Source organism: Melozone crissalis, unplaced genomic scaffold (assembly GCF_028551555.1).
Source record: "Melozone crissalis strain CALT ecotype California unplaced genomic scaffold, PUWL_Pcris_2 ptg000034l_1, whole genome shotgun sequence".
NCBI classification, from domain to species: domain Eukaryota; kingdom Metazoa; phylum Chordata; class Aves; order Passeriformes; family Passerellidae; genus Melozone; species Melozone crissalis.
The window spans coordinates 17949064-18012387 of record NW_026535812.1 but is presented as its reverse complement, the minus strand read 5'-3'; the positions used below and the strand labels follow the sequence as shown (position 1 = coordinate 18012387).

The 63324-nt window shown below is 40.1% G+C and overlaps 4 protein-coding genes across 5 annotated transcripts; all 4 read right to left on the bottom strand.

Moving 5' to 3' along the window:
- Positions 1-2762: 2762 nt before the first annotated feature.
- Positions 2763-18784, bottom strand: KNG1 (kininogen 1). Of its 2 annotated transcripts, XM_054282975.1 has the most exons (11): positions 18590-18784; positions 15616-15726; positions 14629-14713; positions 12233-12405; positions 10418-10525; positions 8268-8349; positions 7563-7729; positions 6029-6136; positions 4989-5078; positions 3372-3531; positions 2763-3032 (listed from the first exon to the last, which is right to left on the bottom strand). In XM_054282975.1, exons 1-11 carry the CDS (start codon positions 18782-18784, stop codon positions 2845-2847), a joined length of 1467 nt encoding a protein of 488 aa, XP_054138950.1. In that variant the 3' UTR covers positions 2763-2844. The 2 variants fall into 2 exon arrangements, with proteins under 2 accessions (XP_054138950.1, XP_054138949.1); XM_054282974.1 differs by having other exon boundaries at positions 2763-3531.
- Positions 18785-21858: 3074 nt separating this feature from the next.
- On the bottom strand, positions 21859-30952 carry HRG (histidine rich glycoprotein). The gene is made up of 7 exons (XM_054283085.1): positions 30755-30952; positions 28020-28127; positions 26975-27062; positions 26300-26466; positions 24539-24655; positions 23410-23496; positions 21859-22785 (listed from the first exon to the last, which is right to left on the bottom strand). Exons 1-7 carry the CDS (start codon positions 30950-30952, stop codon positions 21859-21861), a joined length of 1692 nt encoding a protein of 563 aa, XP_054139060.1.
- A 7795-nt stretch (positions 30953-38747) lies between these two features.
- Positions 38748-48358, bottom strand: FETUB (fetuin B). Its single transcript, XM_054283078.1, has 7 exons — positions 48137-48358; positions 43708-43818; positions 42298-42385; positions 41593-41759; positions 40654-40767; positions 39637-39720; positions 38748-39164 (listed from the first exon to the last, which is right to left on the bottom strand). The coding sequence occupies exons 1-7, from the start codon at positions 48356-48358 to the stop codon at positions 38748-38750; spliced, it is 1203 nt and encodes a 400-aa protein (XP_054139053.1).
- A 4050-nt stretch (positions 48359-52408) lies between these two features.
- Positions 52409-58639, bottom strand: AHSG (alpha 2-HS glycoprotein). The gene is made up of 7 exons (XM_054283037.1): positions 58436-58639; positions 57027-57137; positions 55810-55894; positions 54831-54994; positions 54433-54546; positions 53568-53648; positions 52409-52726 (listed from the first exon to the last, which is right to left on the bottom strand). Exons 1-7 carry the CDS (start codon positions 58637-58639, stop codon positions 52451-52453), a joined length of 1035 nt encoding a protein of 344 aa, XP_054139012.1. The 3' UTR covers positions 52409-52450.
- Between the last annotated feature and the right edge of the window lie 4685 nt (positions 58640-63324).

The window sequence follows — 63324 nt, the reverse complement described above, 5'->3', positions numbered from 1 at the left end:
AAAACAGATTGCACAGATGGGGTGTTTTTAGCTACAGTGTTACTCACCCAGAAGAAACGCTGAGTGTTAAGCCTGCTAAACCATTCCTGGCAATGACAAACCTGACAAAATTTGGCGATCATAAACCCTGTGACAAAAGTTGTGCCATCTGCTGGCCAAGGAGGAAAGTGCTCGTTCGGCTCTGCGGGCCTGGAGAGAATCACGCGTTCCAGCGTGATTCCAGCAGGAGGAGAAGCTGGAAGTTTTGCAAAGCTCTTTAGCAGGAGCAGGAAAAGGCCTGGTCAGGAGTTTTCTCACAGCAGCTTCTTCCATCCGAAAGTGCTGTTTTGTGATAATTGAAACTTTCTGTGGGAACACGTCAATGAGGAATGGAAATGTTCTGTCCTAAAAATATGCAAACATTCTGTTTCAGAATTTTTCCACATGGAACACTGATTCCAGAATGATTTTTTTAAGGTAATTACTTTTGTAAATTGTATAAACAAATTGAAATTGTCATCTTTGTGTTGAACAATATTGGAGCCTCACATCATCGCTATAGCACGTGGTAAATGACCACTCAGTCCTGTGTCACTACTCGTGGTTGTGTATGTGCTCTGTGGGGAGAATACATCAAGAGTGTGGTGTTCCTTTCATTCACATCAGGGAGACTGGAAATGGAATGAAAACTTTGTTTTTCTTATATTTCCATCTATATGTTTTTACGGTAATTTTGCATTCATTATTAAATTGCTACTGTAATCTAAAGAAAAAGTGTTTCGAGCTTATACTCCTGATAGTAATTCAGTATACACAAAGTTTCCAGTTACAGCCAAAATCATACCAGTTAGATATTCAGAAGAAAAGAAGCAGAGAGCTAAAGATAATTCTCAAGGCTTTCATTGGCATAGCTTTGTAAGTTTAGTTCTTGTCAAAACAAGAAGATAGCCTTTGCATATTATGCTGCAAGGAAAGGAATGAATTTAAAAGGCTGGATTTGATTAGTGATGGATCTAGGGGTTATTATTACTCTATCTTTCTTTAAAATTGGGCTCCAGCTAATTTTTATGACTTCTGAATGATTATTTTGTGAAAGGAAGTATAATGGTTCTGATGCCATCAGTCATTATAGATATCTGTCTGTCTCCATCCATCCCTATGTGGCAGCCAGTTATACTGTGTAAAAAACCGTCCAGATGCACACAACTATGCTGAATTTTTACTCACAGGCACTGTTTCTAATTTTAGATTTCCTTACTTTTTCAATACCTTTTAATGAATTTTCTAATGCAATTAGAAAAAAGGAACCAGGCATTGAAAATGGGAGGCGTGCCTACACTGTCAGGGAATGCTTAGACTCAGGCAGTATGAGTTCTGTTCTGTGATAAGTTGGGGACTCTCCTGCACAATCAGAGACCCCTCTCTTGCTTCTTATTTTTGTTCTTGCCCCCCTTCTTCAGTTCCTGTCTTTTATAGCTCCTTGACAATTGTACCTTCACCCACTTTTCCATCCCACTCACTGTGTTTCAATTTTTACCACTAATTTGCTGTTTTCTTTTGTTCTTCTCACCCCAGCCCTATCATGCCACCCTGTCTCTGTTATTTCCACTTCTGTATCTTCTGACCTTTCATGGTAGCTGTCTCCTGTCTGCAGATCATCCCTTGCCTGTTATGCCAAGACCTCCTGATCCTGTTCCCATCTCTTTTGCATTCTCTGAGTAGACTTCCCCTTCCTCCTCCCCGACTGTAGAAGCACAGCACACAAAAGGAGCCATTCCCAGCTGTTGAGTACAAAGTCTCGATGCCACAGCAATCCTTGCAGCTGTGGTGGAGGGCATTTCCACTGTGGTTTCAAGTAATGTGGTCTTTTACAGCAAAATCAGTGATGTGTTATCATTTGTAGGACCTCACCCTGTCACTAACCCTTTACAGGATGGAGTAGCATTTCAACTGTGATCTGGCATTGAAGTATTTATTTATTTATTGCTTTGTGGTTTTGGGGGTTTTTTCAGCTAAGTTATCGCATCCATACAGAGGGAAAACATTTTATTTTGCAAGAAATATCTGGTGCTTTTTAGCTAATGCATTGCACCAAAAACTCAACCTTTGGAAGATACCCCAAACAGGAAAATCAGTCCAGTCTCAAAATGACGCACAACCTAATAATGGAAGAAGGCACACAAATTTTAGGTGTCTCAAGAGTTCATGATTTTGTCATCTGATCTGTAGGATGTGTTCATCTCTGTTGAATGAAAATCTGGTAATCAAGGTGCTTCTCTAGGTAGTTAGCATAATATGTGTAGGGAATAATAGATCTGCTTCATTTAGGATTCTCTCAGCTGTCCCTGTTATCTCATCCAACAGAACAACCACTAATGATAGACTGATAGCAATATTGATTTGTTTAAAGAAATTACCAGGTTAAAAGGTTCCTTTGTTTTATTTTGTTCTTTAAATGATCCACTCCAGTAAATTAAAGAAAAAATATTTCACATATCTAAGAGAAGCTCTCTTGTTCTATATTGACTTGTTTTACTCATATTTGGTCGAGATTCTCAGTGTAATCTGCAAAATTCTTTCTGCCATTCTTTTAGATATAATCCAGTAAGATTTGATGCAGTGATTCAGTTTGTGCTTATAGAAAATTGAGGCAGATGAGTTACACAGATTTACATATTTGCAAATATATGCAAATGCACAGTATTGCCATATGGTCTTAGGTCCCCAGAAGTGCTGGTGACCTACTTGAGTATTTCAGCTAACAGAATATGAGCTTTTGCCTCTTTGCATTTTATACATTTCAAAAGGCACTATTTTTCTTATATTCTATATAACATCTCTGAAAAGGATCCTGCAATGTTTGAATTATGCTAAAGCATCTGTGAGATCAAAGTCTTTCTCGTTGTTTTCTATAGCTGGATCGATGTTTCCTGCTGCAGAAGGCAAGAGATCCTCATTTGTGAATTCTCTGGGAAAGCTAGGAGGGGCTGGAAAGCCCACAAGTTGTTTCCATGGTTTTCCAGGACATCTGGGGTGAGGAGATTCTGGGCGATCTGGCAATCCATTAAATAAAGAAGTATCAGGAACAATTAGTGGCTCTGCAGGTCTACTGGTTTCCTCCCTTGCAACCCCTGTACTAACCAGCTCCAGTGCACTTTCAGCACTGGATGATGATGGGAAGGTTTCATTTTGATTAAAACCCCTTTCATTTGACTCCTCAGAAGATTTGGGGTTTGGATGTTTATGTTTATTCTTTTTACTGTGTTTTTTATGCCCACACCCATGGCCACTTCTGTGCCCACAACCAATGTCATGCCTGTGCCTTTTGTCATTGTCATGATTCTTTTTAACTCCATGCCCGTGCTTATGCCTGTGCTTATGCTCAGGTTCACCTTCACCTTCTGGTTCCTGTCCATTGTCTTTCCTTGTTTCTGTGCTAGGGCTTTCACTTTCTCCTTTATTTTTATCAGCCTGTGAAACTGCTTGTGGCTGGCTTAGCATGACAGTGCTCCGGAAAGGTGTGAATCCAGGAGGCCTCCTTGCAAAGAACACCTGAAAAACATTGCAATAGTAGCCACATTTGTTACATGAAACAGAACAATTGCTTCTGATGTGGGAAATTCAGAAGCTGTCTCATTGCAGTACATGAATCATTTAGCAGATTTTTAAACTAAAATCTAAACTAAACAAGTCTCTCTTCTAAGATAAGCATACAAACATAAACATCCTCCCAAATAATTCTGGAGTATTTTAGCAGCTAAATGTGTAAAAAAAATTTTTTTGTATCACTGAAATTTTGTCAGTGTAAGAAAGGAATTATACTGCAGAGAGCAAAACACATGTACTGGTTTTAATTTATGAACAATACAGTTGGATTCTAGAACTAAATGTCCCGGTGCATGCTAGAGTGTTACACTCCCATGTATAGCACCAATTCATGCTGAAAGTTAACACATCTCTGAATAGCATCAATGGCAGAATATGCAGAACATCTGTGTAATCTTGTTATATAAAATGTAGGTATTCAATTTTTTACTTCTAGATTTGACGTATGCATTTCAGAGTACTGCCTGGAAATAACACACAGAGATTAAAGTTGATAATATCAAACATTCTGTTGTTATTGAGTCATCTCTACTCCCACATCAGTGTTTAACTGGGAGACAAAGGCTGTACACTCACTGTACAACACGAGTTTCATTTCTCTCCTCCAAAGTCTCTGATCATTATTAGCTGCAAATCAGAGTTATTTGGGTTGAAGCTAAATTTGAAAGTTGCTATGGATAAAATATTGTAGTGAAAATAGAGAGGAGAGACATTAGTTGATACATAACAAATGACTATGTAGTTATAAAGGTTCTGAGAAGAGTGAAGTTATTAGTTACAAGGGCAGGGTAATCTGTCTTTATTCAGTGTCACAATGGAGTCTCAGCAATCCTTAGAAATATCTGACAATAAAAATATTTGTATCCCATTGTGAGATTTTCAAACTGACTCGCAGTCAGGACTAGTTCATCGTGGAGCTGAGTAGGAAGAAATTGGAAGATCCTTGTGCAGAGACTGACAGCTGCAGCAGGCACCACTCTACTCATATGGAGAGGTGCTCAGACGCTTTGGATATCTGTGGGGTATAATTATTGTGCCAGCAAATACATTTTAAAAAAACCTTTAGACCTAGTATGAGTAGCAATTTGAGGGATTTGATCTAGCTTGATACTCCAGAGTTTAACTAAGAAGGCAGAGGAGCAGCCAACAGGCAGAACTTCTCCCTGTCCCAGTGTCTTTGTTTGTGTGATCACCTTGTTGCTTGTGGTGAAACGGCTTTGATGTAACAGGGTTGAGGTTAGAGGGTGAGAGAAAAGAGTATGATGTGAATGAGGCTGTTAAAAGAACTGTGTTCCTTTATTTTTGGTATAAAATATGGGATAATTTGGAATGGATAAAGAATTTATTGACTGCCTTTGTTCTACACTCTGCTTAATAGGATGGATGCTGAAGAAGAATCTTACCGCTTGGTGCTCTTCAGAGCAGTTCACCTGGGGATAGATTTTATTCTGCCATGGGATCACGTGAATTTGTGCGTCGCATGACAGTGATGCCTGTTAACAAAACAAAAACCAACACATGAAGGCAACAAAATTTCAGACACAAAGGGAGAGACTTGGGCCTGAAAAAGAAATGGGTTTTTTAATAATACTTTAAAATCCTTGGAACTTAAACCAAGTGTTTATTAAATCTATCTCAGTGATGGATGCTTCTGTATTGGGACACATCACAGCTTAGTTTTTCAAGGTTGTGTTATGCCTGTGTGAACACTTTAATTCAACTTTGGATTTCAGATTAAATCTTGAAAATTGGATTTTTCATCTCTCTCACTTTTGGAGCACTGACTGCATAATCTTCATGATATTCCTAAGAAATATTTTTTGTTTATGATGTTTCTCCTACTAAAAATTGGGAAATTTAAATAAAGCCTTTTTTTTCCTTTTAGTTCCTGCTGCACTAACAATTTCTAAAATCTCACAGGTAAGCATTGTTCATAAGGTGGGAAAAGAGATGGGAGGTAAAGGCCCTCTCCCCAAACAACCCCTTTGGCAATGGTTGCTGGCCCTATCAATATTCCTTTCCAGTGTCCAGAACACATTTTCCTGCTGTCAAGAGCATGGCACACACTCCAGAAATTTCATTCCTTTGCTCACAAGTAACAATCCAGTCTCATGTTTTCCTTAGCTGCAAGTCCATGGAGTCAGGAGTATTGCAGCTATTTCATTTGGCAGCAGCCTTCTCCTCTCCTTTATTTGATTGATTATTATCAAAAGAAAGTTCCTTTGGTTTTGCAGTGAGCACTGATCCTGCAGCTGCGGTTCAAGTTTCAGGGTTTCTTAACTTGGGTTACAAACAGTGAAAGCTGCCCTTCTTCTTGGAACAAAAGTTTACTGAAAGACGTAACAGAACCCAGGATGTGATTTTACTTAAGCATTTACAGTTTCTGATGCAAATGAATTTGTCCATTAGAAACGTTACAGTTGGCAAGATTATCATTACTTACACTGTCTGATGTGGCTGTACAGTCTTCATTAAGTTTCTCAAACTCACTCTTAGAGCAGTTTGTCTTCCAGACTGTAAATTTTACTTGATACTTTTTTCCTGCAACCACCTGAAAAATTAGCAAGAAAGCTTTCTGCACTAAAGGCATTTTATTGAAAAGGTTTCACAGGAAAGATGATTTTCTACAAGCTTAAACTGCTTGTATTCTACAAGTCCTAACCACTGGACCAACATATGTGAGGAACAATATTAAAATATTTGGCAGTAGACTTATCTGCTTCTAATCGAGTAACTTATTTACTCCAGTTCCAATTCTCAAAAATTCTGGCATTGAAACTGAAGGAAACAGAAAAGGTCAGGACAATATTGGGCCCACAATTATTAAATGTCTGTAGTAATTTCATTAGTAACAGATGAAATCATTAGTGATAGCACTGTAGAGAGCCAAATGTGATGTCAGAAAAGTGGAATGTGAGTAAAACAAAGTGTGTGATGAACAGGCTCAGTTGAAAATGAACCTATTTGCCAAACACATTAAAGAGAGAAACTGCATGGGTTCAAGAATGTGCCTGCTATGAGTTCTCTTAGTATTTTTCACAAAGCTTGAAATAATATATCTTCCTTCGGGGACATCAGGCAAGACATGAAATTTTATTTCCCTGAAATCTATTTTAAAGGTGTATGCATGCTAATATGTGTCATGATAGGGAAAGTCAGAAGGAAGAAAAAAGTTTGAAAGAAGAAAAGGCACAGGTATTATCAGTAAGATAATATGAACTATTTGGAAAAATTCTGGTGTGCTTTTAGTGCCTTCTCCAGTGACACTTCATACTCAGGAGTAGTTATGACCAATTATTTTCTAAGCTACTCCACTGTCAAATTTTTAATTCTCTTCTAAACTTCTGTTTTGATGTGTTGGGACAGTAAACAAGGCTTATGCAAATGCTGACCAATATTATCCTCCTGATTCCTCATCCTTTATCAAGCTCTATTTATCTGTATGTATTAAGTTATGCACAGATGTGCTTTTCTGAATCTAGCTAGAGTATTATTAGCAGCAAAATCAGTATATAAAACAACACATTTCTAAGGGAAATTAAGATGCCTCATTTTGGACCATACAACAACTGTAGGGTAGACACTGTTTAAAATAACATGAAGAGTATTGGTGTGGTGGATCAAGGGAGTAGTCCTGTCTATAAAACTTTTATACTTTAAAAGTCTAAGGTATGTTACAAAGGTAAAAAGTAGGGTAGATACATAGAAATCAAATGCCCTGAGCCAACCTTCTTTACATGCTTTTAAAATAATTTTGTTTTAAGAAAAAAAGAAAATTCAAGAGATTGGAGATTTTTGAATGTAAACCAATATGGATTTGATTTTACAGGAAAAATTGCTTGGATATTTCAGTTACCACATGTATCAGCACTTAGACAAAAACATTATTTCAAATCTAAATACAAACTTCAGGTAACATTTAGCTCAGGCCAATAATAATGTCATGGCTGTTCCTCATCTCTGTGAAATATCCCAACCTGAACTGTCGCTGATTGTATTTCTCCACCTTTATAGTAGAAGTCATCATCGCTCTCTGAATTATACTTCTCTGTAGAAACCTTCAGTAGCTCCTTCAGTTCTGGACTGTCAGTTGGGATAGTCCTTGGACAGCCTGGGCAAATGGCAGCAACTACCGTTTCTTCAACTGAAAGAGAGCAACAGGTTTCAGATCTAAGAAACAAAAGGTTCAATGTAGATAAAAGCTGGGAAAAACAGTTATAAAGCCCTGCTTTCTGGAACTCTTCATGTTTGGGTCTATGAAATGCAAATAAAATATATTTGAGGTTTATATGATCAGCAATATCATGTCTTTGTTATCTAAAGGAACATCAGCACCCAGTGTCACCACATGGGACATTTAACAACAGTTCTCTTGTAGAAACAAGAATTGCGTGTGCCAGTTGTAGGTAGCCAGAAAATATGGAGAGGGAACAGGTACATGTATGGAAAGACCTGATTTGGGTGAAACAAGAGGTGCATGTGACTGGCAGTGAATTTGTGTGTTGAGGAAAATCTAGTCTGAATGGGTGAGAATGCAGCATTTCCTACATGGAACAGTATCTGTGTCCAGATAGGCTGGAGGAAAAAATAACAATGTAATAGCAATAACAACAATAACAATACATAACAATAAAAGACACTGAAAACTGGAACTTTCAAAGCTGATAGTGCCTGAGACATACCTGGAAGCTTGCAGTCACTGATGGTATCTACGATCTCTGCGTGAAGATTCTGAAATGCTTTGGCCTCACATTTAGCTACACGCTGGAGTGAAAAATGCAAAACAGCTCCTTGTTATTTAGAAATAACAAAAAAGCTCACATCCTAATACCTTCCTGCTAACAGAATAAAATCAAGCATGCTAAGCATGTTTCTAATAATTCCTTCCTTCCTTCCTTCCTTCCTTCCTTCCTTCCTTCTCCAATAATCAGAGTTCAAAAGGACCACTCACAGAAAATAATACCCTAAAAGAGAAGCCAAATGAACTACTTGTATGTGTTCATTGAAGAGAAAAATGACAATGTCTACAAGCCAGAATCATATTTTATGGATAACTCCATGGAATTTCTATCTCAAACTGTAAAAACGAAACAGAAAATTACACAATTATCAAATCAAACATTACTGAGTTTCTTGTATTTTCTCAGGTCTTCTAAAGGAACTGTGGTAGATAACTTGCTTAAAACTACCTTGATATCTTAAAGCTTGGAGAAAGCAGATATTGATTGTCGGGTTTTTTTAAAGATTATAGAGCCTAAAACCAATTCCATCATTCCAATTATTAAAAATAGTAAAAAGGAAAGAACTAGGGGCAATGAATACATCCAGGAGAAACTGAGGTTTTATGGTAAACAGAAGTAATATTTTGCGGATTTGTCGAAGTTCTGCAAAGCATCAACAAAGGTGGGTAAAGAGACCTCTTGATATACAGAGATTTTAAGAAAGGTTTTGGTGAAATCCTTTATCAAAGACTAAAGAAACTAAATAAACCATAAAATAATAAGGAAGACTTAAAATTCAGACCTCAGGACCATGACAGTTACTTGAAAATGTAATTATAAAAAATCTACTCAGTAGTATTTTAGAAAAACTGATGAAGAATAATGTCAAGGCTAATTACCCAGGTTAAAGGGATTGAATGATGTCCCAGTATAGCTCAGTGGTTCATATGTGTGTTGAATACAGGGTGCAACTCTGGCCCTCCCATTTAAAGATTAACAGTACAGAGCTGATTAAAGGTATGAGAAAACTTCCTTGGAATTTGGTCATTCCAATATTCTTGGAATATGGTATTCTAGTATCTGTCAATGATCTACTGGTAATTTCAGGGAATAAGTGCTTATGATCTAATTCCAGAAGCCCTGTGTGACCAAAGCAGTGTGAGTGAGGCAGTGCTCCTGCAGCAGGTGAGGTGACAGAAGTCATCACCTCTAGGTGACAGCTGGAGAAACTCAGACTCAAGCTGGTTAAGTAACTTGCTTAAGGTTTAAGGGCACATGGGTAGTGGAGGGATTTACTTCAGCTAGTCTGACTCTCATGCTTCTGTTGTTTACCAGTGCTGTCATTCTTCCCTTTTTTATCAATACTTCTGAAACATTCTTGAGATGTACAAGGAGTAATTTTTCAACAGGAGAGGCTCTTGAATGTAGCACTCAATGGTGCATTTCCTCAACAGCTGAAACAGATGCCATTCTCTCCCCTCCCCTTTGCCACCACTGTTCATAGTGACTCTGCATTCCTGCCTTCTGCCTTGTGTTTGTAAAATCATCTTTCTGATGCCCTCGTGATCTGGTTCAGGGAGGTCAGTTGAGAGAGGAAGCCTCTATTTTTGGTACAGTTGCTTCAGTTCCAGGTCAGTGAGGCCAAGGGAGGGCCTGGGTTTGCAGCACTGTTTACCTGGATTATGTATAAATTATGTTAATATATTTCTTTTGAAGCTATTATTTGGACTGTGATAAAGGTTAAGTAATAATTCAGCTACTGACCTTCCTGAGAAAATATGTCTTAGGCTGGAAATTGTGCTAATTTTAATTATCACTTTTGGGTTGTTCATGAGTAACTCCTTGAATATCTGGATAAAAACTCAAGGGATTTATTATTTGGGTAAGACTGGTTAGATTCTGTGGTGTAAACTGTAAACCTTTCAGTGGTCCTCTTAGTCACTGATTCAGAAGACATAGATGCCCTAGTTACATAAACAGTTATGAATAAGACTGAATTTAAGCTTTGTTCCTGAACTGAAGCAAGACTATAAATATTTTCTCAAGTCAGATCTCAATGACCATTCATTAATGTGATACTTTCTCGATAAACAGATTTGGAGATTACTTACACCTCTAGAAGTGATTTTGCATTCTGGAGTTAAATCTTGAAATTGGTCTTTGGTGCAATTAGTCTCCTCAATTTTATATCTAATTACATAGTTCCATCCAGCTACCACCTGGAAGAGATATTTAGGTTATATATTATGTAAAATAATTCAAACTTGAAAGTTAAACTATTACATGAGATTAGCAAAAAAAGCAAAACTACTCAGCTAGTGCCTTCTGTCTATCAAATCACTTCGCACTCATTAAACCATAGATTGTTCATGGACAGCAAAAAAAACTTGTCCTTGCAGTACAAAGTGTAAACTAAATCCTGCTTTTGTTAGAAGTGCACTTTGTATTTGGTGTCCACTTCTGGCATGCCTGCAGCCTCCCACTGCTGGGTTTCTTGTGCTTTCCTCCAAAGATCTGTTACTTATTACTGCCCGTGACAGGAAGCTGCTCTAGATAGATGACTACAGTAACACAGCCTGGCAAGTCCTGCATTCCTGAGCATGGGACACAGTAAAACAGTATCTGAATAATGTAACTTTATACTGCTGGCATCATTTTTTGTTGAGTGTTCTGCATTTATCATCTACCCATAATTGTGTCTATCCTGGGCTTTACCTTCCCACACACACTGCTTTGTCCAGGTTCATAACCCTTTTTTAAAAATTTTCCTTCCAGGAAGCTGTTCCATTTTCCTAACAGTGGCTACTTCTTCTCACCCATGAAACCTCTCAAAATCAAACTGTTGGGCCAGGTAACATTGTATGAAAAAGGAAAACCAATCAAATATAAGAATTTGTTATCCCAGATCAATTGAAGTGGAAAGCTCTGACTTTTCTCTGTGTGCCAGAGGTGACATGATGGTTCTCTTTCCAGCTGCTGGATTGCAGTCTATCTGCAACACTTTGTCATGTGGCTTAAATGTTGTGCAAGTTTGTGTTTCAGCAAAGAGGATTGCTGCCGTCAGTAAATACAACAAGGACAGTCTGGCTTAAATAATCAGTCAAGCTGACATGAGACTAGAAGTTGCTTTTTGGCTTAGTAAATATACACAGGTTCAAAGGAAAGAGTCTGTGCTGTTGGGTTCTACACTAGTTAAAAACCAAATAAGAAACTTTACTTTCTAGCAATGTCACACCAATCCATAGGAAAGCTTTTCACAGGGAAGAAATTATTGCATGAAATACCAGATGACACAGAATTTCTGCAATCTGAGTAGTCATTTCTTGCAAAGCAGATATTCCCATGAGCAGAAATCTTGCAGCAGGTGGCATGCTGGGTTTTTGGGTTCTTTTACCCATTTTTCCTATGTGGGGTTTACCTGTCCTATAGCACATAGCAGCTGTTGATAAATGGGCCTTTTTGCTTGCAAAAACAGAGATGCCTTCTGCTCTTTGAGAGGCTGGTGAGTGTGGGAGACATCTGTGCAGGCTGGCAGCTTTGGCTCAGCCCCTAGGAGGGATCTACTCCTGCTGGAGCCTCAGGGCAAGGCCAAAGGAAATACCCAGGAGGGTCTGAGATGATACAGGTTGCATGTGCCAGACCAGAATGCAAATCAACTGGTGCTAAACACTGCTTAGAAGCAACTGCAGATAAAGAAAAAAATGTGTATGCTATTAGTTGAGAGCTCTGAAAATCTAGTAGGTAACTGTTAGTGATTCCTTATAAATAAAGATAATTATTTATTGAGTCTACCCTCTATATGCATTTTGTATGCTTTACTATTAAATTTAATCCACTTTAATATCAGAAACATACACAAAACAAACAAGGTACCTGCTTTGGGTTGGATTATTTCAGTAAAATTTAGAGAAAAATCATGCACAAACCTGTCTCTTAGCTTCTTGTATTTCTGCAAGCTTAAAAAGGGCAGGTTCATCACTGTGCTTGTTAAACTTTTGAATGGTTTTTTTCAGAATTTCTGACACTTCTGAACCATCACTTGATATAGGATGAAAGCATCCAAGACATGGAGCCTCAGTAAGTCTTATCTTTGACACATCTGGAAAAGAAACAAACCAAAAAACATAGGGCATCATGCAAAACAGCCTTAGGTTTTCATTTTTCCTATCTGGGAGTGAGCAAGAACCTTTGCTGCTTTTTAACTGGTGTGATAAGCAAACCCTATATTCCAGTTTCAAGGCCTACAAAGACGTTTTTATGCTTAGGAACATGCTCTGGTTGTGGTGGCAGGGGCCATCCATGACCTTAGGGTCCAGGCATGGTTTTGGCAGTGAACCCCATTCCAGGAATTACGAATTGTAGAAAAACCTTGTGTGTAGTTTTGACACCATTTAAGGAAGGTACATTACTCATTCAGCCAGGAGGAGCCAGTGGAAGATACAACTAAGGGAAAGGTTTTCAGACTCTTCGAAGCTCACCCACAGTGTGCAGCTGCTTGCTGTCCTCACCATGTTTCAGGATGGGGACTTCAGAAATGTTTGGGCTCACCCATACGAGCTGCTGTGACTCTGAGTGCCCCAGGGACTGTAGTTGGACTATTCTGCTGTCCTCACCAGTCGTTGTGGCTGTCAGTTACCACTTGGTGCTACCTTCAGGCTTAACCAGCTGGATTGGCTGTGAATAGACAAGCCTGACAGGGATGCTCAAACTCCTGTTTCCTACTACTAATCCTATTAACTCTCTTTCCTTTCTAGTAATCATGGACTGGATTTTCATAAATTAATTTTATAGTTCAGTACATAAATTAATTTCACAAGTCAGTGAGCATGAGAATGGAAGTGGGACAATATGTGGTCTCTATGGAATTGAAGTAAAATTTATGTGCCTGATCTTCAGCTGGCATAAACTGGCTTAAAGGAAGTTATGCCAGTTTGCACCAACCAGGAAACCAGTCCAGGGTCAGTTAGATCAGAGAGGCTGAACAGTGTGGTACCAATACAGTGGGGAAATCCCTCACCTGGCAGACCAAAGTACGTCTTATGTTGACTCAGGAGTGACAAATAGATACCTTACAGAAAACAATGACCACATTTTCAGTAAGCAGTCACAAAGGAGATAATGAACCAACAGCACACCCACTTCTAGACCAACTGTGGTCTCAACACTTTCATAAGGATTTTGCTGAACAAACCTGTGTTATTTTCCAGAGTTGTTACAACTTAGTAAAAAGAGAGGAGTTCCTTAGGCTGAATACCTGATTAATTTAATTAATATATTGGGATTTTTGCTTTCTAAGCAAAGGTTCAAATGCAAATTTCCTGTGTGTCCTCTGTAAGATTCACACAACTTTTGCTGGCAACTAGGTGTCACCATTGCCCTACAAATGCAGCATTTGTTCAATGCAGAACATGGAGTTTGTGTACTGCAGTTCCTAGAAAGACACTGGCTGTAGGTAAAGCCATTTCAGCTTTAAACAAGATAGCTAGGAACAAAAAGCAGATACTGGCTGCCAAACATCTCAGAAATTGGGGGGAATATTTCTGTAGTTAATAATTAGATGGATATTTTAAAGCAAATTTGGGTATCTTTCAGACCACCAGGCACAAAGATCTCAGTCAGAAATCTTTAAAACAATGTGATCTCTTTTAACTAAGGGAAATTCCTATGTGAATGTAATAGTCATATGTGAGTGCCTTATAAGTGAAAAATATAGTGCTGCTTATTGTTAAGGTGTAAAATATCAGTCTCTTAATCATACATGATTACATCACTGCCAGATTTCTATCTTGTAAGTGAATTATTTTTCTATTATTGTTTGAGGTAAATAATTGTTTTGGTAAACTTTAACAGCAAGAATTCAGTCATTTTCAGTTTGAAGAAAATGAAGGTGCAATTTTGTCATACCAAGTTTTTTCCAGTAATTCCTCAGACAATTTTATGCTTAAATAATTAAGGACAGAAAGTTGAAGTGTGACAAGTTGCATCTGGTCTCTTAAGTTATTAGTATGCTTTTGGTCTTAAGCAAACAAATTTGAGCTTGGCATAATTCTATGCTTGAAGAAACTTACTACACATACATGCTTAATTTTATTACCCTGGCCAGAAATTGCCTGTGCTTCACTGATTTTGTCTATATGTGTACAACAGTGAAGTGAAATTTTATCTTTAAACAATAGTTGCTTACAAAAAATTATTCATAAATGTCTGACTAGAATGATAAGGAGCTTCTATCTTTAAAATTACCTGAAAGTGTCAGTATTATATTTATTCCATTTTTATTTGTAAATGTATTTGTTGAAAGCTATCCCATATAGTTACATACCTGAGAAAATTCTGCACTCTTGTGAAACATTAGTTGTTTTATCAGCATCATTCATATGAACTCGAGCTGTGCATTCTCCTGTTTTCTGCAAAAACATATGGCAACAGTTGTCTGAAACTTGCTAGAGAAAAATACAATGCTTTAGCTACTGAACACAGCTGACAGTTGTAGACTGATTTTGAGGAAGAGGTTCACGTGTATATTTGTAGTAATGTCCAACCTGCTGTTTTGTTACTGAAAAAGGATCAGATTGTGAGGAAAGCAGGGGGCAAACTGAGCAGATTACTTGAATGATGCTTTGTATTTGTATGATGTGCACTGATTAACTGAAGACTTTGCAGTCAGAATAATGGAAATTAACACATGACTAAAGACTATATAAAGTATGTATTTATCCATTTTCCCCTCTGCTAGTACAAGGTATGCAGCAGTGACCACGGCATTTCACATAGATCCAAATTGTATTGTCACCATCATCCCTTCCTGTGCACTGAGTGAAAGAGCAGTGCCACCCCCAGGAATGTGCAGTGTCCCTGCACTGTGTGCCCCGTTGTACCTCCCCTGGGTGCCCTCTGGTAGCACAAGCCAGGCAAGTTTGGCACTGCTGAAAGCCCTCTGCCAAAATTTCTGCCATAGTGGCTTCCATGTCAGTATTTGATTGTGCAAGTTTCCTTTACACATAGTTAATACCAAGTTTTACAGTTCTTACACTCTGACAGTGCACAAATCTTATGTTTGGTTAATTGAGAACCTTCATATTGAAGCACTGAAATGTTAATTTCTGCATATATTCAGGATTGTACCAGAAAACTCAGGACTATAATGGTTAACTTTGGGGTTGTAAACATTTCTGGACTGTAGTCATATAAGCTTTCAAAAGCAATGCAGCTAAAAAAGTTAATTCTTCTACTGTATTTTCCCCAAGCAATTGTGGTCCTGGTCCTTGTGTTTCTGTACAGAGAACTTTTAAAGAGAACAGATACTTACAGCCTCTGCAGATACTCTGTAATGACAGTGTTGCCAGTGTTTGTTTTCCTCAGTGGCACAAGTGCTTTCAAGTATTCTGTATTTCACATAAAACTGTGGGTCAGGACCTGCCTGGATTAAAACAATACTCATGTCATCATTTGCATGGTAATAAATCAAGTAAAAAGATAAGAGTTTCAAAAAAGTAAATACTATTATTTATTTACCTTAAATTTTATAGTATGGTTTCACATTAGCTGCTGGTCTCTCAGATCTCGGTAGTTCAAATATTAACTTACCTAATTATATTACCTAGCCCTTACCTACAATGACAATATTTGATATAATGGATACAATATGCTCAACTGCCTTCATTTTAACTTATAGTACCAATGGGTTTAGAACCGAAAAGAAGTGGTTAGGTTTTATACTGTCATTCAAATGTACTCCAAAAAGCCATTTTGGGTGGCTGCTTGGATAGTTAGCATAATTACCAGCTTCGACTGTGCTCCTGTCTGACCCCCTCGCTCTCACTCTTGGCCTCCTCCCAGATCTGTCCACTTTGTTTCTGTACAGCTGCCCTGGCAGCCCAGAACCAGCAGCCCTCAGGCAGCCTGGCAGTGCCCAAACAGCCTCTGCTTGGTGGTACCAGGGAGCCTCAGCTGCCCAGCCTGCACGGGAAGGGGGGAGCAGGGATGTGCTCTGGAGACAGCCTTGGGCAGTGCCTGTGGTTTCCTACAGGCATTGGAGGCTGGGCTGCAGGGCAGGACAACCTCAGAAATCCCATAAGATGAAATAAAAACATTAAGCAAAGTTTGGCCTGGCTAGTGTAAGTACTTCAGAATTTGGTAAATCAGTAATGGGCATTTTCTCCTTGCCATAAACCAGGTAGCAGGCCTGTGCCTACAGGTGACAGTGACAACGCTGTAAGGTTTGGTTCATCCTTTAGAGAAGATATAAAGTCAGAAGTTACTAACCTTTTACAGCCACTAAAAATGCTCTGCCAATGTAACTTTTCAAATACAAACAGGCAACTTGTTGTAGTTTAGCACTGATTATTCTAAAATATCCAGTTATTATTCTCTGTCTCTGGTGGGAGGATTAAATTATAATTCTTGCCTTAGTGCTACCAAAAAAATGAGGCTGAGCTGATGTGGTTGGCATATACTGGATTTACACTGATGCAGTAGACACAGAATTATATTCTGCCTTCTCTTAATTCCTGTTGTGTTTTGCTACAGGTATGAAGAAGTGTAGAGGTACCTCGTATAATAGTTGTAAAAAAGGATAAAAGGGGCTCTAAAAATATAATAGACTTAATCCTCAGCAGGTAGAAATTTACTTTTATGGAATTACATCAGATTATACTATTTGGATTTAAAAAGAGCCAAATTCTGTTCTCTGTTACAGTGCTCTAAATCTGCAATAAATCAGCTCAGTAAGTAAACAAAGTAAGAAAATGCATTGTTTCTGTATTATTTGCTATTAGTTTATTTCATTACTATTATGAACAGCTATGCCTTTAACTGAGGCAGGTTTAGTCTTTCACTAGTAAGCTTTTATGTTTTATTACCTTATCAATAATGAATGTACATAAATATGTAATAACCAGCTATTTAATTAATGCATTCAACATTGTGAGACTAGTGAGGAGTAAAATCTATACTCTTTTTAGAAAAAGAATCTCAAATATGAGGAAATTTTAATTGCAGATTCATTTTCTGTTTTTTACTTAACATCATAATCAGATCAATGATTCAAAGTAATAATTGATTTCCACTTTGTATCTTTTAAGAAAAGGAAAGATGGCTATCTAGAGAAGGAAAGATGAATAATAATTGCAATAAATATGTATTCTTAAAAATATAGCATGGTTTAAGATAAAATTCTGCAACTCCTCTCTCTCCTTTGGGAACACCAGCAGAAGGAAGGTAGGTGATACTACAGCTCAGATATGGAGATATTTGCATTTGGCTGTTGTTAAGAATGAGAACGCTAAGAATGTTCAATGAGACTATTCATTTACTTAATATTAATTATATAAAAGCCTTTCTGATTTTACTCTTTGTCTCCACATGCTAAAATCTCCCCAGTGTGTAAACAGGAACACAAGAGGGCAGGTGCCAGGAGATGTGGGTAATTTGCTCTAAGTGTTTAGCAATGCATGGCTCCTTTCCGAGGTCAATTTCTGTCTGGATAAAAGTGTCTTGTGATTTTGGAGTACAAAATATTCTCTCTAACACTGGATTTCTTGTGGTTTACATATGAAAATCCAATCCAGTAGAAAAAATATGCTACTGTTATTTTCAAGTAAAATAATGCTTGTCATTATTATGGTAACACCATCTTTGTATACCTCTCCAAGGTAAATACTCTTTTGTTAGATTAAGGCTATATAGAAGGATTCCAGGCAAAGGATCATGTTGCCTTCTTTTCTCCTGTAATTTTAGCTGTCATCCTATTTGACTAAAATACCACCTAGTGATTCTAGATAGATCTGTGACTTGGGCGTCAATCAAATAATATTCACAAACAAGTCAGAATATTGCCAAACTTTATCAGGTTATTCTTTTTTATGTGTGGCATCAGCTCTTCCCAAGTCAAGAGTATAATATTTTTTTTATAAGTCTGGTTTTGCCATTGGTCTGAAAACCTTACAGATGATGGAAGGGTTAGAAATCCCAATAAAGAAAAAAGAGAACAGAGTGGAATAATAAGACAAATTGTGTTGGTGATAGAAATTTTCTATTCTTTGGTCCTTGCATTAGTAAGCAATTCACCAGCACACAGAGTTCTGCTGATAAAAACATAATATACACCCCTACTGGTCAGGGAAACAAGTATCTTACTGTGCAAGTCACTTTGATTTTTTAAAACATTTTTGGAAGACACTGTGCTGTCATGCTTGCCCCCTAACAAACGAGATGGAGATAAGCTGATTCAAAGTGCATAAACAATTTCAACTTTTTTTTTTTTTTTTGCAAAGTCTACTTACAGTTCTCTTGGCTTCCATCACCACGTATAGAGCAAATTGGGCACCAGTTGCTTCATCTTCATTGTATTTCTTCAGTGCTGCATCAACAGCTTTAAAGACATCAGGGTCATCACAGTCTGAAAACTCAAATGCAAGAGGAATGGCTTTGCTAGAGAAAAAACTACAGCAGAGTGCTAGTACAATGAAGGCCTTCATAACTGGATGAAAAAGGCCCCCTGAAGTAGAAGGCTCTTTAAGAACCAAATGGAAAAGGAATGCCTGACAGGATTGTAGTCACCTCTTCTGTTTTTCAGGAGCAGGAGTTAAGCAAACAGAATGAGTGCGTTCCTGGGGTTGGTTGGTTCTCATCATACCCTATTTATACTGCAAATAAACTTCTGAGTTTATCTAAATAAACTTTGTTTGTTCACCAGAATGTCACTAAGGTTATCCACCTGCCATCAAGATAACAGGGTGAATGGCTGCAGCTGGGGACCAGTTTAGGCAAAGTAAAGCATAAGAGAAAGAAGTGGCTGTAGCTTTCTGACTTCTTAACACCTAAACTGCTATTGAATGAATGAATTTTACAAGGCTTAAATAAAACATCCAGGAAGGTCACAGTGGCAATGAAGTTTTGGACAACAACCTTGTAAATTTTAAAGATCTGTTTAGTGTTCAGGCTGCAACAGTTCTGAGAACTGTAGTACTCAGAATGTGTTTGAAAAGTCTTTGGACATGTGCATATGGTTGAATGTCACATAACCCTTCAATAGCACTTGATAAACCTTGTCCTTCATGGTCCTATTGGAAAGTCCATCTCTGCTGCCACGTGAAGACTGCCTGGCTTATGGATTAGTCAGTGGTCATAGTGCTTTGTTATCGTTACAGATATGTGACACCCAAGAACAAAGGATTAAACACTATCATGAGTCTGGTCAAGCCAGGATTAGAGATGGCTGAGAACATCTGGTGCTTGTCTCCCCTATGTGGCACCAAATAGCTTTGCTTTGGGTCTGTGAACACCTTGGGATTGCTTTGGCTTCTGTGTTCCAGCTGTTGCTTGCTGTATTTGGTTTGTGTGGCAAGGTTTTGATAGCAGGGGGATTACAGGGGTGGCTTCTGTGAGAAGCTGCTGGAAGCTACTCCTGTGTCTGACAGAGCCAATGCCAATCAGTTCCAAGATGGATCCAGTTCTGGCTAAGACTGAGTCCGTCAGTGCGGGTGGTGGTGCCTCTGGGATAACATAGTGGTGAAGGAAAAAAAAGAAGGAACTGGGAAAGAACAGGAGAGAGAATATGTGAGAAAAATAGCTCTGCAAATCCCACGGCCTGTGAAGGTGTGGGAGGAACTGCTGTGGGTGAGGAGTAGAGATTTTCCTGCAGCCTATGGAGCAGACCATGGTGAGGCAGCTGTGTCCCTACAACCCCTGGAGGTCACTGGTGCAGCAGGGATTCACCTGCAGCTCATGGAGGACCTCACACCAGAGCAGGTGGATGCCCAGTGGAGGCTGTGACCCTCTGGAAGCCTGGGCTGGAGCAGCTTTTCTGGCAGGACTTGTGAGGGCACCAATGCTGGAGCAGTTTGTTCCTGAAGGACTCACATCATGGAAAGGACCTACACTGGAGCAGTTCATGAAGGACTGCCTCCAGTGGGAGGGATCCCTGGCTGGAGCATGGAAGGGTGTAGGGAGTCCTTATCCTGAGGAAAAAGGAGGGGTAGGAGCAACATGTGATGAGCTGACTGCAACTCCCATTCCCATCCTCCTGCACCAGCTGAGGGAGAAGGTAGAGAAAATCAGAAGTAAATTTAAGCCTGGGAAGAAGGTGTTTTAAAGTTTTTACTTTATTTCTCATTCTCTTACTTTGTTTTGATTAGTAATAAGCCAATTTCCCCCAGTCCAGTCAGTTTCACCTGTGATAATATTTGGTGAGTGAACTCTCAAGCCTTACCTTGACCCACGAGCTTTCTGTTATATTTTCTCTCCCCTGTCTGGCTGATGAGAGCAGTGACAGAGCAGCTTTAGTGGATACCTGGCAGCCAGCTAGGGCAAACTCACTACACTTGCTACAAGTTTTGATTAAAGAAAATGCACTTTAGAGACTGTGGATAAACTAAACCAGAAATAAGTTTGTTCATACATGATAACAAACTTTTAAAAATTAGTCAATCTTCACTCAGTCACAATGGGTCCTCATTTTGTTTCTTTTTCTTCAGTGTGGCCTTTGCACTGTGTTGCACTTTATGCCATTAAAAAGCTATTTGGATGATCAAGTTACTAACTTTTTTGAGATTAATCCTATGTTCTTCCTGATGACAAGGCTGTTCTGAACCAGCTTGCTGGTCCCCAGACAGTCTGAAGGGACTTGACCTTGATGGGGGCTGGAGTATAGAGAGGCACCACTGTTCTTTCTCCCTGCTCCTCCCAACTCAGTTTCCAGTGAGGAAGGTTCAGCAATAAAGAAAACATTTACATGAAAGAGTTATTACATGCATCTGCTTTTCTCTTCCCCTGAGAGCAATTATGAACTATTTGAGAAGGGCTGTCCTTGACTGCAATATTTCTGTGTATCACCACCAGCAGCTGTAGCAATGGAAGCACCTGTGCAGGCCACCCTGCAGTGAGACAGCAAGTCATTAACTGTTCTCAGACCCCTTCTAGATAACAGTGCTAACCCAAACACCATTAGTCAATTTATGCTAGAGTTCACTTTGTGGATGTTTAATACTTAAATAGCTTCAGAGTTTAATATAATTTCTAGTTCAATATCCAATAGCTAATTATGTGTAGAGAAAAAAAAAAACAACAAAAAACAAAACAGGCAACTGTGTCAAGAAAAAAATGCTTGCATTTTTATTTTCTATAAATCTGTATAGAGCATGAATGTAGTGTCACGGATTACTTTTTTATGGAAAACAGTCAAATTTCCTCTAGGTCAGATTCCTTGGAGAAGTACATTATAATTATGAATTATGAAAAAAAAAGATTATAGATGATAATTTGCATTCTTAGAGAATTTTCCTTTGTGTTAGAAGTGAAAGAACATTGTTTTCTGAGGACATTTTTACCCATTCACATTATGTGAGGGACTCAGAATTTTGAACCTTTCAGTTACAGTGGAGCTTGAAGTAGCCATGATGAAGACGGAGGTTGAAATGCTTAATGAATATTTTCAGTGATTCTCCTTCCTAGAAACAGAATGCTTTTCCCACTTCTCCATCTGCTGTTTTCATTGACTGTAGAACTGTGGTTGCCCCTGAAATTATTGAGCCAGGAACATCTCTCTCTGAGGTCATATAGGAGAATTTTCTGTTACAAAGCTATGAGGAAACAAAGGCAAAATTTTTGGAAGATCGAGTTTGGGTTTTCCGGGGCATGATTTTGATTGTGTAGGGTGATCTGGAAAGCCTGGAAATTCTGCCATCTCCTTTAGTTTTGAGCCAGTGCTGGAAAAATGAAGGTTGCATTGGGATAGTTTAGAAAAGTTTGCAGTGGGAGGTGTGAGAGAATCCTGCTGATTTAGAACTGGGATGCGATAGAAAGCTCCTGTTACCTGGCATGGAAAGTACTTCCCTGATATGCTTGTCTTGTTGTGATGATGTCTGTAATAGTGATGAGGAGGGTGTCCTGGAGGAGGGGGACAGGGTGGTCCATGGTGGTGAGGAGGGTGATGGTGACCTGGTCCATGAGGTGGGGGACAGGGTGGTCCATGATGGTGAGGAGGGTGGTGGTGACCTGGTCCATGAGGTGGGGGACAGGGTGGTCCATGGTGGTGAGGAGGGTGGTGGTGACCTGGCCCATGAGGTGGGGGACAGGGTGGTCCATGGTGGTGAGGAGGATGGTGGTGACCTGGTTCATGAGGAGGGTGACCGGGTGGTCCATGGCGGTGAGGAGGATGGTCGTGATCTGGCCCATGATGTGGGGGACAGGGTGGTCCATGGTGGTGAGGAGGGTGGTCATGATCTGGTCCGTGAGGAGGTGGAGTAGGATGATGATCTGGTTCATCATGGGGAGGAGGGGTAGAAGAAAGTTCTTTGTTGCTGTCTTCATCTTCCTTGCTGGATTTGGGGTTATGCTCAGGGTCTTCAGGTCTGGACTGAGAAGAAGGGGGACATTCATGTCTGTGGTGATGCTTATGTCGGTGTCTGTGACCAAAATGATGATGACTGTGTGGATGTCCCAGGGCTGAATGTTTCCCTCTTCGCCCGCAGCCATGGTGCTGTTTATAAAAACACCAAGGAGGAAGTATTAATCAGGTGTTGATAGGGCAGAAGAAATTGATGAGAAAGAGAGAGGTGGGAGTTAGCAGGTTTGCATTCGTAGCTCTTATGATCTTTAAGGAAAAAATACGTATTTTTTTCAAGATGGAAGAGAAGGAATAGATAATAAAATGCCAAGTTACTGAAAATTTGCTGGAAGCACTACACCATGTTGAAATTATAAAACCAGCTGAGAAGTATTTGTGATAGATCAAAACAAATCCACACTGGAGTAGCTGTTGTGATATAAACTGGAATACCAGATATGATAAAGATCATCTCCCCTCTCCTTGCTTTCTAAAATTCCCTTGAACTTTTTTGCCAATCTCTACTCACTGATACTTAGTCAAGTGACTAAACTGAGAGAAGACACACTTGAAAGGAGTGGTAGGGACCGCTCAATTCTGATTCATCCTTTGACTGACCTAGGACTTGCAGGTCAGTCTGTCCTGACATGTTGTATCACATCCAGGCAATAGAAAATTTGCATAAATGTTACAATCATCTGCCAGTCTGGACTAAGCAAGATTGCTGCAACCTGCATGAGGATACAGCCAGAGATGTGTCCATAACTGAGTACATACCCAGGGATGGTAGATTTCACAGCTTATATCTGTTCCATCAGCTTCATCTGCATCACTGATAACTCTTGCCTTGCAGAAGCCGGTGTGCTAAGCAAAAGACAAGGAAAAAAACCCACAATGCACATCTGGGTTCTTGTGATGGAATTGATACAAACTACTGAATGTTCAACATTTTGCAAGTTAGGCTATTCCTTTGACACCTAAGTAGCTTCACATAACTTAGCCAGATCCTGAGCCTTCCAACCAATGTTTGCTAGGGATTAATAATGATTAAAATCAGTGCTGGTTTTGAGGGTTCTTGACTGTGATGCGCTCTAGATGCACTTCACCATGTGCACCTAGGGGGCTACTACTCTGCATCTCACTTCCCTTTTGATGTCTAAGAAATTGGCCAGCCACGAATGCCTCCAGAATGAGTACTCTTGGGTGCCTGATTTTTCTTCCTTTTTTTTTCCTGCCTTTGCTTGTCAAACATCTGTTCAGACTGGAGTATAAAAAACCACAGAAAGTGATGGATGTAAATCATATAAACCAAAAGTTTTTCATATTTTATTTTTTCCATGTTTTATTTCATTATTTCAATTTAGTTTCTGGGAAATAACTTATTCTGAAATTATGAGATATTGCCTAGCTGTTTCTTTGGTGTAGAGTATAATAGTAATGGAAAAATGGGGTGAAGAGAACACTTTGATAGTTTTCTGCAGATGACCTTGAATTATTCCACTCTCCGTTCTTCTGCAGCAAAAAAGCAACCCTGAGCTCATTGGGATTACATAAGACATATATTTTTTTCAGGATCTATGACTCATATTGGTGTAAAAGTTTTTATGGACAGAGCATGAATGATTTGCTAGGGATTGGCCACAATTTGAATCCAAAAGCTAGATACAACCTGAAAAACTCTAGGCCTCTAACATGCCATATTCCAATTACATTAAGATTTGAGACTTCAGACTGTTTCCTTATGAAAGATAATGGAGCAGCTGTAAAATTAGGATCTGGGCTTGAACATACTGGATTTTTAGTTTTGAGTTTGGGTGCATGCTTATAATAAACACTTGAAAACATATTGGTAGAATCTTCCTGGTACCGCCCTTTATATCAGTTCTTGTTCTAAGACTTTACTTACAGCGTGCCAGTCATGCAGAAAATCACATTCCAGTGCCTGATCTGTTTCCTGCGTAGATTTTGAACAGTTGGTCTCTTTTATAGAGAATCCTAAAATGTGACCTTCACGGGAGGCAGTCTGAAACCAAGAGGTCAAAGAAGAAGTGGTGACTAGGTGTATTTAAAGTCTTTTAATTTTCAGAGCAACCATATGTCATCTTATTGTCAAAATCCCATCTACCTCATGCTTTTCTTACCTGTCCTGTTCAAATGTTCTTGCACATACACATATTCAGCAAGGAAAACAGGTTAGATAATTTGTATATCACACCCTAACAGCTTCCATGAATGCTTGCCTTAATTCTTTGTTTAATATGCATATGTTATAAAATCTGTTACTTTTACAGCCTGTGTTTTTAGGAAGTAGTGTCCTTAGAGTCTTCTCCCTAAACTGAACTGCTGCTTCTGTGAAAGCAGAGAGATCTATTGGATGGCAACCACCCATTTCCAGTGTTGGGAGTGCATAGTGTTAGAGTGCTGATGTTAATTTGAGGTGAAATTCTGCCGGTTACTGTAAAAATGTTGCTTTCTTTGTCGTCAAGGGCATTAGTTATAGAGAAGGCCTTACTCCATATGAACATGGGAGAAAGCCTTTGTGATCCCATTAAAATCCATAAAGAGGTGTTTCATTTTAATTTCCAGCTATAGCAGTACTTTTATATCAAGTCTGTGTTGAAGGTGTCCTTAGCATGTGTGCACATACGAGTTTCACTAGTTAAACTAAATTGGTTGAAAGTGCATGCACATACTTTATGGTATGGTTTTTTATTGTAATTCATAATTTCTGAGTGTGAAAATCCAGTGGTACAATGTAAAGTGTTGCTGTAGCTGAAGATGGTGAAGCATGAAAACCAAGTGTTTGGGGAGAAACACATGAACCCAGGCAATGGAAAACAATCCCTTTCTAAATGGCAGTAGGGATACAATGTGCACAGGGCTCCAGTGTGGGACACTGTCAGGTTTCTGAGCGATATTAAAAGCTGCAGGGAGGTGGGTTTGGCATGCTATCATTTAGGCAGTTTCCAAGATAAACATGCATTATGGTGGGAGCCTTGGGACCTCATTACAGAGGTGTCCTGGGCTGACACATGTGTTGGCAGAATGATCCCATGCTGTGTAAGTGAAAGTCTCCAGTATCTACCAACAAGAAATTTTGTCATTAATATACTTCAAATCACCCAAAGGATAAGTCTTCATGTTGACTTCACTCAGATATGGAGATATTTAGCAGACCCAGAGGTTCTTCAAGAGTTACAGCACAAATTCACCTCCCTTCCTCAGAGTGCTGCTTTGCTCTGCAGCAAGAGTCAAAATGATGCTGAGCATGTTCTACTGTTTGTTGTACCATGGGATATATATTCTAAGAGTAAAAAATTTTCTGTCTGCAACTGACCAGAGTGTGACTGTGATAATACCTGACTGTCCATCTTGAAGTCTGCTCAGTAGTAAATAAACCCATGTATGTCACGTATGTCAAAATTAAAAAATGTACACAAAGGAGGCCTTGAATTCTGAATGCCATCATACTGTCATAGTTCTTTAGCAAATGAGAAGTCCTTTTGCTTTCACACACCTAAATTAAAGTTGATAACAAGTCTTTGCTAAAGTAGGACCTTCAACTTAGATCTGATCCTAGAAGGGTTTCAGTTCTGGTCCCATGGTCTTGGAGTTGCTCACAAAATTGTGTCATTTCTAAGTAATTCTAGGAGAAAATGCCACTTACCATCTTTAAAACTCTTTCAACTTTATCCACAGCGAAGTTGTTTGTGTGGTTACCTTCACTGTTGAATTTCCTCAGGGCCTTTGCAGCAATATCTTTGTGTTCCTCAGTGACTTCTAAGGCTTCAAGTTTCACAGGACAATCTTTGCACTCTACTAAGTCAGGTGGAACTGTGAAAACAAATAATTGACTAATATTACAGTGGATCTTAATACTCTTGGGAGTGTGCCCATGCCTTTAATGTGAACTCATAATGTGAAACTTAAATGCAGCATTTCCTTGGAAGTGAAATACCTGTCCCTTGCTCCACAAATAAGGGTTTGTTCTGTAATGTGAAGAAAACCCAAACCCATGAAAATGAGTATTCTTATAAATCACCTTAGATTCTTACCACCCCAAATGTGCAGTCTTCCCAAATTTACATTTGTTCTGATGTTCATTATGATATTTTGGTGGACTGGAATGGTGATATCAGCTGACATCAATAAAGTCTGGTTTAGAGGAGTAGGGTAACCTTAATTCTATTACTAATTCTTAACATTCCATTTGAATTATCTAAAATATGAATTACAAGCAGATGAATGGATCTGTTATAGTTTCCATACACTGGTGGTGTACAGACTTTGGTACAAGGGCTGGTTTGAGGTATGCATTGGCTTACAGCAGTGGTTATTTTACCTGGACTTAATGTACAATTAAATCCATATAGTTGAGGTTTCTTCAGCAGATGGTTTGTATATGTGATAATCTTACATTGCCCAAAGTCCTGAGAGGAAAAAAGAATACATGATTATGATGTTATTTTCCCTGGATTTAATTGGATGTAGGCGATCATAGAAATTATACCTCCTTTTAATGTGCAGTACCTCTAAGAATAACAGATGTGGTCATTAATGGCATGTTTGATCAGGTACCACTCAAAATGTGTCTTTAGATAAAATGGGATCTCTCTGTATAAGAGCTTTCATTTTAATTCTCAGTTTGCATGATTGAGTAGACAATGGAAAACTGAAACAGCTTTCTTAGTCATCCTGATACTTATTTAGAGTAGGATAAGACAAGATGGCAGGGAAACTTAGAATGCCATGTTACACAAATCTTGGTCAAAAGTGGATGGACCTTTTCATCAATTCCTTTTCTCCAATAAAAAAAAAAAAAGAATAAATGCTTTCTCTTCTCTGCTCCTGGCCCTTCTTCTTTCTCCTTTGTCATAGTATCACAACTCCTATTTAAAAAAAGTTTTGGACTGGGAGTTCTCATCACTGGAGTGCAAAAGAAAGGACAAGTATTGCTGTATATCACTCATGTAGTGACACTACCAATCTTTCCCATTGTCATACCACAAATGTTATGACAGAAAACTGACAAAACATACCACTGGTATTTCTGGCTCATATACCAGGAACATGCTTTAAAAATAATTTCTAGTGCCCTTTAGTTGTCAGCAAATTACCCTTAAAACATAAGTTCTGCCACAAGCAGTGGAATGTGGAGTATAGTTCCTTTGAGACAGCAAGTTAAATAAAGTTATACTTATTTGAAGACTCAATCCTTTCCCAAGCCTTTAGCATATGTTTAACATTCTAGAATTAGATAGAATTTGGTTTAGAAAGAGCCATATTAAAGCCCAGTGTTCACTGAGACACAAATTTCTGGGCAGTCCAGAGGAAGATCAAGTTAGTGCATTATTGGGATATGAGTAGGTGCAGATGCCATTGCTTGCCATTGGATAGGTGTCACTGTAGTCACAGGACTCCCAGTGTCTTCTGGATAAGACAGAGCATTCTGTTTCCAGCACATCCAAAGTTAAGTAGAGGACCGTTGAATTTCCCTGGAAGAGAAGTGCAAATAAAACAGAGTTTGTAGACAAGCAGTTTGATCTGAAATAAACTTTTTTTGAGGTCACTATATTTAATCTTTAATGAAGCTCCACCAGTTCTTTATTAAGGTTTTTCAGAGCTGTCAAGTATAGGAAATGTTTAGGCTGGAAGGGAGCTTTGGAGGTCATCTTGCCAAGCCACTTGCTCAAGGCAAAGCTGAAACTGCATTCTGTGTATCACCAAGACAGACATTCCACAACATTTCTGGGCCATTCTAGTACTTCACCACTTTCTCCATGATTTAGTCTTATATGTAGTCAGAATTTCCCTTCCTGCAACTTACACTTGTTGCCTCTTATCCTGTTGTTGATAACCTGTGAGAAGTGTCTGTTGTTAATGTGACATTCATCAAGTAGGGAAAATGCCAGTGTTAAAAGGTTGCCATTCCCTATTTCTGATTTTCCCATAGAATGTACTGTTCTCTTAGGACATCAGTTGTCTAGGCAGCCAATTCCGTATGTGCATCCATTTCAAATTACCTTAGTGACCAGAAACTTTCAGAACTTTGCTTCCTGCTCAGTTTATTCAGGGAGTAATGCAACAAAACTTTAATAATCCCAATCAGAATCCTTAATTCTGAAACTATTCTAGCATGTTCTGTCTCCTGAGCAAATACGATTAGGAGAATTAAAAATTGAATTTGGATGGCAGTGTAATGGCATCTGATGCTAAGAATTTTCTGTGGTCCACAGAAACCATTTTGGAATGGATTATTTAAACTTTATTCAGCCTTGTACAGACATTCAGAATAAACACATATGTATTTTATTTTGTCATTTAGATAAAAACATGCAAAGCCCTTCACTGTGAAGAAGTGTCCTTGGGCTTGATGAAATTCCATCCATTCAGATTCCTTTTTCAGTGTTTCTTTATAGATGAGACCTTGTTGAAGAATTGCTGCAGTCTAGTGTAATATTTTCACTAGTAAGAGTCCACCAATGTCATGTTAAACACTGGTTTTGCAATATTTGTATATCTTAGCATTGTGTATAATCTTAAAACAGGGGTTAAGTGTCTACATCCAAATACACAGAAAATTCCTCTGTTCATCTGCTCAATAGCTCTTTGGGGGAAATATGGTATCTTCTTAGTTGTTTTAAAAGCATTTTGCCTGCTACAGTTTTGCACAAGTCCAGAACTGTTTTGCTGTGGATACCTGAGTGTCTTATGCTTCTAGAACTCCTGTGTAAACCCAGAAGAGATTTGGCCAGAATTCCTCTGCTTAGGTTTCTGAGGGGGCTGATATTATAAACCTGTTGCATACTATTGCATGGAAAAACAAAAATAAGATTTTGGTCTTTTTTTTTTTTAAATATATACCTATTCTTAATATTATCTTGGCAATGGAACAAAAAAAAATTCTTGTACAATTAAATTCTTGTGCCAGAGATCACATCTGGTGGCTTTGGGTCTGAGAACATACAGAGACCTTACAGAGAGGATTCTTTAGCAGTCAGATAGATAGGAGTGTCTTTTCTATTGTTGTAGACACTGTGACAGCTGAAGAGGGGTGGCACACACATATCTGCATGGCAGCAGAATTCTTCAAGGACAGGAGACTTCAGGGTTTAAATCTCTCAATGCAGAAGAGATTCTTCCTAGCTGAAGCTCTTTAACTGCCTGACTACTGTGTACAACCCAATGGTATAACTTACTGCATTCTTGTCTTTGAAAAGCAAAAAAATCCATCAGGTTTTTTGCAGGTGTACGTGAAGACCTGTGGCAACCTGGCCTTTGGGTTCCTTTCTGAATCTGTACTTGTCCCTACAGGCTCTACTAAGCAGCTCCATCAAACACTAGCCTGTTTCTTCTGTTGCTATACTGAGATTTCTGTGATGGTGCATTGTGCCTGGATACCAGTTTCATAATCAAGCAGCTGAAAGCTACCAGGTGGATTAGTAAATCTGCTTGTCCTTGATCTCTTTTATGTACTAGTCAAAGACATTTTTATTCTATTGCTTTTTCTGCTATTGATTTGTTTTGGCATTTCAGCAGTCATTGAGAAATGCTCATGTATTTTCTCTAGGAAAAAAAAAATGGAAATAGGAAGGAAATACAAAATGACTGATAGGGATTCTCTATCCAGTCCTCCCCTGTTTTGCAGAGCAGCAACTTCTTTGACTTCCTCTGCCTTTTTCCCTCTCCACCAGTTTGTTTAGCTATGTCTGAAATTAGGATAATAACAAAATACCAATCTTGCAGGATACATTGGTCTAATTAATGTTAGCCATTCATGAAATAAAGAAACCTTCTGAATATAAATTTTGAGTATAACATCTGAAACCAGAAAGCAGACAGAGCAGATTAATTTCCAGAGTTGTATAGAGCTGTTTAGAGCATCTCTTATGCAAACATCCTGCTGGCCAAGAGAAGAGAGGCCGTTCAGCATTATTTGAAATCAAGTTTACGTGCAGTAAATCATACACAAATGAATACTGAGGTAGTGTAAATCACAGCTGATTCATTGGATTACATCAACATTGTTCTAGTAAAAGCAATAAACATAAGCTCTTAATTACCTGGCTCATTATTTAAAAGTCACAGTCTTGTGTAAATCAGACTTTAAGTTCATACTTACTAAATGTAGTTCATGTGCATCAGCAACACGGAACAAACCGAATACGTAACCATCTCTGCGATGTCTGTTGACCAAATCCAGGGCCACTCCTGCATCTGTTTCAATGGTGTTACAGTCTGCAGGTGCAATGCTTATTTCATTTTGGGCATTAGAGCACTGCAGTAGTGTTAGAAAAAAAGCTGAAGCTAAAAGCAGCATTTTGTTTGCAGTGTGCGGTCGCTTGTGCCCATGCCCTGATAAAGCCAGCCTGCTTTTAAATAAGAGCAGCCCTCCAAAGTTATAAATGAATGCTAAAAGGGCATGGTTTAATATAAATTTAAGTGTCGTGTCAGACAGCCATTACCTTGACCCTGGATTAACATTTGCAAACAGCAAGTAAATGATTATATAGTGATTGATCAGATTTTGAAGAAAATAGGCTTTATAACCTCTCTGGACTACCCATCAAAGGGCCTGTTTATGAATCTTTATGCAGATGTTGTGCAATGGTGCTTTATCACGGAAAGAACTTACTCCTAGCTGTGTTAGGCTGAGCCTGCCAGTAAGAAGGTCCAGTTTATGTGTGCAGATATTACACAATCTTGGTCTTCTGTTTACTATTAAAACAGTTGAACTGAAGATATGCTGAAATATTTGTGGTCAAATTATGGCTATATTCATATCCCTGGTTTTACAGATCCTTAACCACCAGGCAACTAGTGAAGGAGAAATAAGGAATTCACTCAGATGTGGAAAAGGGATATAGCTCAAGGTGCACTGCAGGCTGGTGGTCTGTAGCTGCTATGTGGGAACCTGCTACTCCTCCAGCTAAAGAAAATTTAGAGCAGATTTCTATCAGCTTTACATCATTTCAGACTGGTACTCAGAAAGGGACCGACTGGGTAATACTGTGTAATCTAGATGTGGCAAGAAGTTACATAAAGCTGCCTTTGCATTCTCAACCTGAGCAGTTTTGTGTGTGTTTTGGCTGTGGTAGCCTTCATAGACTTCTTAAGAGAATTGCTGGTAATTTTTCTTTTTGTATTTAATAAAATAATGCAGTACCTAGTAAGATTTATACCTTTCAGGGATATGCCAATATCCTCTCCTAAGCAGAAAGGATGAGATGTTCTCTCATTGTATTCAAAATCTTTTATTCAGGATGGTTTAAGACATTCTTAAAAGGCAGTAATTGCTTGTCAGGGAGTGGCTGAAGATGGAATACAAAATTTAAATGCCAAATAAGAAAATACAAAAATGCAAAGTGAGTCCAAAATGACAAGGTCAGACTCAGATGAGGAATTTTCCAAATCCAGGTTGATGTGAAGATTGGATTGGCTTCTCTCAGAAAAAGTGCTGGCTGTAGAATTGACTTGGGGGCTGGAAGCTGGATGATCTTTAAGGTCCCTTCCAAATCAAAACATTCTATGACTTGGATTTACATGTTTGACCATGAAGAGGTTTTTTACTTATTTTTTTGAGAAACCTTCAGAAACACAGTGAATAATTATCCTTAACAATTACTTCATTTAATTAATCTTTATTTTTAAAAATTCCACCTCTTAACATGTCTGTTGTCTAAGAAACCATGTTTTAAAATGAACTGAGCTGAAGCAGTATATTTCATTCATAGTTAGTTCAGGACACAACAGTTCTCTGGTAATAGATAAGCTAAATGGAACATCTACAATATTGGAACCAGGGGCACCAAAAGCCATCATGAGTAAGTTTAAAATGGTTAAAAATAGTCCTCCCACTTGTGGAACTTGTTGCCAGAGAAGGATCTGGATGCAGATACTGTCACTGGGGGCAGAAATTGCTTAGAAAAGTCCATGGGCAGCAGGTCCTGACCTGGGTACTAGAAAGACTCAGCAGAAGAGAACCCTTTAAAGTCCCTTGTAGAATGATTCTGGGTGCTGGAAAAGTACAAGGGGAATGCTTTGCAGAGAGGGGCAGGTCATGAGCTTCATCTAACCACAAGTGTCTTTTGCCACTGGGAGAGATGGATACTGGGCTGGATGTACAACTCTTCTAATGAAATAGATAATTTCTTTGGGCTAGATTTTACAATATTTCATTATAATTACTCAGAATCTCTTCCAGAAGATGGTAAAAAAGCAGTGAAATAAATGTTGTGTAAATAATCAAAGACATTTGAAATATATTACATCATTTAAAAATAAAGTTCTTGTAATTACTGTGTTCCAAACTGCACCCCAATTCATTTACTACAATACTTGTTAATTTTTTCAAATGGGCAGAGATACTAAAGAAAAGCATTGGATTAGATGATTTATAACATAATTTTCTCAGCTGTCTGTTGTTTGCCGATTGTTCTTTTTTCCCTCTTCTGTTCTCTTCTTGTTCATTGTGACACTCAAAATTTTTTTTACCATAGCTTATGTATATTTTATGTATGAAATTGAAACAGTATGAATAAACAGTGGAAAATGTGCAATTCCTGCAAAATTGACTGCAGAAGTAAAGTAAGACTCTGTTTCCACTCTAGAGAGTTTTGTCCTTGATTTCTTTGGAAAAGAAAGATTCGACCCTTTTATTAAAGCATTGACAAGAACTCCAGGCACAGCAAGAGCAGTTAATTAAATATTGGTTGTACTTAAGTCAGAATAATGTATTTTTATCACTTCTCCTTCAGTTTGATATCTTTTTAAAAACTTATTTTGTTTTTATATTTATTACTTTTAAGTTTTGTGTGTTGCTTTAATGAAGACATCTCTGTAAATAGATTGCTGGAAGGAATAGAAATATTTATCCAAACATGGCATTTCTCTTGCATAGTGTATCAAAACCTCGTTTATGACTTTTACCAGGGCTTGACTTGCAACAGTGAGAGGTGATCCACATTCAGACTTTAAGGATATGGTAATAAACATCCATCCTAAACCTCTCCAGAGCACTGGGAGAACATATCAAAGAGGCTTATCTTCCCCTCTTGAAAAACAGTGTATGAAATGTGCAATAAATATAACTTTAAACTAGAGGGATAGGAAAAGGAGAGCTGACACATGAAGGAGATGATATGCAATAGCCAATTCCTCCTTTCCTAAAGTACAGCTGTAATTATTTACAGATATCCCTGGCTTCTTGGGAGTACAGCTGCTATGAGCAGACTGTTCTCTGCCTTCTGCAGCAGTGCTTCACACCCAGGCTGGTGTCACCACATGGCACAGCTCTGTCACCTGTACGGGCAGCAAAGCCTTTCCCATCTCGTACTGTGCTGCTCTGCAGCCACTCCTGCTCCCAAGCCAGAGCCCAGCTAACACAGACGTGTGGCTCTGGCTGCTTAGAGGTGAATTCTGGGCTGGCTTGTTTTTTTTTCACTCTGAAATTCCCCCGAGCTTCAGGCCTTATTGGTCTTGATGCAAAAACCAAAAAAGATTTGCAGTTCTTGGGATGGCTCTGCACTTAACAGGAATGCCCCCAAGTAGGACAGAAAAATATGTAAATGTGACATGTCTTATTTTTGTCTGCTGGGTGTAAACAGGATGCCTCCAATGCAAATGCAATGTTAGACAAATTTGCTTTGGTTATGGTTTTCAGAGTAGCAGCTCCAGCTCCAGCTTCCACTCTCTGCAGCTTATTTTCTAAGCCTGCCAGCTTTTTTTTCTTTCCCAGTCACCAGTTTTTTGTCAAACTTGTAGAAGTTCCATCACCTTGTCTATCAAATTTCACTCAAAGAGACCTTAAGTTCAAAAGCTATTTGGAGGAGACAAACTGTCAAGTGAGCAGGTTGACAATGTAGTTACAGAAGTCTTGTTGCTTAGGAGGCCTCAAGGACTAATACAGGGGATAAAAAGGGTGTCCGTATTCCTTGTCTTGTCCTCTTGTCCTCTTTGGCTGCAAATTGCTTTTCAGAAAAAAGCAGTCTAATTGTAAATTGATGACTGTAAGGATAAGTTGAAAGACTGACCTTTTTGCAGAGGGGCTTGAGAGGCTGGGGGAAAAGGTTAGGTTAAGAATCTGATGTTAAGAATAGAGTCAGAGGGAGTTCTACATCTCAGATGCAGAAGAAAATGCTTAACTATGAAGTGTGTGCAATAGGTAGGTTCTGAAGTCACACAAATAAATTTTATACTTAGTTTATTTTATAAAAACCTTGTTTTAAAAAACTCATCTTAAGAACTTTGATGTCTGGATCTTGCTTTTAAAAATCTTCTGTTTCCTTTGAATATTACTGTTCCTGTTTTTGTACATGGTGCCTCACTATATTCAGAGGTGAAGGCTTGAAGGTATCAGATAAAAATGTCAACAGTCCTGGAGGTTATTGACCATCATTTATCTATGCCTGAATAAAAAATGTTGTTCATGTGAAATTGGAATGTTTGCTCAAACAAGCATCAGACCACATTTTAGACCACATATTGCCCAGATAAGTTATTGATGGATGGCATTATATCATAAGATCAATAAGTGTTGAAAAACTGTAAAACAAAATTGAAAAGTGAATTGGGAATTGTCTGCCCAAATCCATCTGCTTCTCACCTCCAGTACTGGATGAAGGGTTCTTTGTGTCACTGGCCTGTTCTCTGCAGGACAAGGACAAGCAGCACGTAACAGTTCAGAGTCTGGGAGGAGGTGAGGGGCACCTGGGGTGTGGCTGGAGGGACACAGGGTGTGTTACTGCCCAGCTGCTTTGCTCACACTGCCTGCAAGCTGAGGCCAGGAGATGGAGAGGTTCAGTACAACCTGGGCAAGTTCTTAAGAGGATTTCCTGCAGTCCTGTCTCAAGTCACTGTGTGGAAACAAGCTGCCCATGTGGGTGCGCTGGAGGGAGAATGCTGCAGTGCTGGCCCACTCACAGATTGGCATAAAGGTGCTGAATCAGCAGCAGGGTTTGAAGTCCTGATGAATAAATGCTACCAGCTGTTAATAATATCAATGCCATATGGAGTGCTGCAGTATCCAGGTATGTCCTGAGGACAAAGGAAACGCAGAAACTATACAACCTCAGACTCCTTCTTGTAATTCAGGAATTTAATCTTGGACATCAGTACCAGGCCTCTATTATGGTAACACTGGTGGTGGGTCAGGTGACACTGAAACTGGGGATGGACTCTGTGCTGGAGTGGCCACAGCAAATAAAGGAAATGCTCATGACTCTGCACTGGCCACTGGTGCTTTGCTGATCTGTACTGGAGGTACAGTTATTGCTCAAATAAACACCCCTTCTTCTGTTTATTTTTAAATCAGAGAAGCCTTTGAACCCAAATCCCAAATCCAAGTTAGGGAAATTATTGATTCAAATGTCTTTTCTCAGCCTCATCTGCAGAGCAGGCTACACAGCATCCAAATGGAATACTCAAAACTGGGCATCCAGCCTTTCCAGCTTCCTCTGCTTATGTTCACACCAACTCCACTCCATTCATCTCCATTCACTGTGGCTGTTCAATTTACTGTTGTAAGGAGCCATAGTTAAGAAAAATAACTGAATGAAATGGGGTATTTGTGTCTGTGGCTAGCGGTTAATGAAGCTGATTTCTTCCCCAATGCTCCTTTAGGGGAAGAATCTGGTTGTGTATGTTGATAAAAGTCTCAGTAATGTCATTAAACTGATGGAGCCACAGTGAGAATAGAATCAACATGCAAACAGTTAATAAAAAGGACTGTGCAGCAGAAGTGAGAAGTGTGGTGATTAACTGAAAAGAGGAGCAGACCCAGTGTTTTGAAAATCCCTGAAATGTGACAGGCTGTTGCCCCAGTGCTCTGTTCCCTGGCTTACTGAAGGTAGCCATGGGTGCTCTGTGTGAGTGCCTGGGATCCCAGACTGGGGCATGTGGCATTTCAGCAGTTCCTGTCCAGGGAAGGAGAACACACTGGCTGTGTTAGAGAAACCTGAGCTGGCAAAGGTGAAACTTCCCGAGGGAAAAACAAGATGCAGTAATTGGATGACTTGATAAAAAAGGGAATGCTGACACAGCCTAGAGCTCCTACTGCTAGTTAGCATTTGAATTTTAGGATTTTTCAAGAGCTATCTGATTTTGAAAATTTTTCTACTCTGAAATGAATGAAACCAAAATATATTGAAATTTCTCATAATGTAGAATTAAAGTGGAATTATTTTTGGCTCAGCTGATATGTTTCACACATCTGTTTTTAGCTTATTTTAATCTTTGAAGCAATTAAATTACTTCTTTATATCAAATTTATGTTTGTAAGAGTTTTGCAGACTGAAAATGCAAACACGGTTTCTGTGAATAAAATTCTAAACATTTCAGTATTATTTTGTCCCCACTCAAAATAAAATAATATTTTACATTTTATTTATAATAGTAAAATAATACATTTTGATCAACTTGCATAGTGCCAGGATACTTTGACAAAACCATAGTTCTTTGTTGGAAGGCTCTTTAAATGTGGAAATTATCCAGGATCTCTAGGGATGATACAGCTCATAAAAGCTTGAAACAATATTTTATTGATTTTGTTTTGAAGAAATTGTCTTACAGATCTGGTGGCAACTGGAAAAAGGCATTATGGTCTCATACAAACCCCTTACTTATTGCAAATATCAGTGTATTCCTGGCCACAGATGACATTTCTTTCCTATGTTCATTCTTTTTCTTCTTGTCTTCTCATTTATTTATGTTTGTTTTTGTCAGTACAATTACCATGTCTGACTTTAGTGAAATTGATTTTTCTTGGCTGCATGCTGTCGAGTGTCCCTGTGGCTTTTATTATAAAGCAGTTAATATGACCTATCTCAAGAAAGAATTAGGCTGATTTTTTAAACCATTGTTTTTCCTGCACAGCAGCATCACTAGAGCATAACGACCTCAACAGCCTGGGTTTGATTCTTCACTAGCCAGAATTATGTGCAGAGGCTTCACATGTGGGTAGGCTCTTCCACATGCTTTAAGTGAAGTATGAAGCATTAAGAAAAAAAAAATTTCTTGAGGTTTTCTACGGGAAATACTAAATAGGCTAGGCTCTTCACATTATAATTGAGTTTACCCACAAAATAGCAAAACCTCACTAGCTTTTAACGCTACCCATTGCTGCAGGGCTGTTCCCTGTCCATGCCCTGTTCTATGCTGTGACCCTCTCAGGCCCCGAGAGTGTGGCTTCTCCAGGGGGGTTTGGTGCGGGGCGCCAGGCTCAGCACACCAGGGCTGTTCCTTGGTGGCCTTGGGGACAGGTGGCCTTGGGGACAGGCTCCTGGGCAGTGCTGGGGGAGGCCACGGCCCCACTTCCCTCAGGAGCTGCTTTAGGCCGAGGCTGCAGCGTTTGTGCCCGAGCTGCAGCTCCTGCTGCATCACAGCTGTGCCCGTGCCTGTGCCCGGCCCCAGGTGCAGGGACAGGTCCCAACCCACAGCCCCACGTCCCTCACGCTGTCTGGTCACTGTGAACTTGCTGGGACAGTGCTGGGCTGTGCCTGACTCGGTGCCATGACCACTCCAGCCCTGGCCATGCCTTGCTCACTCGCGTTCAGGGCTTGCCCTCAGGCCTGCCTCCTGCCCCTGGACTGACACCTGGCTGGTGCGACCTGGCAGTCAGGACTGCCCCTGACTGGCGACCTGGCTCTTTCAATAACCTGACTTCCATGCCTGGCTGTGCCCTGCTCGCCTCCCTCAGGCACCACAGGACAGGTCTCTGCCCCGCCAGCCTGATTGTCGCACTTGGCTCATCTCCCCATCCCCTGGGGAGCAGCCATCCCCCTCTGGGCCCTGACAGATTTTGCTACCAAGGATATTTTTTTTCTGATGTCTTTGGGCTGTCCTAGCCTTGCAAGTTCTTTTATCCTCCACAGTTACCTTTCCTTCATGCCCTGCTTGATGGGGAGAATTTGAGAATTAAAAGCCAAATACTGTAGCTGGAAAATGCCTCTGTTAAATTTCTTTTCCCAATCTGTTCTTGTGCTTTCATAAAACTGAGAATGCCAAAGGTGAACACTGTATCAAACTCTTTTTTTATTTGAAGGTGTTGCACAAATTGAAAACCATGTTGCCATTTTGCTGTTATTTTGTTACAGATAGCTGAGGTGCTTCGGTGCTGGCTAGACTGTGGCCGGCTTTCTAGTAATCAAAGGATGGAGGATGCCTTCTGGATGCTTTGCTTCTCCTGGACATGAATCTGATGGAGAAGGTTCTTCAGGAAAAGGGAGAAAAACTGGTCCAGTGACTGGTGTGGTCAAGTCTGGTTTGTTTACCTGAGTATTTTCTTCATCACACCTGTGGGCAGATTCTACAGCCTTAGGAGGAACTGGCTTTCTGTCTTTATGTTCATTTTGACTTTCTCGTAGGCTATGGAAAGTGATGTCCTCATTTGAAGGGGGTAGAATTTTAACCCAGCCCACTGTTTTTTCCAGGTGTGGGGAAAAAGAATTGGCATCTGAAGGGGAAGCCTGTTGATCCTGTGTGGATTTTCCAGGTGTCTGATTGGCTTCCTGGTTTTCCTCTTCAGTGGCAGGTTCCTAAATAACAAGGATTAAGCATTATCTAAACTGAAGCAATTCCAAATACCTTCAGATATGTAGATTACCCTTCACACTAAGGATGTCTAGTCCTCCAAGACCAGCTACAGAACAGAAGCTCAAAGTATAAATGGATGTAACTACATCTTGTGCCAGTGGAGATGGGTGCATGAAACTTGGGTAACTACAGTAATATCCCCTTGCATCCCCTTTGTGATTTACAATTTCATTGTAGAGCATTCTAAACACATTCTGCAGGATTGTCTCTATACTCACTCTACTGCCTTTTTGTCCACCAAACAACAGCTGGTTTTATCACAAGAGAGATTTCTTCCTGATCTGGCCTTATCACTTTCTTGAAGCACATCTTTGTGAATAAGAAAACTTAAAAATGGCTAGGCTTTCAAAAGTTCAATACTTGTTTTGTAAAGGCATATTACTCTTGCAATATTAAGATTAGATTAAGAAATACCTGCTGACTGTAGATTTCACAGGATATTGTGACAAACTGTTCCACATGGCCGTTTACTACAGAGCCTTTGCAAAAACCGATTTTCTGTAAGAAGAAAATACAAGCATTTTTTCACATGGAGCCCTGATACTAAGCTCCTATCTTGTAAAATAAGTGATTATGAAAGGCTGAATAGTTATAGCTTCTAAGTGTATTTGCAGGGATAAACAGCTTGGGCAAATTTCTATTTTGGGATTGGCAACCTCACAAAGGCAGGCAGTGTTTTGATAAAGGCCTTGTGTTTGCAAAGGAGGGTTAGGTAACACAATAGCAAAACTAAGCGGACTACTTAAGGCCAAACTACAACAGCTTGCTTCAGTTCTCATGCAGCAGAATATCCCTATAAAGGCAAGTTGTGTGTAGAACATAATATAATTTTCCACACAGAATCAATTTCATGCCATACTAGTGAAAGAAACTGTGAAAAAAATGCTGTTTCTAGTAGTTGTCTATCGGTGTATATATATCTATAGGTATCATGGCTTGGATCTCACTTAAGATGTGACTTGAAATGTTACCTCTTGACAACATGCCTGTTTAGTCTTCCAGTTTATCTTACAATTTTTTCTTTAGTTCCTAAATGTTTTCCTTAGCTGACCTGATTGTAGTGTGAGTATACTCTTCATGCATTGTTAGTGATTTATGGTCTATGTCTGTTTCTTTGGAAGAAGTCCTTTAGACTCATTCAGTTTTGTAAGGTGATTGCTACTCCACCTTTTTTGAATGGTATTTTTTTGTTTTCTTTGCTTATGGACTTCTGGTAAGAATTCAGAAGTTTTGCTGAAATGTTTCTCTATTCTAAAGCAGTCTGTAGACTTGAAAGACACTATAGAGTTATGATCCATAAAAACACGACTGTGACTTTTGGTTCTTGTCTGCAAAGAGCCAAGGAGATAAATACTAAATATTTGCTGAGGAATCATAGTATCTGGAAAACTGGTGTTCATGGAAAACTGGTGTACAAGGAAAAGTACTTACAGCTACTTCTGGTGGAAGTGGCTCACACATTGAGATGTCAGCAACCGTGTCACCTTTGGAGCAAGATGTCTCCTGAATTAAAAACTCCACAAAATGTGCAGGACCAACGACCCACTGTAAATGAGAGGCCAGTGGCAATTAGAACTTGTGCATGTGTCAGGAAGAATAAAGAATTTCTACTGACCTTGAAATATATTAAAAACTCCTGCTATGGAAGGAGCAGGTGATACTTGGACATTACTGTTTGTTGTGTTACAGTGAATTTTTTGCCAGTGCTGCTTTATTGTCTGGTAATTTTTTACTTCTTATATATGCACAATCTTAATAACTCATGGATTGGCATAGTGGAAATGGGTTTAGATTTTGTCAGAAATTAGCATCCACATAGAACTACATAGCCAGAGACCCTGTTCAGTGTCTTGTTGACAATTTCTGATTGTCTTAATGAACAGAATCATTTTACTATTTCTGAAATTGGGGTTAGAAAATGGAAGTGATTACATAGTATATTGTAGTAATATCTGACAGTTTAGACAGACAAGAAAAACCACTTTGCTATCTACACATATTGAATTTTAGAGAGACGAGGTAATACTGTGGTAAACAAAGAGGATTTTGCCATGAGATCATGAGCTCTCTGTTAGTCTAAAATTAGTTCTAAACCATGCTTATATTCATTCAGTGAATTACAGATATGAATTGGAAGGTATGACTTTATTAAATTCTTTCTATTAGGGAATAGAAATGTGAATTCATGGTGGTGGAAGAAGAAAGAGTTAACATTGAAGCTTTTCTGAACTTTGGAAGCAAGTCTATGTCTTGAATACTGCATTTCTTTTTGCAAGAAATGGAATCAGAGTCTTGGATCACAGAAATCAGGAGTATTCTGAATAGAAGGATTCTTGAGGGCTAAATCAAGTCAGATGAGCCTTGGCTTACCTGCATTGAAGCTCTTGTGACATTGAGGACAGAGAAGTAATGAGTTTGTTCACTCTCTGCATTGAACTTGGCAAGGCTTCGGGCAGCAGCCTCCAAGTATTCAGGCTTGGTTGGAGAATCATCAATGGGGCAGTCGGGACATATTGACCAAATATATTTGCCTGGAACTTTTTATTCAAACACAACAGTGTTGTTAGAGAAGACATAACCAGAAAAGCATGTTGACAGTGTAGGTCACTGTAAATGCATCTGTGCTCCCAACCTTGTCCATTTGTCCTCCACTCCCCTGGAGTAAGATATACGTGGTTTGCACCCCTCAATAATTTTGAATCTTTATGTATTTACAGACCCATAAAAATGTTGCAGTGGAAGCAGACATCGAAGGAAAAATTCAACCTATTGACAGTCGGCTTGCTGTTTTTCCTTGCCTTTTCATAAACTGGTTTTTTTTTTTTTAGTTCAGAGGGTAAAAGCCCATATAGAGGCTCTGCTGAGTGTCCCAGAGGTTAAAACAGTTATTACTGAACTCTTTTGAGCTGCATTACCTCCCTGGCCTTATGATCACTGACTTGAGAAAATCAGGGCAGCTGAAGCTAATGGAGATACTGCAGTCATAATTACATTTAAAATTTAAAGTAATGCTATTTGGCAAAGAATTTTTCCAGTTCTCTTATAAAGAGTATGAAGAGTATGTAAAAGTCATACCTGGTTGTAAAGTGCACTCATAAGTATTCAGATGAGCAATATTTCTTGCCTGATTTATATAGATAATTGCTTTGCATTGACCGTAAACCTAAAACAACATAAACATTTATAAACAATTAATATTGCAACCCTTACTCATCATCTAGTAACTAGACAGGAGTGGTTCATTTTCTTCTTGCAATTATGGAATTCTTTTCAGTACAAAAGTTTTGTTAATACTTAAATGACAATGAAGCACATTTCCAAGCATCTCATTTAAAAACAAAAGGCCAGCTCATCCTCTGGTGATTCTGATCTATAGAGATGCAGTGCTTAACTGCTGGGTGGCCTGCCCAGGGCCACTCTTCTGGCAGCTGAGAAGTGCCCAAGTGTCACAGAGTGCTCCTGGGTCCCTGTCCTGGGCTGGCTCTATGTCTGGAACTCAGAGAGTTTAAACCCAGAGATAATTCAGAGTGCCTGCATCCAGTCACCTGTCTTCCACCTTCCCCCTTTTCCCTATAATCATAGGGAGAGTGGTAGGAAGGACCATAAATCAGTTTTGTGGCATAGTAGGGTCATCCTTGCACACAAAAAAATCTTACTTTATGCCCAAAAAATATTCTCTGAGGGCTTCTTAGATATTCCTGCATGTGTGCTCAAGGCCTCTGGACATGCATTTCTTGGCTTCACTGAAGGCATATAAACCATATAGTCTTTGTGAAAACACTGTAATGAGAAGTGAGGAGAATTCTTTTTATTTTTTTTCTAGTTTTTCATTGAAAAGTTAAAATTGATTTGCCTTAGAAGCAGTCCAGGAAAATTTAATCATAACTTTTATATATATATATATATGTGAAATTTTTTTCTTGTCATTCTTCATTTTCTAAGAGTTTTTTCAGTTGTTCAGAGCAGTTTTGGTCACCTGTAGCAACAGTGTTGGACCGCTTTCTGTCTTTTCAGCTTATCTTGCTGAGCTTTCCCTTTTCTCCTATTTCAGTGCAATTTTTGCAAAGTTGAAAGAATAAAAGTGGAATTAAACTAAACCAAAAATCACATGTTATATAAAAGTGTGTTTCTTTTATTCCCTCCTTGACAAGCTGTCTTTAAAATAAACTCTTATGCTGTTGCTATAAAAAGTAAACCATTATTCTAAATAGTGTCCTAGCATGGCTATTTAGTTTGGTCTCTTTATTAGCTCTGGTCAAAAACTTTCTTTTAATTTTCCCTTTTTCAAATAAATCTTACCAGTCTATAAACTGACTAGAAGGTACAGAGTAAAATTGTGGATATTATAAAATGGGCTTTGATTTTTTTTTTCTAAGCTTTTTTTTTGGTGCCCACTAAAAATCCAAGTGTAGGGGTTTTGCAGTCATCAGTAGTACCTGAGTAACTCATCATATGTGAGATTAAATAGAAAAATAAAATCCTTACGGTTGAATGAGCAGATCTGAGATTACAGTTCTTCCACAACTTTTTGCTGAGTACATGGCACTCAGTATCTACTACATCCAAGATGAGATAGAAGACAGAACCAGTGATCTCCTGAAAACAAGAAACAAAAGGGTCGCATTCCAGTTTTGTATCAAAGCAGGGACTCACAAAAAGGAGAGATGAAAAAATGGAAAACACACAGATGGAATGCAGAGATATCCTGAGAACTGAACACTCTCTGTGACAAAAGTGGCAAATCAGGTGAAATTCAGGTCCTGTTAGAACAGGCTTGGTCATGCAGCTAGCCAGCTGTATATAAAGAACAATCCTTTGGTCAGTTTTATTCTTCTGTTTCTGGTATCAACCAGAACCCAAGAATAAAGACTAAACGTGTTGATGTTTTCACTGTCAACTGCATTTTATTATCAGATTTGAAAGGTTGGTATTTTGCCTTAAATAAGAATGAGATTGTAAATACCACAACTAATAAAAAACTGCTAACATGGAACATTCCCAGCAGGCATTAGAAAGAGAAATATCTTATTTCTTAGGGCAGTGTCTTCTTCAAGTGTGGATGCTCTCACCCGCTGTAAAGAGGCAAAGGCTGTGTTGATAGAGAAGCTTAGATATTATCTCAGCTATCAGGGAGTTCTGTGAGAGACCTTGCAGGGTCACAGGGATGTCTCAGACTCACTTAAAGCTTCAGTCCAGTGCTTGAGTTCTGACCTGGGCTTAAGTCCAGAAACCTTTATTCAGTTCACTGCAGCACAAAGCAATTCAGGCTCATCTTTCCAGGCAGGAAGTACAAGGAAGGACTAAAAATACAGTTCCATATATCTAGTTCTCACATCATGTAGTGCAGGAGGATGAGCTGCTGCATGGTGCAGCTCCTCATTCTGCCTCCACACTAGACATGGGTAAGCACCTTTCCAGCATATTTATCAAGGAAACAGCTTAGTTGGATCATGTTTTATTTATACCCTTAGTGGAAAGCTGGAAAGAGGGCAGCTGTCATTTATACAACCTAAAGAACTTAGATGTGAGTGTTAGCTGCGTGTTTAGACTGAGATTATGTCTTTGCTGAAGGGGGAGAAAAACCAAACTGAGTGACAGCAGTGTTCATTCATCCCTGCTTGATGTCACCGGTTTGTGGAGAAAATACTAAATGGAAAGCAGTCTTGTGGAAGTCTGGAGCTGATATCTGTGTCATTTTGGCTTTAGTTTTGGCCTCTGTTTAACTGACTAAATACCAGTCCATAGGGCCTATGAAGCTGGAGCACTGCTGACTTTTGTCTTCATAGTGCTTAGAAAACTACAAAGTGGTGTCTGCTCTGGAGTTCTGAGCAGACTGAGAGATGCAAACTACTCTGATCACATCTATAGAGATCTGAGGGATGGTAATTGTATGTGAACTCTACATGGATACTAGTAATACTAAACCCTTTAAATATGAAAGGGCAAAATGAAAATAAATAAAAAGAATTATTAAATTGCTTTGTTACCATTGTCTCTTAGTTCTATTCTTATATATGCAGCTTCTCATGCTTTCTACTATTTTTTGTATTTTCATATTATCTTTTTTTTTCCCTAAGTGTTCTATGAAGTGATCTGGTAATGTCTTGCACTGAGATCTCAGAACTTGCTTACACTAATCCTGAGGTTTCATTTTGAAGGCTGTGGAAAGATCAAAAGTTATTTTGACAAAGAGTGACACTGAGGTGCAGCAGTGCTGTTTGTGCAGTGGCACAGGAATATCCCCACACCTGGCTGCAGAGATCCTTCTGTGGAAGGGACTAATCATCATTTTCTGTCTATGTACAAGATATCTAAATACCATGATGATAATTCTCTTTAATATGATAGCTAATACAGCTTAAATCAGTAAACACACAGTAAGATCAGTCAAAGAGTATTTGCTATTTGCTGAAAATGTGTTTTGGAGTAGTGCAGCATTTGGTACAAGTTTGTAACTTTACATTTGACTTCTATAAGAAAAAAGCCATCACTAAGACTATCCACATGAAGAAGAAATAGCCAAGAAAAATGTGCATCTTTAAGGAGTCTTATATTTGGAATTGGTGACTTGAGCTTTCAAACTGGTTGTTAAGGTATTCTGGAGGTCAAAGGACACGAATACCTCATTAAAGAAAACTTCTTATAATCAAATGTGTTTGGTGTTAGATGGGTTTCCTCAGCTGAATCATGAATATTGATTATAAAGACTGGTGATCTTAGAAATACTAAATGCATCCAGTGCAGACCAAACCCTTGCCTATAGGCCTCTTGTATAATAGCAGCTTTAATAAGCAGATAGGTTTATTACAAAATCTACACATCTTTTGGTCTACCTGCTTCTGTATGTATCATTCACCCCCAGGGAAAGGATAATTTGGGGCTTATTCAGAGCTCAGCAGATCACTGAAAATTTTAATCATCCTTATTTTAATTTTCATTACAAGACTGTTATGCAAGGGCCTTTTGATATCTGCTTAGTATTGAATAAAAAGTTGTATCTCTTTCCATTGCCAAAAGGATCCCTCCCTCAGCACTGCTGGTGCCAGGCTGCAATGTGTGCTGGGCAGCCTGGGAGCCAGAGGAGATGTGGCAGCAGGGTGACCTGGTGCAAGGGAAAGAAATAAAATATTTGGGCATGTTTTGTAATTTTGGTTAAGTGCCCATCAGTGAAGCTAATCATGAGTATCTTGTATGAAAGCAAGCTCTGTCCTACTTGCATATAAGTTAATAGCAGATGGCTCATTAGTTTCAATTAGAGCAAAGCTGAACCACAGGTTGCTTAAGGGCAGATTTGAATTTGAAGTAACTTTGAAAATTTTTTATCCTCAGTACTACTTAAGAAAGTGAGAGGAAGGACCACTGACTGGTGCACAGGGAAAAAAAACTTCTTAATTTTTTGAGAGGAATGGGAGGTGGCATAAGGCTGTTACTGTCCATGAACCCCTTGACATTGCTGACTGGTCCTTATGTACTCAGACCCAGCAGCAGCAACCGTGGGACAAAGGACTTAGAATGTCTAGTTTGTTATTGCAATGACTTGAAACACCTTATTTACAGGACACAATAATAGATGAAAAAAAAAAAGAAATCATAAAAGTAAATAAGTAAATTAAACCCTCAGATAAACAAAGTATGCTTGCTCTAAAGCAATGAGTTGTCTTTAGGAAAGTGAGTGACAGACAAATCACAACCAAGGACCAAAATTCTCCAGTGTTGAGATATCTTTGGCACAGGTGAAGGGAGAAGTAGGGAGATAACTGAGGTGTTTTACAGCATGTCTGCACCTACCATGCTGCACTCTAGGGTGCTCATAGGGCGCTCTAATTATTGTCAATAGGAAATAGCCCCAGGAGGAGATCTGAGTACCAAACTCCATGAAATAGCCCCAGGAAGGGGTCTGAGCACCTAACTCCCTGTCTGCTGATGCGGATTCTGGGCCAGCTCACCTGCATCATGTGGAAAAATTCTGAAGAGACCTGATCCAGTTGCTCAGTGGGCACATTCTGTCACCTGAGCAAGGCAATATAGAGAACACAGTGCAAACCACAGCAGAGCGTCTTTAGCTGTGAGATCTCGGGTTGCTGGAGTCCACAGTGTGTCTGCAGGAGCCATGTCCTTGTAAGAGCAGCAGGAAGAAGTGTCATATCCTTGCCAGCACAGATCTTTAAGCATCTGGCAACGAGCCTAAATTTCTTTAGTGTTCTGAACTCAGCCTTTCAGGTAAGGTAAGCTTATGGGAAGTGAGCAGCATTGCAGGGAATGCTAGCAGCTGACTTCCATAGTGCCTAATCTGCTGCAGGCCCTTGTGAATTCATTTCAGGCTGTCCCTGGTCAGTGCCAATAGATTCAGTTATTGTAGCACAAAATTGTCATAAATTAAGCACACACAGAGAAATATGATACTCGAGGAAATGTCAGTGATATTCTGTAGGTATTTCCAGTGTATTTTTGCCCTTGAACTGGTTTCAGGTTTCTTCTGGAGAATGAGTCATCTTTTAGAGGTCTGTAAAGGAATTCCTTGGTCCCAAGCAGGATGTGTTTACACCTGTTAGTGCTCATATCTTTTGTGCAAAACACACTATGACTTACTAGCCTTTGCACTCCAACTGCTCAAGGCAGCGGGAGGAAGGTGTAAAATGAAATTAAATCAGAGTAGTGGTGTTTCATATCAAATTTGAACTGATGCCTGGAGCTATTCCAAGGGCCTGCAGCACAGAGTCATGACTGAGATTTGCTCTCTAATTGCCCACAGTGTGATGAAATCGTTTCTAGTCTGTGCATAAAGTTGACATGGCCTCTGGAGTCCTGTGAATAGAGCTTTGCATTAGCCTTTGGAAATATTTCCTCATTCAAATAGATATTTCTGAGGAACAGACACGGGGAGGAGCACATACTGAGCAAGAGGGTGACTTACCTGGGGCTGCTCTCGGGCACTGACGATCCTGTAGAGGCTGAGCACGTAGCCCTCCTCTCGGTCAGCGTTGATGTGGCGCAGAGCCAGGTCTGTAGCCGCCTCCACTGCGGCGTCATCGCAGCGGGGGCACAGCAGGGCAGCCCCTGCCCCTGGGGCTGGGGGGGCAGCAGTGCAGGAGCAAAGCACCTGCATGCCAAAGAGCACCCAAGCAAGCCAAGCCATTCTGCTTAGAGAGCCAGTGCTGCAGATCAGGGTGCTGAGTCAGGATGGAGGGGCTGAGACCTGAGTGAGATAACAGACCTTTATGTTGGAGCTGTGTCTGTTTATAAACTTGTGCCCCCTTTTTATTACATGCTGACCATCACCTTTAAACCTACAGCTACAACAGTAAACACTAAGTCAATGATTACAAGGTTTTACAGAAGTGTTGTTGCTCCCTCTGAGACCAGACAGCACTTTTTCCCCCTGGCTTTCCATCTCTAATTTGGACTTCACTGGGCAGATCATGCAATTTTGACCTCATGGCAAGGGATAAGAATACACATACAAAGCTGCTTCCTTAAGAAACCAGATTTGCTTGAATAAATCTATGTGCAGAACAGGTCTGGCTCCAATTCTGTTCTGTCAGTGATCCAGTTCTTCTGCCAAATACAACGAAGACAAAGGTCTTAGTAATTTGAACAGAAAATGGTAAATGCCACAAGGTTGACTGATTTTGCAATTTCTATTTGTTAAATGAGAGTTTTAAGCAAATATATTGACTCTAATATATGCAGTCAGTTTGGTTGTGATAGGAAGCTCAGTTTGGATTCATTCTGTGAGCATTTCCACTCATCTGGATACCTACAGTTGAATGCTACTCCTTAGCCCTGGAGGCATTGACACCCCTCAAGGGTCATGGCAAATTCTTCCCAGAGAAACTTTAGTTTGAAATGACAGCAGTGTACCTTGTGAATAACCTGCCAGGAACTCCATGCTGGAGACAAGGGGGAATAACTTTACAAGTAGCTTCTATCTTGAAGATCTGGAGAAGTGACAAGGACCATTACTTGGGGAGGATTCTGGTGAATGTCACTGGTTTTCTACTAAGGGGCAACTCTGCAGCATTTCACCTTGAAGGATACCAGAAGCTGGGTTACCATGTCCCTGGCTCTTATTTTTTGTCATGGGACTCTGTGATTGCAGCTTTCTGCTGGAGGACATCCAGTACCTTTAGTTTTGAAAGTTCTGTTGAATGAGGAAGAAAAAGTGCAAGTGAAGGGCATAATTGCCTCTTCAATGCTACTGTGATGTTTGGAGTAGTTCAAGATTTCTATATTGTCACTTTTTTTACTGCCTATGTAAAGAATCTGAGCCCAGAAATGTTTAAAGCATCTGGAGACAGCAGAATGTGTCCCAGGGAATGTGCATAGAAAGCTGGGATTATAGATACAGTCAGAAGAGCTGCAGCAGCACTGGAGCTGAAACTCCTCTGAGAAGACTTTGCTTGGTGGCAGAGGTGCAAAACCCCACTAGCAGGGCAGAAGGGGCACATGGCTGCTGGAGTGAGCCCCTCTCGTGTTGGGTGAGGGGTAATGCACAGACTGTGTCCCCGAGGGAGGGGAGACAAGGGCTCAATGTTGGGAAACACTGCTGTAGCCATAGTACAGGAACCGCAGCAGCAGCAATGCAGACTCGCTCCCATTGTTCCTTGTGCCTGGGGCTGCTTCCCCTGCGGCTAAGGGATAATAACTCATTTTCTTTATCCTTACAGTGCCTGGCATTTCTATGGAGATGGGTGCTAGTTAGTGCTGGCTGTGTCGGTGCTTCTTATAATAGGGGATTGTTATATCCCTGACTCTGCTCTTTGTACTCTTCCTCTGCCTGGAAAGGAAAAATTTCTCTGTTGAAGTAGCTGACCTCAAAACATGGACACAGCTGGGAAATCCGAGCATGTTCAGCCAAAGCAGCACATGAAGTACATGAGCTTTTGCAAAACAGGGTCTGAAAAAGCTGAAAAACATTGTCAGCCAGTGATGCAGACCAGGCAAAACTCTTCATGCTGCATTTCAAGGGAGGAGGCATTTGTATTTCATCTACCACCATTTCATATGTCTCATTGCCCAGAGAATTGATTGTTACATACTGACTCTGTTACTAAGGCCTAGGTGCATAAACATGGGGCTATACTGGTGGGAGAAAAAGTGATTGCTTCAAAGCAGTCATGGAAAACAGATCTGTAAGGGGGCACAATATGTTTTTAAGAGGACAAGTGCTAAGGAGAAAGAAGAAGCACAGCTACCAAAGTGGAATGCACACAGAAAATTCTTTTCTTCCTGTTTTAGAAAAAAAGGGATTGGTTTCACCAGGTATAGGAGAACATCTGTGAAGTATGGAGCCTGCAGATGTTTCTGCTATATATCTTTGCTTTATGTGGTTTGAAAAGGCAACAAGAAAATGCAGCATTTCTGGGTTTTCAGGGATCCCCAAGGGTAGGGATCCCTTCTATAAACATTGTTTCTACCATCAAAAAATTTTCTAAGTCTGGAAAACACTCTCTCTTCTGTTAATTAGTTAGTATTTCATTATATAGAAGACAATATCTATAGTTTAGTAATGATGATTCCTAGTTTTGAAAAGTCTCATGTATCTGGTGTCACAGGGATCCAAAACTCAATAGTTGCAGTTTCATTAAATCCTGTGCTGTCTCATGCAGTGAGATGGGAAGACCTCCTATCTTACTGCATTAAGAGATTTCTACAGCTTAATACTAGCACTTTTTGAAGGAATGGCTGCATGCAGGTTATACTGGAGCCACTGCTTTACAGAGGAGCAAAAACTCCCTGAGCCACTGACTGGCTGTGGCTGGTGCAATTGCCCACAACACACTTCCTGCAAAACTCAGCATTTGCTGGAATGTGAGAGCAGCTACCTTCACAGGAGAGCTTGTCCTCAGTGTGCTGCCATCACATCAGGCTGTGGTTTATAGAGTCTGGGCTGGTTTTTCTTTCTTCACACACCCAGCTGAAGCACTGGTGCATGTGCCAATGACTTTTCCCTTCCCATTGGCACAGCAGAGCAGAACCTCTCTATATTGTGAGCTGTTGCACTATCACCAAGAGCAAGTGTTAGTTGTGTTGCTTACTGAGTACTGGATGGTTGTAGCTGGGAGAACAGGACAGGTTATTTGAAAGAGTTCAGAAATGACATGTGTTCTGCAATTTTTTGCTGCCTGCATGATAATTATCTTGTAGCAAGTGCTGTTCCTGGTTAAACATTCATGACTGTCTTTGAGACTGCTCCCCAGGGCCTACAGAATTCCAGTCTGGCTGGCAGTAAAGATCCTTCTGGCCCCAGCCCCTTATTAATTCTCTACCTAGAATAGATTCTGCCTCTAACATGTGCCAGAAATTCAAGGAAGATTTGACTGCTAGGACAATGGTAAATTGCCATCACTGTCAGGGTCCTGTTATATGAGATACATGCCAGTCATATATTTTTTATTCCCTTGAACTGGCCTTTCCTCATATGCACACAGATTGTGCAGGACCCCACGACTGCACGGCACCTGTGTGTCTGCTGGCAGGCAGACAATGCACATGCATTTGGCTGCAGGGATTGATGCTTTCAGCCTGCCAGCAATCACTGTGTCCTGACTCTCTGTTCTTTTCACAGACATGGATGCTCTTGTGCCACGTCCAAAAGTTTTGAGGTACTTCTGGTGGATATCAAAAGTAGGTACATGGTAGGAAACATTAGAGGTGGAAGGGAAAAGTACTTTTTTTCCTGCCACTTCTTTAGTGCTATTGGTGTGTGATCAAAAGGGAGGACTGACCTGATTTTCCGCAGTGCTCAGCACCCACACATCCCAGTGAAGCTGATGAGAAGTGCAGGAGCTTAGTGTTTTTGAAATCAAGCCCAGAATATGACTCATAATGCTGTGAAGGAGATACTTGACAACTAAATGAAAATATATACGGATAGAAGGTAGCAAAGCTTTGAACATTTTATTGTGAACTAACCTTTCAGGTGGTGTTTCTATCACAAATCTACAACTGTTGTATAGCTCTTACAACAGTTTCACTGAAACAATGTTTTCTGTATTTTAACTAGAGAATCCCTGTATGCAAAGTAAACTACTGCTATATATTGTAATAATCTATATTTTGGAGCAGGCCTTTGCAAGACCCTGACCATGGCTCTGCCCTCTGGAGGGTAAAACTCATTCAGGCTGAGAGTCAAGTGTTCTCAGCTATTTGTAGTCAATGGTGTGTTCTGTGTGTTGCTGCTGCACTGATCCCTCAGTTTGGCTGCATTGCATGTCTGAAACACAGCCTAGATATCGAAATAGCGAATCCTCCCAGGGCAGGGAGGAGGAGGAGGCACAAAGCCAACAGGGCGAGGGACTTTGTCATGCTGAGCAGCCTCTGCAACTGCTCTCTTTGCTACTGGTTTTGCTGGGAGCATGGAACGGAACATTTCTGAAGAGCTGGATTCAGATGCAACAGGGTTATTGTGGAAAAGCCCAAGATTGTGGTTTGTGACACCCACAGCGCTGGGTGCCAGTCCTGCTGATGTGTCTTGACCTGCATGAGCGTAGGTAACTCCAGGCTGGAAAAGAAAAACAGCTCATGTTGGTTTTCAGGGATTTGGGGTTTGTGATGTTCAGGTAATTGATACCTTACTAGTTACCCTGCTCCTAAAAGCTGCAGGCCTGCAACCCAAGTTCAAATGTTCCTGACTATCAGGAAGTCTGATTTGCCTTGGAACACATGCACAGGAACCCAGGAACACATTTTTTATAGCCAATGATTCATCAGGACCAAATTCTGTGATGTATGATCTTTCAGGGCCACCTGCACAGCTGGTGAAACATTCAAGACCAGCTGTCTCATTTTCTCTTTCATATACCTCTTAGACAGCTAATTACTGTTGAGCTACCAAGAGCTGTTGTCCATAGGAAGTATCCAACCACCACCTAGTCCTTCTGAGACCAAATGTGAGCTAAAATACCTGGAGAGCACTCAGGTCGAGTGCACATGTTTCCTTCCCATTGCTACAGCAATGGAGGACAAGGTCCCTGAATGCAGTCATGTCTAAGGACTAAAAGCCTCCAGCCCCACAATGCTGATTTCTGTTTTACATTTATCTGCCCCATCCCTTTAGCAGAGCAGAGTTTGGTTCCCTTTGCCCTGACAGACATGTGAATCTCCCAGATGGTCAAGAGGGCAAATTGTGTCAGGCGTGGATGGCAGACATGACTTAATTCCCAGCACAGAAATCCATAGGATAATCAGGAGCTACCCTACCTTGGCTTTTAGGATACAAAGTTAAGTTATCACAGGTGGCTAATGCAGTCTATAGTGAAAGAAGTAAACTCAAGATGATGCCTTGTAACAGTACCAGTAGGCTAGAATACCCAGGAAAGCAAGAGAATGTCTGGAGCTGGTACCTGATGTCCGTACAACTGGCAGTCCACCTGAAGGTCTTGTGAGGGAGCTTTTACCATCACTGCTGTGCAGAAACCAAAATTCTGGAAAAACAGAACGCAGTCAAGAGAAAATAGTTAGAAAATAGAGGGAAGCTGCATCAGAACTTTTAATTTCAGCACATTTAGAAATGGCTACTTGTTCTCATGTTCTATCTGAGCAGCAAAGTGCTTGCATTTTAGCCTGCTGGGCTTAAAAAAAAAAGCTCTTTAAATGCATAAGCAGCAAATAAGGGAAACTCCTGTGTTCTTCTATAGTAACATCTTTGTATGTCTGGATATGAGGGAGGGAAAGAATATATAAGAATTTGGGTAAAGAGCTCCCACCCCCTAAAACTGCTTAGGACTCAGTTTCATCAGAAACAGAAGAATTTTAACATGGTAAAGTATACAGTATAATTCTCAAGAGCATATATATCAGAACTGAGTGCACTCGAATTGTAGGAGGGGGAAACAGTCTGCTTTTTTTTTTTTTTTTTTTTTGACTATGAACTGTCCAGTACAAAGAGCCTGATTTTCTCGGGTGCTCATTTTAAGAATAAATAATAATATATAGTCTATTCATTGAAAATATTCTGTCTCTGGTCCTCAAGCCTTTTTCAAATGTATTCAAACCCATGAGAATTCAGTCCAGATACCTCAGAGAAAAGAGATAGGTGTGATATAGCTTTAAGAATGATATATTGAAAAACATATCAGGATGGTACGCATCTCTTGCACTTTGATCCCCACAGAGGTCTATTCCTTCTCCAGTGCAAGCACATCCCAGCATGATGCTGCTTTTCCACCTCAGAGCTGGGGAGCTGGGGCTGATGTCTGTCATACTCACAGACTGATCCTCAGGCAGCAGCTGACAAGCCCCCACGTTGGCTTTAGCTTCTTGTGCAGAGCAGTTTGTGGCACCCACAGCAAACTCGGTAACAACAACGTGCCCTGGGTGATACTGATAAAACAGGAAAAATGTTTCACTGACTTTGCACTCAGAAACTGCAGAGCTGCTGAGAAAAGATAAAAGGCAAATGCTGTGGCTTCATCTCCCACTGAAGTGAAAGGGAATCCTGTGGCTAAAATGACACATAATAGTTGGGAAATTAAAAGCAAATCGGGAGGGCAAATTAGAGCAAGTAAATTGTGTCTGTTTGCAAACATAACTAGGTAGCAGTGCACAATTACTGTAGATGAAATATTATGTTTACATGAAAGGCTAGACATAGCTGTAGAAATCACCTGTATTTTGGCTCTTCCAATCTCAAGGAGTCTGAGGTAAGAATCAGTGGTTTTGCTGTTGTAGTCATTGAGTGCAGCTGACACAGTTTCTAACACCTCTGTGTCGTTCATTCTTGCCAGCAGTGGACAGTCAGGGCACACTTTGAGAATGTCTTCACTGGAGTCTGCAGGAGGAATAGATCATGTTTTGATCAGATTGCAAATTGTTTAGAAAGGCATTATAGGCCTATTCAGTAACACAAAGCACTGTTTAAAAGCCTGTCCCAAATTAAAGTGGCAGGAATTTTTCCAGTGCAGGCTATAGATGGCAGTGTGTCATACGACTTGGCCATTCAAATCTTTCTGTGGACTTCAGTAGCACATTTTATATGTTCTTACTCAGTTTTTAGAAAATTTTCTTTCTGGAAGCCTATGACAGCAGTGAAAAGGTGCTTCAGCTTACACAAGGAATGGTAGAAAAATGAAGATATTTTACCTCTTGGAGTTGCATTTGTTATTTCAGTCATCAGTTTTGACAGTAGTACTGAAGACATCTTGTACAGAGCAAAGAGATCTCACACTGAGCAGGCAGAATAGACATTCTGCTTTCCCATGGTAGTATTGAAAATGCTGGATTTAGTAAAGAAGCTGCATCTGCCAATGGCACTCTGATGACCAACAAGTGCAAGTAAACTCAGACCAACAAGGAATCAAATTCTTAAGGTTAAACTGCTGACTGAAAAGACTCAAATCTGGGACTTGCTCCCCAGTTAGTCTTATAGTATCTTAGTTGTCACAGTAAAGAGGAGCAAAGAGAAACAGTGGGTTTGTAAGGGAATGAAACCAGAAAACAGGGCTGGATTTAGAAAACCTATTAACTGTTGTCCTTTATGCCATATTTATACCCAGGAGTTTAGAATCAGAAAAGCCACTTAACTGTAACCACTGCTATAAAAATACTCCAGCCTCTAGATTCAAATCTACAGAACAAAGCCTTTACCTGCATGTGAGTGGCATTTGCTAGCAAGTACAGATAATACCCCATCCACCTTCTGCAGTTTAACATCACAGTCACCCTCAACTGCCTAGAGAGAGACAAAAATCAAAGGGTTACATTGTTGGATTTTCTGATAAAGGGCCACTAAATTCAAAAGAACAGATCCTGACTGACCATTCCTGGCAACATCGGTCTGATGGCAAAGGCACTGCTAGGCATGTCCTGATGTCTGTGATTTTGTAAAAGGCAGATCAGACCTACAGAATCTGGATCCAAATCTGGATCTCAAAACTATCAAAAATACCAGGGTAGCAAGACCGTGGACATCAAGTACAGGTTTGTCTCTCATATAGGGCAGAGAATATAAATACTTATGAATTAAGACCTTCCACAGAGCTCTTTGATAACGTTCTCACTAATCTCAGCTGGTCAGTGGCCATGGTAACAGCAGAGTGTGCTGCCTTGTGTGAGCAACATGATCCAGCAGGGAGGAGATGTCAAAGGCAAAGCTGGAGTCACTGGGAAGAGGGAACAGTTAGAGTTACCTCCCCCCCGATGGAAAATAGAATCTGAGCCCTGATGAATACAGGGGTAGATCATGATTCATATTTAGTGAGCTCTGTGAATTGGGCCCCATTCTAGAAACAGCAGGCTCAGACAACATTTCCACTGCTTTGGTCAGGAAAGCGTCTCACAGCTGGATCACACTTGCATAAGAACAAAATATCTGAGGCCAGTAAATTCCAGCTGAGCAGTACTTCAAAGGCAGAGCCCTAGCTGAAGGGAATAGCTCATCTGCAGTTGTAACTAGGAAGAGAAGCCTTGGTGGAACTGCAGCAGGTAACAACCCGCATGTAGCCAAGGGAAGGGTATTTTTGCACACATTGACAGCCTGCCCTGTCTGTGGTTTGCAATGAGGCAGTGACATCTGGGCTGACTGAATCTGGAGCCCCTGTAGAAGGCCCCATGGACTGTGTGTGGGATGTTATGTTGGCAGAGATCTGTCCTCTCCAGATAACAGGACATGAAAGAAATCCAGGAGAGAAGTCCTTCACGACATGAAGGCAGTGAAGTCAGCAAGGATGTTACAAGTGGTTGGGTGGTTAAAGGCTGTTACAAGGATATGGCATTAGCTTGGGAATCTGGTGATAGCCTGGCCTTTGGCATCAACATATTGAACATGCACCTTTGGACCCAGCTGGTAATGTTCAGATACTCACATGTTCTGCAAAGCTCCTCACTGTGCAATTTGCAAGAGGTGTAGGGCTGAGAACAGGGCATGTGGTCTCCAGTAAGTCAAGTTCAAGAAATATGATGTCATTATTTGGCCCCTGAAAGGAAAAAAAAAATAAACCATTGGAATTGATGTAATTTCTTCACAAAACATCACCAGATTTCTTCCCTGGGGCTGCACTTCCTCTGTTGCTGACTGTCATGGGTAGCTCCAGGTATACACCAGAGTAAATGAAAAGGTCTTTACTTTTAACTTTATAAAAGAACAGGACTCCAAATCTGGAGTAAGTCAAGATAATCACACTGAGTTTATTCCAGCTAATAAGGAACAGGCTCATAAATTCAGCAAAGTCAAGCTTGTATGAGGTGAGTCAGTTCTCTTAAGTTAACTTAATTTTATTTTGTTGGGTAGTTTTTAAAAATCAACAGCTTTCTGATGAAAAAACTTCATGTTTCTATAACCAGATCCCAAACAAACCCCAGTGAACATTGACCTGTCTTGTTTAGTGCATTGGAATTACACTGAATTGTACCAGTTCATTTGTAACACAGGACACAGTTCCTTGGGTTCTCTAGGTCCAAGATTGATTCTGATCGAGTCATAAGTGATTCCAATTAAGTCATTTTACTGTAAAAGCATTAATATGACCAAAGCAGTGTCACCAGTGTTTTTGTATGGGCAACTCTGGACACACTTGTAATCTCATGTATGTCTGTTGTAGTCTTTTCTAAACTTATCTTTCGGCATCTTCTGTTTCATAAAAAGTAGAAAACAGCTATGGAGTTTCACTCATGTCATTGTTTGACTATTTCCCATGTTTTAAGATAATCAAAGGTTCTGAATTGGCACATACATTGTATTTGTGACCTTTTCTATGGCCTTTCTAGATGCCTTCATTGATAGCAATAGATCTGTGGGAGAATAAGCCACGGTAATTTCCATTTAGACTCCTTGGCAGCTCAATGGGACATAGGTAAAATTAATGCCTACTACAACATCACAAATAGCATGGAGTTTTGATAGGTATGTGTTTAGCCAATAAGTAATTACCTGCATCTCAAAGATTATCCTCAGTTTTTCTCCAGATTAGCTGCTAGGCTTACAAATCAGCACCTGGGATGATCTGCCCTAGCAAATGTGCTGCATTTGTAACCCGAGCTCTTTCTAGCACTGTACAAAAACATCTGAACATTTCTCCCTCCCCCTCTGTTCTGCTCTTTGAGAGATACATTCCAGTGACCTGGATTCTCCACTGCTACCAGGTGTCCTTGCCCCATTTAAATCAACAGAGCCATGCTGATTTCCCGATGTGAGGATACAGCCCTTGCAGGCCCTTGGTGATTTCCAAGCATCCCCATGCGAGCAGAGTGTTCTGCCTGCAAGCTCCTCACTTACCTGGGGTACCACACGGATATCCTCGATTCTGTTCCAGGCAAACTTGTACCCATGATGACTGTGGCCATTAATATAATTCACAGCAACTTCAGCTGCTGCTTCAGATTCTGGGTCATCACAGCCCAAGGGAGCAGGGGGAGCTGCTGGTGCAGCTTTGTGAATTGGAAGCTGAACAAGCAGTATTAAAGCTACTAGTGCCTTCATGGCACCTGAGGAAAACTGATCCCTTTCAGAAATAGAGATCTAAGAATACAGCTCAGATGGTAGCTAGGTAGCGGGAGCTGGGGCCTCATTTATATAGTACATACCTCAGATTTACATGAGCACACGCCTGATATTTGTCCCAGTTCCAAGAAGCATTGCAAACAACAAAAGAGAAAAGTAAATGTTAGGACATCAAGCTGACTGATTAATTTTGGCCAAAGTAAATTTTATCAGGTAGGATATTGCGAAGTCTGCTAAAGCTGCTTAAGAAGAAAGCGTCAGCAAAAATGTAACACAATTTTTAGACACTTCTACCAACCAAATACTGTCCATGTAAGAGGAATGGGATCCCTTCTGTTAAATGTGTAGAGATGCTAGTGCTAATTAAGCGTTCTTGTAAACAGGACATTCTGTTGGGGCCCAAATCTCACCAGACACCAATCTAAATTGTGAGATCAGTAGCATGATAATTTAGAAAATGGAATTTTAAGTAGCTCTAAGGATCACATTCAACAGCAAATGTAATTGAATAGCAACTTTTGCTACTGAATTTATTTGGAATAGGAAATGAGGCATGGTTCCTAAATCCTGCGCATCAGCTCTTTCTTTCTCTGAATAATCTGAATATGTCCAATAGTTTTTGGAGTTTTATTTTGCAAAGCAGGCATCTTGTAGAAATGTTTCTGGAATATGTTGTACAGATTTGAGGATTTGGCAGAAGATCCTAAAGAACACAAAGTGTTTTAAGGAGGATATAGAGGAAAATTAGCTGCTTAAATGCCTAGGAATGCTGGATCCTATCTTATATTTACATTCATAGTGTACATATTTACAAAAGAGTAACGGGATAAAAAAATAATCTATATAGCAGAATAAAGCATCTATGATGTGTCCAGCATTTACAATCTTTAATTTAAGGTGAGATGACTTTGGCTAGATAGATTCTATCTAGGCAGTCTGGCTCAATCAATAGAAATGGTTTTCCTGCAGGGGTTTCAGAGCAGGTTTCTACCACCCATGCTAGGGCAGTGATCAGAACAGTAAAGGTCCCTTTTGGCTTTAACACATCTGAATCTCTATTGTCATTTTTGGAGTCGAGGAACTAGCTGCAGATTTGAGATGAATAGAAGGACTTTGGCATAGTTAGAAGTTGGGAGTTTTTTTACTTTAGATAATAAGTATTTCTCCTCAGCTTACATGATATTGTGAGAGAGGCTAAAAGTTTTGGGAAAAGAAGTAGTCTTGAGTCATTCCTCTCTCTCCTAGAATCTGTGAGTACAGGAAACACTATAAATAGCAGTGGTTCATTTGGACAGATTACGTGATAAAGAAGGAGAATGGGAAACGACTGAACAGATTGGATTATTTGCTTCAGTTGTGTGGCATGAGGTGTATTATGGATGCTAGGATTTGCAAATTGAAGAGATTCATGGGCAAAAGAAAGACTTTTTCTCTCTCACATTAAAAAATTGGTCTGAACATGATTTGTTTCTTCTCCATTACTTGAAGCAGGGGTTTTTTGGCATTTGTTCTGTTATGTGGATGACCATTTGTTTTCCTGAGTTTGGCCTGCAACAATTAAAGAATGAAGGTTTGGTGTCCCAAAACCACACTTTAGTGTTCCTTGTGGGCATCTTTTGAATTTCAGCAAATTTGTTTAGAAAGATAGTATTTTACTCTTTACTGTTAATGCACAGTTCAGTTTCTAACCTGTAAATCCTTTAATTCCCCTTTTCCTTTTTTTGGTCTGAAACAGTGAGGTGAACTTCCATCAGGTGCAGATTGAAATTGTTTTTCACCTGAGTGACATATAATTATCCCAGTGAAGGACTTAAAATATCTAAATTTTGTGTGGTCATTACTCTGTTTCTTAGGTTACATCTTTTCTACTTAGAATTGCAAATACTGTAGGATGTATAACATTTCTGCAGTCAAGTTCTGCATATTCCTAAATGTAATGTATAACCCAGTTCAGTCAACTTCAGGTTCCAGTTTCAAAGAACAACTTAAAGCCTCAAATGGCAAACAGGATTTATTATCTTCTTTCTTCCCTCTTCATTGTCAGTCACATTCCGTATTCCATTTACCAAGCAGGACAAAAAGGAAATACTTTGAAGCCTGCTGTACCTCTCCTTAGTTTCTCTATAGGCTTACTCAAGCCCTTCCCCTCTTGGTGACTGTGTGAACTTTCTTTGTGGGCATACAGAGGATGAGAAATGTGCCCACATGATTACTAATGCTCAGTGCAATGTGGAATGTTGGCAGTTCGGGGTGACTTGTGATATGTGGAAGGAAATTTGTGTTTGGTTTTTATGTTTGGGAAAGGAGTTTAAAAATACAATCAGGTAGTTTGGGTACAGGTAATATGACAAAGTAGCCTTTCACATTTTGGGTACAGACTGACACACATCTGCCTAACTATTCCCTCTGAAGGTGGGATTGCTGGTGTCAGCTCCCTGCAGGCCTGGGGCCCATCACGACTGTCCTTTTTACAGCCCCCTCACTGTGGAGGCAATAATTGCAGAGATAACTTCTCACTGAACCCAGGCAGATCTATTCTCTCTCTTTCATGCCTGAGACATAGCAACACATTGTCCTGTATTTGCAGTAGTGGCTGCAAATAGTTCTTACAGCACAAGAAAGTGACCTGAATGCCATGGGCTCCTGCACAGAGGGTGACATCTCAACCCCACTGAAGTGAACGACTCTTTCACAGAATAGCAGTAACACAGAAGGGTTGACTTTGGAAAGGACATCGAGTGGTCACCTTGTGCAACCCCACTGCACAAGTAGGGAGGGCCACCTTGAAACAGTCACCCAGAACCACCCAGTCCAGGTGGCTTTTGATTATCTCCAAGAAAGGAGACTCCACAACCTCTCTGGGCAACCTGTGCCCATGCTTGGTCACCTCACAGTCATGTGTGATTCCTGATGTTCAGACAGAGCCTTCTATTTGTCTGTGCTCATTGCCCCTGGTCCTGTCACAGGATACCACTGACAAGAGCCTTGCTCCACTCCTTTGCACCTGATTTTTGGTATTTATACCCATTAAGCCCTTCCAAGCCTTCTCAGTCCCAGCTCTCAGCCTTTCCTCACAGGAGATGCTCCAGTACTTTAGTTACCTTTGTGGCCTTTTGCCACACTGTCTCCAGTATGTCCCTGTCTCTCCTGTATTGAGGAGCCCAGAACTGAGCACAGAAACCAGGTGTGACCTCACCAGTGCTGAATACAAGGGAAGGATCGCCTCCCTAAAGCTGCTGGCAGTGCTTTGCCCAGGGCAGCTCAGGGTACTCTGCAGCAAGGGAACACCACTGCCTCAGCTTGGTGCCTGCCAGGACCCCCGGGTCCTTTTCTGCCAAGCTGCTTTCCAGCTGGGTGATGCTTTCCAGCATATTTTCCTACATGTGCTGCCCTGGGGATTTTAGGATTTCAGAGTTCTTTCTGAACTTTGTGAGGTTCCTGTCAGCCAGTTCTGCAGCTTGCCATGGTCCCTCTCAATGGCAGCATCACCCTGTGGCACCCCAGTCATTTCTCCCAGTTTTGCTCATCATCCAGATCACTGCTGGTGTTACACAGGACTGGACCCCAGTATTGCCCCTGTGGGGCACTGCAGCTTACTGGCTTCATCTCGACTCAGCACCTCCAGGCCCAGCTCTTCAGCCTGTTTTCAGCCCACCTGAATCCACCTTTCACATCAGTGGTGTGAGGCTGTGGCCCTGGTGAATTAGGTTGCCTGAGAGACTTGACAAGGCTTCACTGTGATGGAAGCAGAAGGAGCTGGGTTTACTGCCCTTGTTATATAAAATATAGTATTGATTCTATGCTCAAAAATTGAGGCTCCACTGAATCTCAGTTCTTAATAATTCATATAAACCACAATGGAAAGGTGAGTTGATGGTTTTCTTTTTTGCTTTCTCTCCTTTTTTTTGGTTGGATGCTTGGAACAACTAGCGATGATTGGAAATTTGCTGCCCCTGCTCAAATTCTTTTGGAAAAAAAGCAAAGAACCACTTTCCTAGATGTCAAATTGACACCTTCCTGAGCTTAAGATTCAAGCAAATTAACCAAGCAAACAGATAAATATCATCTTTTTAAAGCTTCACATCAAAGTTAAACACTTGTGGGGATTTCTGAGGCTCTCTTTTCAGATTACTAAACTGACATTTTTTGGTAAAGCAGACAGAACTGGTCCAATTCTCTGTACCACATCAAAAGATGCATTTCTGAGCAGTCAGGCATTGTACAGTACTGCAAAACTTAATCACCTTTTGCTTTACACTTGATTAAGTACATTACTTTTGGATCATCGAGTTCACAAGATATTGGAACATCAGGGCTGTCTTCTATATAGCCATCTCACCTACTCAGAAACCTGCACGCCAAGGCAAGAAAATGTCTGCAGGGAAAATGTCAGAAAGTTAAAGTCACCAGCCTTGTCAAGGCAGCATATTGCTCCCTTAAATGACAGTATAATCAGCATTTAAAAATAAAGTGTGTGAAAACCCATAGAGGTCTGAGAAAAACCTCGAGACAAATTAGACTAATTGATTTGCATAGTTTTATTGGCCCCTTTCCACTACCTGGGCAAATCTTCAGCAGATGTAAATTGGCTCAGAATCACTTCAGTCCAAGTCCCCCATTGTCCCTATAACAGGAATTTCAGGCTGAAGAAAACCTGTGAAGTC

Excerpts from the sequence above, each read along its gene's own strand:
- HRG (XM_054283085.1), bottom strand. The coding sequence starts at position 30,952 with ATGCTGCTTTTAGCTTCAGCTTTTTTTCTAACACTACTGCAGTGCTCT. Across the intron at positions 28,128-30,754 it reads ATGCACATGAACTACATTTA|GGAAATTCAACGGTCCTCTA; the intron begins GTAAGTATGAAC and ends CTTCTCTTCCAG. Across the intron at positions 23,497-24,538 it reads TTCTGCATGACTGGCACGCT|CACACCGGCTTCTGCAAGGC; the intron begins GTAAGTAAAGTC and ends TCTTTTGCTTAG.
- AHSG (XM_054283037.1), bottom strand. The coding sequence starts at position 58,639 with ATGAAGGCACTAGTAGCTTTAATACTGCTTGTTCAGCTTCCAATTCAC. Across the intron at positions 54,547-54,830 it reads TTGGAAGAGCCAAAATACAG|TATCACCCAGGGCACGTTGT; the intron begins GTGATTTCTACA and ends CTGTTTTATCAG. Across the intron at positions 52,727-53,567 it reads GCCAGTTGTACGGACATCAG|CCTGGAGTTACCTACGCTCA; the intron begins GTACCAGCTCCA and ends TTTCTTTTCCAG.
- KNG1 (XM_054282974.1), bottom strand. The coding sequence starts at position 18,784 with ATGAAGGCCTTCATTGTACTAGCACTCTGCTGTAGTTTTTTCTCTAGC. Across the intron at positions 14,714-15,615 it reads ACAGAGTATCTGCAGAGGCT|AAAACAGGAGAATGCACAGC; the intron begins GTAAGTATCTGT and ends ATGTTTTTGCAG. Across the intron at positions 10,526-12,232 it reads TACAAGAAGCTAAGAGACAG|GTGGTAGCTGGATGGAACTA; the intron begins GTTTGTGCATGA and ends TATCTCTTCCAG.
- FETUB (XM_054283078.1), bottom strand. The coding sequence starts at position 48,358 with ATGGCTTGGCTTGCTTGGGTGCTCTTTGGCATGCAGGTGCTTTGCTCC. Across the intron at positions 43,819-48,136 it reads GTGCCCGAGAGCAGCCCCAG|GAGATCACTGGTTCTGTCTT; the intron begins GTAAGTCACCCT and ends TCTTGTTTTCAG. Across the intron at positions 39,165-39,636 it reads GTGAAATCTACAGTCAGCAG|GAACCTGCCACTGAAGAGGA; the intron begins GTATTTCTTAAT and ends CTTGTTATTTAG.